General features: G+C 28.8%; 3 protein-coding genes and 1 pseudogene across 6 annotated transcripts; 2 read left to right on the forward strand and 2 right to left on the reverse strand.

Moving 5' to 3' along the window:
• Positions 1-10619: 10619 nt before the first annotated feature.
• Positions 10620-15924, forward strand: LOC111279169 (casein kinase 1-like protein 10). The gene is made up of 14 exons (XM_022866060.2): positions 10620-11323; positions 11407-11447; positions 12270-12339; positions 12453-12601; positions 12685-12780; positions 13020-13090; positions 13567-13628; positions 13742-13805; positions 13897-13981; positions 14158-14284; positions 14468-14541; positions 14644-14707; positions 14877-15010; positions 15131-15924. Exons 1-14 carry the CDS (start codon positions 11248-11250, stop codon positions 15410-15412), a joined length of 1395 nt encoding a protein of 464 aa, XP_022721795.2. The 5' UTR covers positions 10620-11247; the 3' UTR covers positions 15413-15924.
• Positions 15925-17125: 1201 nt separating this feature from the next.
• On the forward strand, positions 17126-21908 carry LOC111279170 (serine/threonine protein phosphatase 2A regulatory subunit B''beta-like; annotated as a pseudogene). Its single transcript, XR_016334562.1, has 12 exons — positions 17126-17519; positions 17593-17837; positions 17936-18039; positions 18300-18399; positions 19215-19320; positions 19526-19616; positions 19965-20106; positions 20260-20407; positions 20536-20645; positions 21289-21444; positions 21550-21674; positions 21760-21908. The product of XR_016334562.1 is annotated as a serine/threonine protein phosphatase 2A regulatory subunit B''beta-like (transcript).
• A 1384-nt stretch (positions 21909-23292) lies between these two features.
• LOC111279168 (uncharacterized) lies at positions 23293-29398 on the reverse strand. 2 transcript variants are annotated; one of them, XM_089756131.1, is made up of 15 exons: positions 29181-29398; positions 28080-28113; positions 27726-27985; positions 27220-27394; positions 26677-26760; positions 26348-26589; positions 26032-26251; positions 25646-25725; positions 25476-25560; positions 25164-25295; positions 24956-25069; positions 24828-24875; positions 24282-24366; positions 23992-24048; positions 23293-23824 (listed from the first exon to the last, which is right to left on the reverse strand). In XM_089756131.1, the coding sequence occupies exons 2-15, from the start codon at positions 28110-28112 to the stop codon at positions 23724-23726; spliced, it is 1716 nt and encodes a 571-aa protein (XP_089612257.1). In that variant the 5' UTR covers position 28113; positions 29181-29398; the 3' UTR covers positions 23293-23723. The 2 variants fall into 2 exon arrangements, with proteins under 2 accessions (XP_089612257.1, XP_022721792.2); XM_022866057.2 differs by having other exon boundaries at positions 29167-29398.
• A 14643-nt stretch (positions 29399-44041) lies between these two features.
• LOC111279201 (putative methyltransferase PMT3) lies at positions 44042-49694 on the reverse strand. 2 transcript variants are annotated; one of them, XM_022866127.2, is made up of 8 exons: positions 49252-49694; positions 47772-48233; positions 47418-47582; positions 47119-47301; positions 46288-46882; positions 45457-45569; positions 45112-45332; positions 44042-44716 (listed from the first exon to the last, which is right to left on the reverse strand). In XM_022866127.2, exons 2-8 carry the CDS (start codon positions 48045-48047, stop codon positions 44395-44397), a joined length of 1875 nt encoding a protein of 624 aa, XP_022721862.2. In that variant the 5' UTR covers positions 48048-48233; positions 49252-49694; the 3' UTR covers positions 44042-44394. The 2 variants fall into 2 exon arrangements, with proteins under 2 accessions (XP_022721862.2, XP_089612391.1); XM_089756265.1 differs by having other exon boundaries at positions 49576-49644.
• Positions 49695-72089: the final 22395 nt, after the last annotated feature.

Consider the following 72089-nt stretch of genomic DNA (forward strand, 5'->3'; position numbering starts at 1 on the left):
TAACGACATTTATCTGTTAATAATTTTAGTCATAAATTTTTTTGACTTCCGTACTTTACAATATCTACTTCATAAAAAAGAAGTAAGAAGAAATTAAAAAGAGATAAACATTGATGATTAAATAACATAATAAATAAATAAATTTAATATCTCATTATTTAATATGATGATTCACAATAACATAATTATCATTTTTTTTCATATCTATCGATCAAAATATTATTTTGAAATGATGATTTATACATAATGACATTATCATTATCATTTTAAATTCTTACTTTTGAAAAGAACAAATACACAAAAAAAAATGAAAATGAAAATCTATTTAAGCTAAACTTAGCCTTCTCTTGATCATGATGGCTACATCCACATTTTCATTAAGATCTCTAATTCAAGAGCTACCAAAAGTATGAGAAGATGTGTATGTACTTGATAAAACACTAAGGCTTTAATGAAAATTAATAAATCGTATTCTACTTTTAAAACCACGGTTAGCATGCGTGAGCTTTGAAAGATAATTCATTATAATAGAAATTTCATATAACTTTCCACTTCTAGGTACATACATACACAAAAAGAATTAGTATTAGAGGTTTAGGTAATATTTGATGCATAAGATGATGGATATGATAGTATGATAATCATTTTATATTATGTTTGATTTATATCTAATTAAAAGGAATATGATTACAAGGAAAATTATCATTCTCTTTGTATAAGATAATTCAATTCTCTCAAAGTAGAGAGAATTATTTTTAATCCGTAAGATTAAATTTACTTGTCCTATTATAACTTTAAAAATTACATCAATAATTTAAATTATATAAACTTTGAAGAATGATAATTTTGACTAATAAATAAATTATCTTACCTTAATCTTTACACACATCAAATATAAGATAGGATGATATTATTTAATTTAATCATATTTATAATATTATCTTATCATATCATATCATAATCTTATGTACCAAATATGACCTTAATATAAAATTAATAAAGCTCATGGCTATCTAAATGTGTTTATTTAGTTATTTAGATTTCTTTATCAAAATAATTTTTTTGTTAAAATAACACTCATGTAGTTAATAAAAATAATTCCTTTAATTTTTTTTTATCATTAATCCTTTAAAATATGAGTTTTTGGTGATATCATATGTTTTAGAAAGTACAAACATAAACAATAGACAAAGTAAAAAAAATATTTATTATTTATTTGATTTAATATATTAAAAATAATTTATTCTCCGTTTATTTCTATGTAATGTTAGGTTTTCACACATTAAATACAAATATTAAATATTTTTATCTTTTTTAAGTATAAATTAATTTTAAAAAATAACAATATGAAAAGTTAGCATATTAATTTCAATGTTTGAAGTACTAATTGTTTTTTTGAATAAATTAACATAAAAAATAGAATATAAAGGGTTAACATATTTATTTATATAAATAATTAGATTTCAAACAATAAATATGTTAATTAACTGTGCATATATATTACATTTTAAGTTATTAGGGTGTGTTTGATATCTAAGATTATGAAATGATAGGATAAGATGATATTATGAATAATATTAAACTAAATAATATTATTCTATCTTATCTTTGATGTGTGCAAAAATTAGAATATATAATTTATTTATTGGTTAAAATTATCATTCCTTAAATTTTATAAAATTTAAATTATTGATATAATTTGTAAGGATATAATATAATATGTAAGTTCAATCTTATAGATTAAAAATAATTCTCTCTATTTTGAGAAGATTGAATCATCCTATATCAAGAAAAAGAAATCATAACCATCATATCTTATCTATTATCCTAGACACCAAATATAACTTTAATTCATTATTTATTTAAAATAAAAAGTAAAATATGAAATCTTAGAATTTTTTATGTTTTCGTATTTTAGTAATTAATGATTTTAAAATAAAAAAGAGAGAAAATTATCTAACTTAAATTTTCAAGCTTTCATTATTTTCTACCAACAAAATAAATTAAAATAATAGGACAAAGAAAATCTATAAATATTATCGTATTAATTTCAATATTTTAATAATCAATTTAATTTTTAAAACTATTCATATTACTAATAGTTGAATTTTAAAAAATGATACAGATACGAAAGTCACATAAAATATTATATTATTTTCAATAAAGAGATCAAATTATACAATTGTAAAATTAATTTGTTTTACACTCTTTTATAACTTCATAAATGATAAATACTTTTATAAATTAACCATTAGATTTAACAATCTACTTGTACCTATCATCCATGTAAAGTTTTAAGTTAATTCAATAGTCTTATCATTTCGAGCAAGAGTAATATCATTTTTAGTATATATTAATGATTAAAATTTTATTAATATCACGTAAATCCATTAACAAATATTTTAAATTTAGTTGAAATTTAGTAATATATGATTTACTTAAATAGAGCATAAATTCAACGACTGGATTAACAAATATAAATTATATAAAAAGATATGAGATGGTTTAAAATTAATTTAGTTTTATAGATGTCTAAATAGATCTCTCTTCATTTCTAGTTTTCATATTTCTTTATTTAATGATTTAAAAATAAATCTTTGAAAAGAAAAAAAATATATCCTTATTTTAAAAAGTTTTCATATTCTACTAATCACTTAAATTTAATTAATAGTAAAGAGATGAAAAGCCACAAAGCATTATTATATTAATTTTAATTTATGCATATTCCATGAATTAATGATTTGAAAATAAATCTTTAAAAAATAAAGAATATAAATAAATTTTATTAATTTTTCACTTGTATTTCTTTTACTGGTTTCACGATTTTGTTTGTATTTAACAATAATGTTTTCTTCAACATGATTGTTATTTTAATTTTGTGGTTTTTCTTAAATTTTGTTTATTTTTTTATTTTATAAAAACTAATCGTGTGAAACACGAGTCAAAAAGCTAGTTTTTATAATTTTTGGATAAAAATAGTTAAGTGTAAATGTTATCAATTTAAATTTAATCTAATGATAAAAAAACATATAACTCTTATTATTAATATAGTGGATCCCTACTTATATGTGTGTGTGTATATATATATATGTTTATATATATATAATAAGTTTTACTAACGAGAGTAGAGATTTAATTAGAACATCCTTCAATGAAAATATACCACATAAGATTTATTTTTAACTATTATATAAGCCAACCAAAATTTTCCATATAAGAGTTTTTTTTTTTTTTTTTGCCACATTCCATATAAGAGTTTAAAAGTCTAAATTGTTAAGCATATCTAATGAATGAATTTTTACCGTGCATCTCTCATAAATCTATTTATCTTTTTATTGGATTATCAAAATCCAAACTATAATGGTCACCAAACTTTAATCCAAGTACGTATTCACTAAATTAAGGGATCTATATATATATATATATATATATATATATATGAGAAATCAAAATTATAAGGGCAAAAGTAATGTGGCTTGTAGATAATTTGTATGCATATTAGCTAATAATTTAAGATGTTAAAAAAAAAAAAAAGAAAAGGAATTTTATATTTTTCATAAAGTGATGATGATATTCTAATAGTGATACTTATAAATGAATCATGTTAATGTGATATAAGTTTGAGAAAATTATCGATCGAGTGAGGTATAAAAGTTTAAGATAAATATGAAATTTAATTTAGTTAATCTATGAAATAATTTTTAAAAGATAACACCCACCAAATATGAGGTTCAAGTCATAAGACCTATAACTCTTTTCTTTATTTTTAGATTGTCAGCTCTTTGTAGTTTATTTTAACAGTAAAAAAAATCTTATGTGGCATATTTTTATTGGAAGGTGTATAAGCATAATTTTATAGATAGTCATGATAGAACATTTACTCTATTAGTATTGATTAGATAATTGCACTGATACAACTAGATTTTTCTTCTTCACCAAGTAAAAACTAAACAGAGTTTATGACAACTGCGATTATTGCTGTGTGCTTAATATATTGAACTAGAATATGGTAGTAAAGAGTAAATATGGTAGTAAAGAGTATATAAATAGAAATAAAGTTTTTTTCCATGAAATGGGTTGGAAATATTCAAATTTGGATGGACATAAAAGACACAGCTTATTTTTGTCTGTTTTTATTTTATTATCATAGTCTAATTGGTGCTAAGCTGGGTTTGCCATTACCAGATTATATACATATATATACTTTCTTTTAGTATAAAAAATAATAATTAATATTGGTAAGCCGTTCTTTAAATTGTTCAAATTAATCATGAATCATAATACTAAATCATACATTCTCTTTTTTTTTTTTTTTTTTTTTTTTGGAAATATATCTTGGAAAAGGTAGCATATAGAAGAATATTAATGACATTAATAAGGAAATAAAGGTTTGGGAAACTTAATAAAAATTTTTTTACAGACAAGAAAATAGTGGTTTTCCAAAAAGAACATTTAAAACCTAAAAATTTCTAGAACATTTTTGTTCGAGAAAAACAGATAATATCTTAGTGGAAAATTATTTTCAACTTTTAATTTTAATGCCCTAGATGACAATGAATCTTTAGCCTTGCACATTCGATTCTTCAATAAAAACTAAACATGAAAATATTCATCAATTTTTTTCTCCTTTTGGCCTTTCTCAGGTGTTTAATGATGTCATATATCAATTAGGATTATATTAATAAAACAAAATTTCATTATTATATATAAAAAAAATTTGCATGAACTTTGAGGGAACCCCTAAATGGTAACCAATTGTTTTTTTATCTATATATAATTGACCGACAAGCAACCAAAATGCCAACCCAAATCTCTAATTCTCCCTCATTGGGCTATTTCTCTCTTTTCTTTTGAAGGATTATTAGACTAATTTTCTGAACAAAGACCATGGCTGGTTTTGGTTTGAACTCAGGGAATGCAAACGTTCGTGGTCGGGTTAACTATGCAAGGCGAGAGCCATATTCAGGCCTAATTGCTTGTCGAATTTGTGATTGTGCTTTCTCGAGCGATAAAGCTCTATTCGATCACATCGAGCTTCATCTTTTTATTGATGAAGCTGGTGCAAGAAGAGAGCTTTATCGAAGCCATTTGCAGTCGGCCCAAGGAAGCCTCTTGACCAACCGTTCCAATCAAAATCCTCCGTTGCCATCAACTCCACAACAAGTCCTGCAGCAACCAAGGTTGTCGACATTGAACAATGGTTATGCTTCGCCTATGCTGCCCAGAGAAAGAAACCCTTTTTCCATTGGAACCAATACTCCCAACCTTGATCTGCAGTCAACTGCTCCATCGCAGATTTCATCTCATTCTACGGACAACAACATGCCGCTCCCAACACTCCCTGCCGCACCGCAAATAATCTTTGTGCCACCGCCTCGCCTTGATTGTTTCACCAAGCCCTTTCTGAACCAGTTGGAGACAAACTTACCAGTGGATGGAATGGCATCGTTCGTGGACAGGGAAACGACTGGTACATTAAGAGATCAACCAATGGTGGATGTGACATTGAAGCTTGGAAGGGACGAGGACTAGGGTTCCTTTAATTTCTTCTATGGGCCATGGTATCTGGACTATGATACTATCATCGGTTCTTTAGATTACAATTATTATTTATTTTGGATACCACAATTTTATTAGTATGTGTTAATTTTTAGATGTTGTACTAGGATTGCTTGCTTTAGCTATCTATGAAAACGAAATGGTAATTTATCTTGTTTCATTTCTTACATGCTATTCATAAAGTTGTTAGTCAGTCAAGGATTTTGTGCCCAAAATTAAACTATTTTCAACGGCTCTTTTTTAATTAAATACTCGAATCAATGTTATTAGTTATACGATCACGTAATTTACTAACTATATGATCACGTCATCATTTAGTGGAGAGAGAAAGGATGTATCAAAATTTGATGTGAAAATACATAAATCTTTCTTTTAAAATACAAAAAAATTCAATCATATGCATGGATTATTCTATCGTGCACACAAAATTAAATCACCGTTAACGGTTTGTTTTATAAAATTAAAATTAGATCAATTATACACATCATATTAATTATGACAAATTTGCATATAATCAATTACATGTTATCATTTAACTAATTTTTCAATTAAATAGTTGATGTTATTTGCATCATCATTTTGTGGAGAAAGAGTAAGAATACAAATTTTGATGTGAAAATACAGCATTAATCTTTATAAAAAAATTTCAACCATATACATGGACCATGCCATGCATCTCATTCAAGTTCTAGGTTGTCAAGGTTTGAAGGACTATATATGGTAGAAACCTAAATTATACCACATTCAATTTCTTTCCTAGTATGCATAGTTTCTCTAACAAATTCAGATGGAAAAAAAAGGGGTCAATCTTTCTCTTTTGAGAGATGAGGCGTTGGAAGCCAGCTATATCTTTCGTGTAGGAATAATTTCTTCGTCATTGCCTCTTAAAACCTAATGACAAAAGGTCTTTGCTTGATTTCACTTTTTGAAACATTTTAATAAAAGTTTTAGCACTCATATATATAAAGTAACTAATTAATCATATGGGCAGAGCAAAAAAGGTGGAAAAAAAAACAACCGTAATAAGTAGATAATATAGTATGAATGTTTTATAGTCCTTTGTTTGCTCATTTTTGGAAATCATAACCAAGCCATTGAAAGAAATTAAATCATATAATTCTTTCAAATAAACTGGATCATCCATGCTCCTATTTTACTCGACAAAAATAGAAGAATATTGATGACTAAGAGAAATATAATTTAAAATGGTCAAATTGAATTGGTTTGAATTCAAGTTTTAGGTTTTATAGGTATCATCCGAGCCGGTGATACTTCTATGAAATGCCATTATATAAAAGATAAAAATTTTGTTTTTCCTATTATAAACTTTCTACTATGTGGATAACTGTAATTAGATTGTATTATGCGAAGTTTCGATGAAGACATTTATACAAGGAGGCTATTTATGTTATTATGTATGTATATTTGTCCTTAATCATCTTATGAACTTTTGTGAGTGGAAAATTTAGTATAAATTATGTGTAAATCTACTATAAAATTATGTTTCCTCTTTGTTCTCACCCAAAGCTAGTGTTTTTCATGGGTTATGTTCCTTTTGACATTTTTCATTTTGGTGCCCAAAAATGTTAATTTCGTGTAACCAAACCACCTTCTTAAAATGAGCAAATTTCCTACCAAAGTCACTTTTTTTTTTATTGTTTATTTTGGGGATGATGGAAAAAAAGATTTGGTTCGAACTCAAATCTTTACGACTTCTTTAAAACTTTTTTATCACTAGATTGAGAAGCTAACAGCAAAGCCACTTTATTTTTAAAAACACGAACTTTTATCCCAAGCTATTAGAAGTTAATAGCCAATAGCTATTAAATAAATTACTTTATGTTTTTTACCACTTGAAATTTCCTGGACAGGAAACTTTTGGTGGTTTGAACTTTGCAGCTAATTTCAATAGAAAACAGCAAGCAAATTATATAAACTAGACCAAGTGAAAATTGAAGAATCAAAGAAATTGAGAAGGAGATTAGGACAAATTCCAAGAGGGTATGGTCAGCTAAAAATTGGTTGATACATGTGATTTAGCTGAAAGTACTGAGAATAGTATCCATTTGGGGGTATTATGATTGCACCAAAGTCAATAAATAAATGGCCATGGCTGGCCTTCTATCAAAATCAGACATTAGCTAATCCACCCTAACCAATTACTTAACACCGTTGTCGTAGTTTCAACTTTCAATATGATAAAAGAAGAAGTATCCAATGGCATGAGAAACTTCAATGGCTATCAGGCAGTGATTGTGTATCTTATAATGAGTGATAATGGGTGATAATGAGCGATAAAATAGTGCAAGGAGGCTAACCTTTGTCAACCTATAGTTTCCTCTGTTAAAATTTGTTTGTCTTAAGCAAACAACCAAACCATTAGATCTTAATTCTTTCAATTTAGAAATAGTATTAAGTTTAGATTAGGTGATCTTACAAAAAAAAAAAAAAAAACGAGTACGATAAGAAAAAAGAACACAAAAATGATACAGTTTAAAATTTTTATAATAATTATTTATGAGTGTAACAAAATTAAAAAAATATTTTCGTATTTACACAAGTTTCGATACGTAATTTTTGTATAAAATATAATATAAATACATAAATTTTAATATTTTATACGACATAAATACATGAATCATCAAGTCTAATTCAAATTGCTGAGAAAAGGGGATGAGTTAAAACTGCTAGATGCTTAAACCTAATTAATTGTCTAATCCTATAATTTGTATCTTTATGTTCCAAAAACAGAAAAAAGGTTGACTATCAAAGGAGATTGATTGAGTTGATAATAATCAAATATTTCATTTGTAAAATCTAAATTTGATTTTTGCTGTTAACAATCTTCCTTTATATCCAAGATAAATCTTAGTTGAAGTATGCGACATGTGAAATGTGGTTGGCTTGCCACAATTTTTATCATTTCATCCTCATTAATTACCAATGAAAGGACATTTACTACATTTCCCAAATAATTAAATTTACCTAGGTTTCAAATGTTAATCTTTTTATATTACTGACTTCCTTCAATGCTGTTTTTTTCCCAATGGCTAGAATTAACCTATTTGATAAGGATAATCTTTTCCCCATGACGTACCATTTAAACAAAGTTGATCTCTTAATTCTTAGATTGATATTCTTCTGTTACAACATAGCTTTTATCACACATTTGCATTTCATTTTTTATTTAATCTGGACATTGCCTTAATTGTAAGATAATGACACTCAATTTTTATGGCCCTCTAATAGGGTTGTGGCCCAAACTCAATCAGGAATTAATTGGGCGTTTACTTAGATCCCATGCATCCAAGAGGGCGAAGAAAATGAAAAATAAAGATAAATTGGTATAATTTGGTAAAGATAATGATGATTCAAATTAGATCAAATTTGATTTAATTTTTTTTTAATAATGTCTAATATTATAAATTTTTAAAATTTAATCTAAATTTGAATTGATTTTCTTTTAAAATCGATTTGATCCTAATTAAATTCTAATGATTTAGTTTAGTTCATTAGTTTTTAAACTTTTATATTATTTTAATAAGATTTTAATATATTTTAATATATTTATATATAAAATAATTATTTTTATTTTATAAAAATTTAAAATATATATAAAAATTAATAAAAATATATAATTCGATTCAATTTAATCTTTTACATTCAAATATAAAATTCAATTTGAATTTAATATATACATTAATATATGAATTTGATTCGAACCAAATGAAAAAAAATCAATTAGAATCAACCAAACACTATAATTTAAAATTAATTTTTTAATTTTTCAATTTTTTCCACCTTTACAATTTAAATCACATAACTTTTAATAGACAAAAAATTAGGTCAATTCAATTACCAACCATTTATTTGTCTGAGAACTAATGAAAGCTGCATTACATATTTTCTGACATGCAAATATGCATCCCCACTGACAAAATCAGTCTGAAATTCTACATATTTGTTTTGGCTTTGTAGATCTTTTATTGAGAGTCTCATCAGAATTTTCAATCAAACCACAAAAAAAAAAAAAAAAAGATGAGAATATTTGTTTCAAGTCGTCTCCTCTTACAAAGGTTGGGAAGGGTGATTGACAATTTCCCTGCCTCACCAATATCCCTCTGCTAGGTTGCACTGCCACCATTCAACTGCTTTCCCATATTTGGACATTTCCTTGTTTGCTCAATAAAGTTCTTTCTTTTCCCCCCTCTCCCAACCAAACTTCTCCAATTCCTTTCTTCTTGTTTCCGATAACAAATAAAGTAATGTAATCCTGGCAAATCCTAGTCAACTCTCACACTTTTACAAATAAAGAAAGTTCAAATTCAAAATTAAGAAATATTTATGAAAATATATCTGTATAAAAAGCTCAAAATTTAACCCTAAATTTTCTTACAAAAGGTAACAGAAACCACAACTCTAAAAGCTTATAAAATGTTTTTTATAAAAAAGATCGTACTTTAAAAATAAAAAATACAGATTTAATATTTAAATTATAAATTTATTGAATATTATATTTTGATTACGTAAATAAATTGAATTAAAATATAACTTCAAATTATAAAATATTTCGATACTAAATATTTTAAATTTGCTAATTTTATGTATTATATAAATTGTAGTAAATAAACCAAAAAAGAAATGTTCAATTTGGTTAGTTTTAATGGTCACTCATAAACCTTCTTTGCTTTGAAATCAAATGGTAAGGACAAAACACATCTTTAAAAATTGAAGCAACATCTTAAATTTATTTGAAGAAATCAAAAGTACCACCTTTCGTTTTAAAAGACTTTAAAATAAATGCAAAGGCAACAAATTTTTCATCGAACCACAAGAAGACACATAACCCAACGAACAAGGTTAATTTTTTATTCATTTAATAAATATTTTTTTCCCCTTGAAATTGCCTATCAAGGCCATGAAATAGTAAAAGGCCGCCCCGTCTCACTTAATCATCGTAAACTTAATCAAACACTCAAAGAAAAAAAGAAGTAAATTTTGTCTTAAAAAAATTTAAATCCACCTAGTTATATCATCATCCAACTTTTGCTTCTTCAATTGTCCGTTTTCTTTCTCTTTCTCTCATCCAAAAAAAAAAAAAAAAACTCCTTTTTTTTTGCCTTCAAACGAATTTTCCCGAGAAAATTAAATCCTTGTCCTTAACCCAGATCCTTGGATCATCATCCCAAATTCTTGCCGATAAGTTTGTTCCTCTTACAATCTTTTTCTCATATTCCCTTTTTTGGTGGCAATCAAAATATACTTTTTTTCTTTAATACTCCTAGTTTTTATCTATTATTAAAAAATCTTAACCTTTTCTCTCTACTTTTTCCCACCTAGAAAATGCAGCTTGATGATCCAAAAAAGCTTGTTTTGGTTCACTTATTAATGGGTCTTCCTTAGTTTTTCAATCAAGTTTTCTCCCTTTTTTTATCCCTTTAGTCAAGTAAAGGGTTTGCAATGTTCGTTTTGAATTTTTTGAGAGTTTAATAAGGATTTTTAAAATATGGGTTTTGATTTTTGGAGTTGATAGATAAGAATTTTGATGGATCTGATAGCTAGTTTAAAGAGAAGGATATAGAGTCGATTTCTGTGTTGAAAGTCATTTTTTCAATATTAATACAGTGAAATAAGAGGGGAGGGTTTTTTTTTTTTTTTTATTGTGACACAGCTGAGTAACATTAGATCATGGAGCATATTATTGGTGGAAAATTCAAGCTTGGTCGAAAGATTGGAAGTGGGTCATTTGGTGAACTTTATTTAGGTATTACGATTATGGCTTTTTTATGATTGTTTTCTTTTTTCTTTTTTTCTTTTTTTTTGATTTTGGTGTTTTTGTTTTTGTAGGCGTTAATGTACAAAGTGGAGAAGAAGTGGCTGTTAAGCTGGTAATGTTTGGCGTTTTACTGTTTTTGCCCCAATTTTGTTTTGGGGGAGGGGGTTGTTTCTTTTTTGTGTTTCTGAGTGTATTGGTTGATCACTAGATATGCAAAAAAAATGGTCGATTTAGATGACGATTGTTGCATTTGTGTTTGATGTTATGCTGTGATGCATTTGTTTGTGTTTCATTTGGATGCCTAGTACTTCAGATCATCGGTCTGCTTTTGGGGGTGTAAACTAGTTCTTTAGTTGATGAATATGCATGTGCTACTATGGACATGCTAGATTTGATGTTTGTAGAGCTATCTCGTAAAAGGGAGATATGGTGGCACCTGGGATTGTTTACACCCAAGCTATTCTCTTATATTGGTGAAATGAGAATCACCTAGCTAGTTTTCTGCTTTTATTAAGTAGTTCATTGAGTTGGAGTTGGAGGCTAGATGTCTGCAATTAGTTCAGGGTTGCTATGAAGATAACAATATGCAGCTATAAAGTTTTTGCTGGAGATTTCTTTATATGTTTACTTTTGTAATGAGAAAAAGGAGTTTGGCAAAAAATTTGTTTGGCTGTGATTTCTTTTGAGTATTCTTTGAGTTAGACTGTGACATTTGCTGCTAATATAGGGAAGGATCCATTAATTATTCAAGTTGATAGTTTTGGATGATCTGCTTAAGTGCTTAAAAATTTTCTCTAGAAGTTGAGTTGTTAGATCGTAGTTATACTTCTATTGTTTCTTTTTCAATTCAATATTTTAATTGAATTTCATAATCTTGCTGATGTTTGTTTGATGTTTTAAATCTGTTATCAATATGGACTCTTCTTGTTCCCAGGAATCTGTCAAGACCAAGCATCCCCAACTTCACTATGAGTCAAAACTGTACATGCTTCTTCAAGGAGGGAGTAAGTGTCATTTCTCTCTCTTTCTCCATGCTTGTGTGTGTGTGTGTCTGTCTATTTATTATGGTAAGTTGAAGTCAGTGAAAAGTTTTTTTTACCATCTTTTATGTGTGCAGCGGGTATTCCTCATTTAAAATGGTTTGGAGTTGAGGGTGAATACCATGTTATGGTTATTGATCTTCTTGGACCTAGCCTAGAAGATTTTTTCAACTATTGCAATCGGAAGTTTTCCTTAAAAACAGTTTTGATGCTTGCAGATCAGTTAGTAAGTCTGCTATCCTTTTCAGGAAACTTTAATATGGTCAGTTGACTGCCTTACTAATACTTATTCTTTCCTCGCTGCTTCAGATAAATAGAGTTGAGTTTATGCACTCTCGCGGTTTTCTTCACCGTGACATAAAGCCCGATAACTTTTTGATGGGTTTGGGGCGCAAAGCAAATCAGGCATTTTTTCTGTTTATTACCTGCATCTATTTGCACGTGTGTTTTTTGGATTTGTAAATAGATGATAAGGCATGAGATCATATTGATAAGATCTTCATGCAATTTTATATTCCATTTGAAATATCTTCTTCGCTTAACTGAAATTCAGTTTGACATAACTGTGTCGTTCCAGTCACTTATTCCACAGGATGCCCTCGTTTGTGCTGTATAATTCCAATGTTTCCCCCTTTTCACCGCAGGTATATGTAATTGATTATGGCCTTGGCAAAAAGTATAGGGATCTTCAAACACACAAGCACATACCTTACAGGTAATAACTTTTGATGTTTTTATTTGTAGATTTGATGTTTCCTCTTCTAGATTTTTCATCAATTGGCCTGTAAGCTTGACTTAATTCTTCTGGTAATAGATTTAATGGTCATGAGTTCTCATAGAAAGGCTATTTGGCTTTGAGGAACAGGAGATGGTTAAATTTTTCATCGGTTATATTGTTACTCATCAGCATACTTAAGTCATACTTTTTCTGGATTCCTACAGTTAATAGTGCCTCATAAACAATTTGGTTTCGTAATTAACTATTTGAAGAAAAACTTGATACCTTATTCTGCTTTTAGCTTTAGTTATCAATTTTCAGTTCTTCCAACTAGGATAGCTCATATGTTGCATGTATATTACTCTAACGAAATCATTTTATATGTGCCACATAGACCTCATATTGTACTATTTTTTCTTTTTTGTTAGCCTTTTTCACTAGCCATGGACACTTGTTATCAAAATTTCTTACAGGGAAAACAAGAATCTTACAGGAACAGCTCGATATGCAAGTGTCAACACTCACCTTGGAGTTGGTGAGTGAACTTACTGCATCTAGTAATGATATGGGTTTTACTTTCAGCAAGCACCTGTCGCCATGGATTATTTGGCTTATATGTGATCCAAGTGTGTTCCACATAACTTGCAGAGCAAAGCAGGAGGGATGATCTGGAATCTCTTGGTTATGTGCTTATGTATTTCCTGAGGGGAAGGTTGGTTGAATACATAACTTGGTTGCTTGCTTCACAATTCTTTTAAATGTTGACTCGCATTATTAACTTAGTTTCTTGTTCTCTGTCCCAGCCTTCCATGGCAGGGTCTGAAAGCTGGCACCAAAAAGCAAAAGTATGACAAGATTAGTGAAAAGAAGATGCTTACTCCCATAGAGGTACCATAACTTGCTTGCTGCTAATACCAGGAAATTGTCTTTTACAAATATTTGAGACTAGGCAAGAAAAGTTTGGTTAATTAGAAGTTGCTTTTGCAAAATGATTTCCTGCTATTTCTCATCATATTCAAGAATGGAAGACAATGTATGTCTGACAAGTAATATGTCATTTTCAGGTCCTTTGCAAATCGTATCCTTCTGAGTTCACATCTTACTTTCATTATTGCCGATCGCTACATTTTGAAGACAAACCAGATTATTCATACCTGAAGAGGCTGTTCTGTGACCTTTTCATTCGAGAAGGTTAACTTGAAAATTTAGGTGTCGCTGTTCAAATATTGCTCACCTTCTTAATTTGTTTTTTTTTTTGAAAATTGAATCAATCTTCTCATTTGTCATCATCATAAATTTGCATGAGATCTTTTATTAGGAAATCTGCTCGGTTGAACTCCCAAATTAATTGGTTTTGACGATTAACTGATGCAGGTTATCAGTTTGATTATGTATTTGATTGGACTGTAGCGAGTTCTCAACAGGTTGGCTTTAGCTCAAGAGCAAGGGTCAGTGATCCTTAACTTGCTGGCCTTGATTTTCAATGGAAATACTAATTTTATTTTTTCATTAATGATTCTTATACTATGTTTCTTGTCATTCCTCAACAGCCAAGCCCAAAGCCAGGTTTAAATCCGCCAGCAGTATCTGCTGAAAGAACAGAAAGGCCTTCAGGTTTGTTCTTCCTTACAGCCTGTATTGAGAATATATTCTGATAATTTAACTGGTGATAATTTTTTTGGCATAAATATTGTTTGAGTTTCCTGACTTGCCCGTGTTCTGACTTTGATTTCCTTAAATTAGCTAACTTACAATTCTTAGCACGTATCTTTAATTCCTGTAGTTGGCCAAGAAATTCGAGAAAGGTTCTCTGGTGCAGTTGAGCCATTTGCTAGACGGAATGGCTCTGGGCATGGTTTGCATGGTGATCAGTCTAGATACAGATCTTCAGATGGCGTGCCATCCTCCAAGGATGTGGTGAGCAACCTTGCTCATGCATTCATTTTTCTGTACATTTCATTTATTGTTTTCTATTAAATTCCACTTTCTTTCTGGGAAATTGAAGTCATGATTTTCTTTTAAACTTCTTTCCTTCAGCAACCTGATTCTGAAAGGGCTCACTTCTCCTCAAGAAATGGTAGTACATCGAAGAGGCCTGTCATATCAAGCAGTTGGCCAAGCTCCTCCGGTGAGCCTAGTGATATTCGCTCTAGCAGATTTGTCTCAAGCATTGGTCACCAATCAATGACTCAGAGAGTCCAACCTGGGTTTGAATCCAAATCATCGTCTTTTACTCGAACTGCAGCCACAAGAGGCGGTCCTGATGATACCCTCAGGAGCTTTGAGCTCTTGACAATAGGAAGTGGGAAAAGGAAATAAATGGCATATGCATCTGTTAGGAAGGATTTGCTTGTGTTGAGGGCACACAATTTCCCTATTCTAGTTTCTAATGGAGATCTCAGTACGAAAATGGTATTTACAAACAGTTACTCTGTATATCTGTGTCTGTCATCAGTTTCCATCCACAACAATCTCCCCAAAGAAGTTTATCCTCCGGAAAACATTTCCACTTTCCTTCCACTTGCAGAACTAGTCAGGTTTTCTTGCCATTATGGTGCCTCTCTAGACTCATTAAACAAAGAGATAAATGATCTCACTTCAGGGAATTGTTCATATATTTCGAACATTCTAGCCCCAATAAACACTTTAGGGACCCTTTGGTTCATGAAATTCAAGATGCACATCGGAAATGAGATTCACCCCTCATTTCCATTGACAAAATTTCCAAGCCAAGTTGACAGTAATGTATTCAGGTTCACCAGTCCAGAATATATCACTTATCATGTTTGGTTTACAAGAAATATAACATAACTATGATTGTTTTACTGAAATGCCCTCCTATTTTATGCATAGAATTGAAATTAGAACAGGGAATATCAAAGCATAATATGGATGTCAGTTTCTAGCTTTAGTATTACAATATTGAAGTGATTATAACAATATGGGCTAATATTAGTCATTGCTTTTTTAAACTTTTTTTGGCTGTTAACTTTAGTTGAAAGTGACAAAAGGCTTTGTTTTAGTACCCTTTATCACCATATTGTTAGCCATTAATGCCTAAAAGCCTAGCTTATAATCTTAATGTAAAAGGGAGATGGGGAGGTTCTCCTTTATTGAAACCTCCTTTTTCAATGGCATCAATAATTGACCATTACTTTGGTGTTTGCCTTGTTACCACATTAAAAATGTGCTGATCGACTCTTTGAACAGTTTTTATGATGCACAAGTACATTATCTACTATTTAAATTTTAAAATTAGCCTCCTTTTTTATTCAGATTATATATTTAAAAAAAAAATTATTCATGTTATAATTACATATATCATATCTTATATGTCATAAATTTAATAACAAACATATGTAAATAGTAAAACAAAAGTAGTATTATTAATTTTTGTTATGATAGACTGATATAATAGGTAATATTTTTATTTTTAATGTGAATGACATTATTGAAAATAATGTATTACATACTTTCATAACAAATTGTTGTAAAAGATAATAATAGTAGGATTTCATATTTTGATCCACTCAATTCATATAATAATCTTTAAGTGTCATATCATACAAATTTAAAATCTAAATTTCAAAATCTATAATTTCTTTTTCATTTACAACCTCTTTTGTATAAAAAAATAATAAAAATAATATTATTATTTCATCTTAGCTAAATTGATAAAAATAAGAAAAAAAATGTAAATGATAACAAAAGTCATATTACTACTCTATGTTTGATGAAGTAAAAAAAATTGTAATTTGATAATAGATAAATGTAAAGAAAATAGAATTAACAATACTATTTTCTTTTAAATAACAATATACTTGTTTCAACAAGTGTAATAAATAAAATAAACTAATAACAGATAAATATAAAAGTAAAAATAAGTTATAGTTTTTATATATTAACTAAATTAAAAAATGATAAATATGTAACTATAATAAAAATTAAAAAAAAAAAAAAACCTCTTCTTTCATTTTCTTCCCTCTTTTTTCCGCTGAAACAAAGGAAAAAATTTCAGAAAAAAAGTTCTTTGATTTCTTATCCCAAAAAACATAATTCCCCCAAAAAGATTTTCTTGAAAAAAACTTTCTTTCATCTTCTCTGGAAAAATTCGCTCAAATACTCTCTTTCACAATCCAATTCAAACGCTTAAAAGGGAAAAGCTTGAATCTTTCCCTTTCTACCGAACGCAATAATCTAGGGTTTCTAATTTACAGTTTTTATGAATTTTAGAAAACTGAAATTTTGTTGTTTGGGATAAAGATCGAAAAGAATAATGAAAGTGGATGTGGTAGGTGACGTGGCATCTCTTGACCCTGATTTGCTTCAGCTTCCGGAGCTCTCTCTGTTGGCTCTCAAGTCCAATCCTTTTCTCGCCAAACAACTCTTCTTCCGTTGGCTTTCCCTCCCCGAAACCGGTCGCCTGGTAAGGCTTTTAAATAACTAATCAAATAATCTTCCTTTACATTTTTTTTATAATTTTTTTAAAATTTAATTAGGTTAAGAATTCGCTAACTGATGGCAAAACGGGGACGTCGTCGATGAATGCCACTGGAAATTCGACCACTATCAATGTTTGTACAAGCAATTTATTGCCGTCCATGTTTCCTGGTGCAAGTACTCCTCCGCTTTCGCCTTGTAGTACCTCCGGCTCTCCTCGTATTGTCAAACAGCGGTCTGGTCCTTCTTCTTTAGGTTCGCCTCTCAAAATAGTAAGCGAGCCAGTCCGTGAAGTCATACCACAGGTATAAAGTAAACTTTGCTGATAAACTTTCGAAGTGTTTTAGTTGAATTAATGGTTCCTGATTATAGAATTATAAGAAAAAAATATGTTTTTCTGCGGTTTTATTTTAAAAATGGTCGGCCGCCTCCAAGTGAATTGAAAGAGCAGTGTTTGTTTGCAATTGATCAGCACTTTTATGGTCATTTGGGATTGCAAATTCATGGTGAGGATTGAGGAAGCACTTAGGCTATGCTTGGTAGGAAGGATGGAAAGGGGTGAGGATAGAAAACTTGTTAATCTAATGGTTAAACTACAAAGTAGGAAAGTGGTTTTGAATTTTAAACATTAGATTAACAAAATTTTCATCCTAATCTTTTTCCATTCTTCTTACCAAGCACAGCCTTGTGTTTTTGGGTCAGATTCTGTTTTCTTTGTTTCTTTGGTTTTTGCTGTTGGTGTTAAATGTTATGCGTCTTGTGGCAGAGTTTAAGGCAGTAACGAAAGATATTTGCAAGCTACCTTCATTTTTCTCCACCTTTCCGTTTAGAAAAATTGATGTCAATAACAGTGGTATGGTGACAAGGTATGTCTCAGTGCACCTTTTAATTTGTAGTTCCATGATATATATAGTGGTATAGTTTCGAAGTTATCTGTGTAGGATTTGCAACCATTGTTCATGGGTAGTAGTAGATGAAGGACCTGCTAAAAATAGTGCTGTTAAACAAAGAATAGGGTTTTTTTAGCAGTGGTACTGCTTAAATTGAAAAGGGTTTTGTGGTGATTGTACTCCTTTGCAATCCCCATTATTATTAGGGATCCCTTGCTCTGGAATCGGGAATAGCTTGAAGTAGCGGTAATGATCCTTGAATATGTAGGCATCTCTGTGGTTTATATCACTTTTTGGGTTAGCCTTTGACTGTACTTTTATAAGAATGGCAGTGATTGGTAGTTTAGATAAGGGTTCAATGGAAGTATTGGCCTAATTACAGGAAATTCCTCAATAGGTTTTGATGGGCTTTGTGCAGAAGTTTTGGCAATGGTTGAGTAGAGGTGTGGAATTGGACTATTGGATTTTAATTGGATGAACCAACTAGAGAGTATTTCATTGCACTCTTGGTTAGGGTTTAGGAGGGATACTGGTGGTTCTCACTTGGTTCTTTTTGCTAAAAAAGGCTTGAGTAGCTTTTGGTGTTAAGGAACTGTTTGATCGTCTTGCTAATCATTTTATCATGTATGTTTTAGGTCTATGTTTTGCTACACGAGACTTGATTTATCTATGAAACATAATCTTTATAATAAAATCATGAAATTGTAGAGTCCTATATGGTTTAACATCTGTTTTTAAACTAAACAAGTTATAATTAGGTGTGTTCTTATGTATGCTGTAATGAATTTTAGGGATCAATTTGTCAATTATTGGATTGAAGGCAATATGTTAACTATGGATTTAGCAACCCGAATCTTTACAATTCTTAAGCAACCTGATTGCAGATACCTTACTCAGGTATATTCAGCTTTCTTCAATGTATATTACTTGAATAGATTCTATTTCTCTATTAAACAAGAAGGAAAGAAGGGAATATGATTTTATGATTACAATATATGTGTATTTATGTGCCTTGTTAAAACTAGCTGTTGAAGGGGAAAAATTTGTGGTTGCAAACGTAATAATGTGTTGTGCCTTCTTTAGTAATTGCTAATGACTGCAGGATGATTTCAAACCCATTTTACATGAACTTTAGGCAACTCACCCTGGGCTAGAGTTTTTACAAAGCACCCCAGAATTTCAGGAAACATATGGTATGATTACAATCACTTGAACAAATATCTTTGTCATTTCTTTAGGAATTAGAATATTTATTCCTATTGTCTAGAATCCATTCTTCTTGCATGTCAAACAGGCCCCAAAGTTATCTGATTGATTGGCTTACTGTATTTCTGGTTTTGTATGTTTAGCATTTAGTAGTTACTAAATGTCACTTAGTCCTAGCATTTGGTGCTAGGTGTGACTATTGCAATATTACTCAGTGTAATGCCACCTGTTTCAGAAATAAATTATTATCTTTTAGGTTTGTAATGTGCTGTCAACATCAAGTTCTGATTCTTCTGAGGTAGTGATTTAATATGGCTGTGCCCTACATATAACAGCTGAAACAGTCATATATAGAATATTTTACTATATAAATAGATCGGGAACTGGTTGTCTTACCCTCTGGGAGTTAAAGCCAGGAAACCTAATTGCTGCAATGCTGCATGTGGATGAAGAAGAAGACATTAACAAAGTTTTAAGGTAAATCAGTCAGATGAAAGCATGCAATTTTGGTGAAGCTTTACATGATATTAATAGTGGTTTCTGAGAACCTTTGTCTCTCATTAAGCATTTTGTTTTTTGTTGTCTATAACTTGATGAATTAACATTTTATTCAATCTTTTCTTATTGCAGATACTTCTCTTATGAACACTTCTATGTAATATACTGCAAGTTTTGGGAGCTTGACACTGACCATGATTTTTTTATCGATAAAGAGAACCTTATCAGATATGGTAACCATGCTCTTACCTACCAGATTGTCGATAGAATTTTTTCTCAGGTTTGCATTTGTGTCATACTATTTTCTATATGTTGTTATTATCTACATAACCCACTTCAGCTTAAAGTGGGAAGTTTTTCTTTTATATTAAAGACCAAATAATGAGAATAATCCTTTTGGTCTTTCAGGTTCTAAGGAAATTTGGAAGTAAGGTTGAGGGGAAAATGGGTTATGAAGATTTTGTTTACTTTATACTGTCAGAGGAGGATAAATCATCGGAACCTGGTCTGGAGTACTGGCATATTTCCTTTCCTTTCCTTTTCTTCAGTTCAAGCATGTGAAAACCTTTCTTCACTGATGATCTCTTACTGGTTTTAAATGTTAATTCAATGATGAAGACCTGGAAGAAAAGTAGGAACGATGTTTTGTTAATCTCTCCTATTTCTGAGTGGCAATCTTTAGAGCCAGGTTGCTGTGCGGTTCTTCATGGTTCTGTAGCTGTGATAATATACTCTTTTTCTTTGTTTTTCTGGGTGTTATTTGTTGATATCCTGGTCTTTTACTTGACACTATAGTTGGTAGTTTGTTTATGAATCCTTTTCAACCATTAAGATTTAAGAGATCGATGAATGATCAGTCAGATCTAGATGATACTGAAGGAATCACACATTGTTGCTAGAGCCTTATTTTCAATATTCACTGATTTTTCTTGTGAATCACCCTGAGGAGAAACAAATTGAAAATGATTCTAAATCTTTTGACTGCTAGGTTGAGAAATGGTTTTTGATCTGCTTCCTGTGTTTGAAGAACTTAAAATGTTGCAATATCTTCTATTATGAGCATGAGGTTGTTTTATAAAATTTTACTGCATTTTCCAACTAGCCTCATTTTATATATAATCAAAATTACGATGTTACCTGACCAACCAGATTTTGTTGCAGGTTTAAATGCATTGATTTGGATGGAAATGGGGTGCTCACACCAAATGAAATGCAATTTTTTTATGAGGAGCAATTACAACGGATGGAGTGCATGGCCCAAGAACCAGTGTCTTTGAGGATATATTATGCCAGATTGTTGACATGATTGGACCAGAGGTTACTCCTGAATTCTCTACTGATGACTCGTCTGGCTTGTGGCTGCATGTAGACATAAATATCTCTGTATGAACAGTGCTAATACATATGATTGGTTGATTACAGAATGAGAACTACATCTCTCTACCTGACTTGAAAGGCTGCAAACTTTCTGGAAATATTTTCAACATTCTTTTCAATCTCAATAAGTTTATTGCTTTTGAAGTCTTGATCCTTTTCTTATTCGACAGGTAAATGCTAGTTTAACTTGAATTTTAATGTCATTATGAGTAACTTGTTCTTCTTGAGGTGCTGATTACAATATATATGTATTAGGAGCACGAAAATCCAACATCAACAGTGGGATCGCTTTGCCCATAGAGAATATATTATGCTTTCCATGGAAGAAGATGCTGAGGATGCTTCAAATGGAAGTGGAGATATATGGGATGAATCATTTGAGGCTCCCTTTTAAATGTTGTTAGGTATGTTCTACAGAGGTGCTGGTGTTGTGAATACCTATTGAAGTTCTTTTCTTTTGCAGTACTTATATGATTATATTTTCAAAGAAACAGAATACTCTGAGCTTGATCATTTCTAGATGCATAATGTCCGGACGAGTCTATAATTCTAATCTCTTCAGCATAATCTGTTTGAGGTAATTAATTCTGTTTTTTTTTTTTTTTTTTCTGCATTTTCATAGCAGGTGTAGAAGAAAAGATGGTGGTGCTTCCATTAACCTGTGCATTAATTAAAAAACTGGTTTTTGCACAAACCGGCTTTATTTTAGCTCTGGTAGCACAGGTGTATGCATACATACTCCTGCAGGCCAGCCATATACAGAGTAGTTTGGAGTACAGGGAATGTAAATGGGAATGTCAAGAGCATTTAGTTTAGAATACCAGATGCCTTAATGGTGTAGGGGCCGTTGCAGAATAGGGAAATTTTTACTGTTCATATGATTATAGTTTAAAATAGTATGAAATCAAAATTGTTTGTAAAAAAAGAAAAATGATCTTGGTTTCCCCTAGTTGGTAAAGTTATGTAGCCGCATATCTATTTACCCATTTTATTGGTTGGATTGATGAAAAGAAACTGTTATCTGTTGTTCGCTAATTTGTTACCGAGATGCCTCCCACCTCAAAGTGCTATCTCTTCTTACCCCTTTAAAATCCTTTCCTCTATAGGTCTCAAGCATTTTCCGGTATTATCTCGCTTTGAATTCGGAGGTTACCACATTCAAAGTTTCATGGTATGTTTCATCCTTTGCAGATGGTTATGAAACAAAATAATCCCTTTAGTTTTTTGACTTCCATGTTCCGGTTCAATGCGTAAACTGAATTTAGTTGTACAGGTTATATATAGCTATTAATTATCCTTAAATCGATTTTCTTATAAATAAAAAGTATAGAAAAATTTAAGAATTAATTTCATTAAAATTAAAAATAATGCCTGAATAAGTTTCTCCAGATCTTCTATTGTGAATTTTTATCTTATTGTAATTAATTTTTTTTTTAGTTGGATGATATAATTAATAAAAATTACTTATTTAAATTTATCTTACAATTGACTTTTATTCATTAATTTTTTAAATTTAATGTGAATAATTACAATGAATAAAAATTTATAACTTTAATAATGTAAATTTTGTTTTTTTTTTTTTTTAAAGTAAAATTTAAAGGTTTATTTGAGCATTATTCTTTAAAATTAAGGTATAAGAAAAAAAATTACATAATTAAAATAATAGACTAAATATAGACCTTGACCAAAAGAAAAATAAAATCTGTGAATCTCTTTACTTTTCTGCTTTAATATGATCGTTGATCAGTCATTCACCCTAACAAAGTAAAAGAAGCAAACGGGAAAAAATGAAGAGAAAACTGGACAGATATGTGTAATTTCGGCGTCTATCATCTCCAAATTTAAAACCCAGTAGTTCCTAAGGTTAAATATAGACCAGAGAAAGACTTGGCCATTTTCGTGTACATGCAAATGGTGGTCCACCTCTTGTAAATCAGAGAAGAGGTTACTAATTACATGAAAAACACAACAATGGGGTATCGTACACGAACTTGTTTCAGCTTGACATAATGTGGGTGGGGAAAAATACACAACAAATATGAAAGAATATTTACTTTCAGATAGTATTTTACAAAAGAACACTCTCCTACCTAGACTCGAGCCAATCCCATATCTCAAACCACTTGTTTTAGGGCCTTTGCCCCTAAAACTTTTCACAGAAAATTTGAAATGTATGAGAATAATAAGATTTTTACCTTTGGATATCTGAGGCCATCTGGTCATTTTCTCGAATCATTCTCTGGGGCTTCTAGTTGCGGAGGCAAGAGGTTTAAGAAGCTCCCTTGAGCTGGTTGACTGGCAGCAGCTTCTGACTCGTCCTCTGCAAAATATAGACCAAGATTAACAAGAGTGAACCATCTCAAATACCCGATATATGCCTGATTAATACTATATCAATGCCAAAACATTAACTTTCAGAACTTTTTGCAATGTGCACAAATTGGACCTCACCCACCAAAAGCATAATGATAGTGATAATATCTTTACCAAAAAGGGATTTGATGGAGGGTCTCTTGGGTTTTGAGCTCTTCTTCTTCAATTCAGCTGCACAATGGAATAAAATAAAATCTGGTCAAATACAAATATATTTTCTAGGTCAGAAATTTGCACAGAGGATACACTTGTGTTCAACATAATAACCAGAAGAGGGAGAAGAGAGATCAATACAGAAAAACATGTATCAATAATCTTCACAAAGATGCATAAAGTATTTGACAAGTACTAAGATAAAAGGAACAAAGGCACAAAAATATAATTTGAGGAAGGAAGCAGAATACCAATGCCAGGTAACTGATTATCATTTACAATTTCAAAGTTCTTGTATGTGTAACCCACAAAGTTTATATCCTTGGACGAAAGCATCTGCATTAAAGGAAAAAATTAAATAATGTTCCATACGTGAGCAATAGAAACATCATTTATCACAGTTACCTTTCATTAACCATGTTCTATAGGTTCATTTCAATTTATTATAAAAGATAATAGATAATATTATATCTGCATTCCTTAGAAAGTCTATTTCAATAATTTCTAAAACATACTGAAATATAATATATATATTAAAGAGAATAGACTGGTAGATGTTTTGTTCCCTATGACAAATTTTCACAAGAAATTGACTCTAGTATTTAGGGAAAGATCAGATTTCCCAGAAATTCATTTGATAAAACATTAGTATAGGTGGGACAAAAGAACCAACAGAAATCCCAAAATGAGAAATCCCCCAAAATAAAAAATCGTAGCAGCAGGGATTTACAGTAGATAAACTAGTCAGGTTCTTGAAATTCAACACATTTTAATTGAAAATTTTTATTGCCACTAACCTTTCTCCATGGACCCGATTTTGCTGCAGATGGAATTTGGCTGTCAGTCTGGTGCATGAAAGATAAGACAATAAGAATATGTCCAAGCAGGTTATTGCATATTTATAGATTCAGTAACACTAATTTACCTCTTCAAACTTCTCAAAATTTTGAGTATCCAACTCATCATTGACTTCAGGAATAAATGCGGCTTTCATTTTATATAACTTGTCCCATTCAATACCTTTAAACCATGGGTGAGCCTGAAAACAACAGATACAGCCAGCAAATTTAGTAATTTGCATTCAATTTTAGAACAGAATCAAAGAATCTAGAACAGAACACACCACACAACACCTTAATTTCATGGGCACCTTTTGTGCCAAGCCTCTGCTCAACATTACATAAAAGTTTACAGATCAGGTCTTTTGCTTCTGGGGATAGTTTTGCTTCTTCCGGAAATTTTAAGTGCGTTCTCCAATTTACTATCTGGGAGATTTAGAAACAAGGACAATACTTAATCATCACTAACAAGAAAGACAAGAAGTATAATAAAGAATTGAGATATAGAAGCTAATCACAAAAAACGTTCAGATGTAAAGACAGACAAAAATATAAATAATAGCACAAAACCATGAAAACAAAAATAATGTAATGGTAAGAACTTACCTTCCGACAGGTTGACATTGGCTCATCAGAATAAAAGGGTGGAAATCCAACAAGCATTTCATACATGATAGCACCAAGAGACCACCTAGAAAAGTATCCAAAAAATACCATCATAAAATATCTCACAGAATATAAATTACAAATAAAAAACCAATGCTTAATATACAAACCAATCACATTCCATTCCATATCCTTTTTTCAGCAAAACCTCTGGGGCAATATAATCAGGTGTACCAACCGTAGAATAAGCCTGAAATATTACAATATCTAAGAGTTTAAGCAACATTTAATTGTAATTTCAATAAAAAGCAAAATAAAGCTTTTTAACATGAACTTAGCAGAAAAAAAGGTGTGCATTGTGGTCTTTCTATATTATCTAAGGCAACTAACATCTGTAAAATATAAGCCTAGCAAACTTGGACATAATCAAACAAAGCCTAAACAATGGAAAATAAAGGAGAAATAAGTCGAACTTTCTTGCTTTGCAAACCCAATAGTACCATCACTAATAACAATATGTAATGTTGCATTAATTACATGGTAATCAAGTACTTACAAGCATCCTTCTGTTCCTCTGCCAGTGCTGCAATTGCTCTTGTTGTGTGCGTTTTGGTGCTGCAGGTCGTCCATCACTTTGAAGAGCCCCACTGAGATTGTTTACCATAGAAAAATCCTTTTCCTGGAGATTACTGCAATCTAACGGTTTACATAATCCAAAATCTGATAATTTCATATGACCATTTCTATCGAGTAGCAAGTTGTCAGGCTTGATGTCTCTGCAACATGTGATATAGAATGGGTTCATCCCTTAGTGCAAACTCAGGAAGACCATTATACAAAAGTGTATGAAGGTTCAATGTCACATCAACTACCTATGAATATAATTATGTTTGTGGATAGATTCAATTGCCAGGACAGTTTCTCCAACATAAAACTTGGCCTCATCTTCAGTTAGTATATCCTTCCGCATCAGTAAAGTCATCATATCTCCCCCAGGTAAATATTCCATAATCAGATATAGATACTCTTCATCTTGGAAGGAGCAATACAATTTGACAATGCAATTACTGTCAACCTCTGCAAGTAGATTTCTCTCAGCTTTCACATGTTCAACCTGAAGATTAAAAATGCAAACTAACAAATTAGCATCATGACTCGAAATCCATTAAGGAAATTATATAGCAGGCTTAAAATTGTGTACCTGGCCTCTACGAAGCATCTCTGACTTCTTAAGCTTCTTCATAGCATAAACATGACCAGTTGTCTTCTCCCTACATACTCTAACCTGTGATTCGGAAAAGCGAAGTTAAAAGTGATTCTGGCAAAATTTCTTCTTTTTGAAAAGGGGGGAGGGGTAGTGAAAGACAATCAATAAAAAAGGGATCAAGAAGTTCAACAATTGAAAATAAACTAGGAATATATGTGCAACACAGGAAAGAGGTAAAACTACAGCAAAATATTCAGAAGCATCAAGAGCTAGCAAATCATGCAACTAAAGCAGTATGCATGTAGAAGCTTGTCCTTTTAGAAGCTTCCTAGATCCATTGTCTCAGGAAAACAATGTTCTGATGGCAGGCAGCACAATTTAAATTATGATTTTAGCAACATGAATCTAGTGGTTGTCATAGCTCATCAATTTTTCTTAATTTTGGCAAGAGGATTAAAGCAAGACCAGAAATAGAAACAAGAGAAGCACCTGTGATGTGATGTGATGTGATGTACAATATGACGAAGATATAATTACCTCTCCAAATGCACCCTTGCCTATCATGGTCAATGGCTCAAAATCATCAGCACCCATCTTATGCCTCTGAAGACGCATGTATTCTGTCTCTTTTTTCTCCAAATACTTTAGTAAGTTGTTTTGTTCTTCTTCAGAGACTTCAGCATCAGCCAACTTCTTTTCTAGTATATCACGTCTGCAGAAAATCAAAATTACCCCAAAACCATCATTCCTATTCTTCAAAGAAAATCCAACCTTAACTTTCCGAGGTTCCTTGGATTACAAACACATGTTTTATCATGTTCTATTTTTGGCAGATCATATAGAATGCAGTCACAGCATTAAGTTTTTCGTATAAAGTTTTGAGCCAAAACCTTCTACCCAGCATCTCAATATGAGATAATTCTGCCAATTTGTCAGTCCACAATATAAAGCACAGTTACATGCTTGCAACATTATAGTTATGTGACCACAACGGTAACTATTACACGGGGAAATTTCCAAGAAAGGAAGAATTTTAGTCATACCGCTCTTTTCTTTCCTGCAGGCTTTGCATCTGCTTCTTGTAATGGTTTTCAATATACTGCTTTGCAGCTGCTACCCGCTGTTTGGTGACATTCGATGGTGCCTCTTCACTTGTTGGTGGTTTTGACCCCTCCTTTGCATTACCAGCAGCTTCTTTCTTCTTTGAAGGCCTTAACTTATCTTTTGATTTCAACTTGTTGAACCAACACCTTGCAGTTTCCATTGGTTTACTCAATAAATACAACCCTTCTGAACCAGGCTCCTAAATATACATTTTAGCTCGGCATTACTGAGGAATACCCATGTTATTGACAATCTTATTCTCACAGAAAAAAAAATCTTGCTGACTCTAGTACCTCATTCTTTACCAATATATCCAACAAACACATTCTGCAATGAAAAAGATTGAAAAATGAGTACATTAGCTTAGAATGAGGGCTAATGTTTCAGAACAGAAAAAAGGAAAACTAAGTAACTTTTAAAACACAATTTCAGGTTGATATCAGCTGTCAAAGAATATGACATACAAACAAACACAAATCAGATAATTGGACAGAGCAAGCCAATTATCAGAAACGTCATAATTCACTGGACGTGAGTAATGTCTCACCAAACATTCAATTACTATGTTAGCTTAATTAGTTGCAACATGTTAGGATTAACCAACCAAAGTATGCACAATTAGAAGCACTTTTGCAGGATTCTTACCAACCAACATGGTTTTTCCTACATTTCCCAGCAACCAAACCTCAACTAAAAACCCAATTCCCAACTAAGAACAAGGCAAAGAAAAAAAAAAGTCGAAACCCAAAGCAGTGTTCCATCGATTCAAAATGACCAAACTAAAACTCCTATAGAACAACAATTATTTATTAATATTCCAAAAAAACTCCTATAGAACAACAATTATATATTAATATTCCAACACTTTATTATCAATTCAGAACAAAAAATAAAAAATAAAAAGGCTGTGATCCTTACCTAACAAACAAACCTTACCTAAAAACCCTCATTGCAGACAATTTAAAGTCAGCCTTAAGTCTATCAATAAAATTAAAAGCAATTCAACTTAGATAATCACGGAGAAAGGGTTAACAACGCTTAACATTAAAAAGTTCCAGCCTTTTGCTACATTTTCTCTCTAACCAAACAAAACACTCAAAATCTAAGACTAAACGGAATCCAAGAGCTGAAAATCGAATATCAAAGAATCAAAAGCTATAATTCAACAGGCAAAACGATCTCAAACACTGAACTTCCCAAACAGTCAGTCAAAAAATTCCCTTTCAATTGTTCAACGTTTTCCTCACCAACCAAAGAGAAAGAGTCAAATCGAAATTTCAACTCAGCTCAGAACTAAAACTAAAAACTCCCAAAAAAATACTCAATTTAAAAAAAAAAAAGAAGAAGAAATAAGAATTATAGTAATTAAACTGAAAGTACCATTAAAAACGCACCGGAGAAACTGAATCAGATGGCTTTCTGGAGAGTTCGATTAGGGCAAGAAAGAGAGAGAAAAGATAAAACGGCATCGTAGGAATTGTGCAGAAGAGTGAGGAAAACCCTAAAGGGAAAGAGGAAGCAAAGAGAAGAGAAGATTGAGGCAAAGATGATGAAATTGAAGTCCCATTGGTTAGGATTTTAAGCTTTTGAAAAAGTTGAAAACTTTGCCTTTGTCTTTGCCCTGCTTTCAGCTGCTTTTATATATATACATTGAGAAATAATTTATATATAAATATATATTTATATATTTATATATTTATATTTCTCTGTCTTAAAATTAAAAGCGTTTTAAGACTGTCTCCGTTCCGTCTTTTATCTGTTTGTTTACTTTTTTTTTTGTATTTTTTGTTTTATCTGTTTGAATTTTTTATTTATTATAATTTTTGGGATCACTGTCAAGAGAACTGGGAGTTTATAAATTAATTAATTAATTAATTGTGTTTTTAAATGAATTGGCTTAAGTTGTTTTTTCTCAAACCAGTGCATTTTCAAAACTTATTTCCAAAATTATTGTCTTTTCAAACTTATTTCTTTATTTCTTACAAGTCATTTTTATTTATTTGCATTTTGTTTGTTTAGTAAAAAATAATTTTTTTTTTATTTTTTTATATTTATTTGGCATAAAATCAGTTGGTTAACAAAAAATAATTTATTTATTAACGAATTTATTTTTTAAAAAATTATCATTTTATTTAAAAATAATAATTTTAAAAAAAAATTATTTATGAGTTAAACCATTTATCAAGCATTTGAGTATAATTCTATTCAAGTTAGACTTTAAACATATTTTTTTAAGTTGGGGGCTTAATTTGGCTTAACTCAAAACATTATTATATTAATAAAAATACTACATTTAATTTTAATTAAAAATAAAAAATAATATTAAAAATCTTCTAATATTTTAATTTTAATATTTCAATAATTTCATTCAAGTCAAATTTCAAGTATAATTGTTTAAATTCAAGCTTGATTCAATCTACTTGAAATAATATTATATTAATAAAAAATGACTTCATTTTCTTTTTCTTTAAAAATAAAAAATTATCATATTAATATTAATATTAAGTATTATAATATTTTAATTTTAAATATTTGCATTTTGTATATTATTAAACATAAATATTTTTAATATTTCAATAATAAATGGTATTATATCATTACTTTAAAATAAATAATAAATAATTATATATTAACGTTTATTATTTTAATAATTATTATTGTTTAATATAATAAATTTTATTTTAATAATACGACTATTTTAATCATGTCTTAATATTTTTACTTTAAAATATTATTTTATATTTTAATAATAAATATTACTATTTATAAATAAATAATATGTTTGTTAGTTTAATAATAAATACTTTCAATATAATATATAAATATTTTTATTTTTTAATATAAATAATAATATTTAAAATATTATTATATTAATAGTAATAATATTTCAAGAAGGGTAATATTATTTTAAATATTTTAATATACTAATATAAATAATAATAAATAAATTTGTTTTAAGTGTTTAATATTAATATAATAATTTAATATTAAATATTGTTATTAAAAAATTTCATCGACATGGTGATCTTAAGCGAAATTATTGAAAATATCATTAAAAATGGTAAGTTGAAAAGAGGAGAAACCAAGAAGGCATCAAAGAAGAAAGAGAACGAAGTTCAAGCTGTGAGCTTTGACAGACAATTTAAGGGATATCAACCCTATCCCCAAGATTACTCTCCCTACTATCCTACTGTAAACAATACCTTAGCCTACTCATACTAGCCCATACAACAACCATCTTACTCATCCACATACCAGCCTGTTTTTAGCCTCCAAGTTCCTATATATAGCCTTAACATTCAACCTCTCGCAAAACCCCAAATTCATTCTACTGGCCCAACAAATGGTTCATGAGAGCAATGAATTACTCAAGAAAAACTCGTATTTGATCCAATCCCCATGACTTATACGGAGTTATACCGAGAGCTCTACAATAACCACTTGATTATCCCTACCTGTATGGAGCCACTCAAGCTATTTTATCCTATGTCGTATGATCCTACAGCCCACTATGACTACCACTATGGAATTACTAGCCATTTTCATTGAAAATTTTACTGCTCTAAAACATAAGGTGCAACAGTTGATCAATGATGAAATGATAAGTTTTGATCAAGGAGGAGTAACAACACCTAATGTTAGTGGCAATCCATTGACTAATCACAATGTTAGTGTTCTAAATGAGAATCAAGAACACGTTGATCCGAAAAGGCCTAGATAGTTGTAGTGAATCAGGGGGTAAGATGTTAATAAAGATCCTTCACTTGATTGTACAAGGGCACAATTTTGAAGAATGAAGATAAGGCTAGTGGGAAGTTTTTTTTATCATTTTATGATTTTTTTAAAGTAATGTTAGGATTTCTTTTATGCAATAGGATTTCATTTGTTATCATTTTAATAAAAGGCAAGGATAATGCATTTCATTATATTTTCTCTTTCATTTAACAATGGTTCCATACTTTGTTACCTTTCATACTTTTCATTCCCACTATTAAATTTCATATGGTGAATATTTAGACAAAGATAACAATAATTCTGAAATTTACTTTTGAGAACTCATTCACATTGATCTGAGAAGACTATTTGAGCAAAATAAGCTAGCTGCTAGCAGATGTGGAATATATATGTCTTGAAAATGTGCAAAGATCTATGAGCTTATTTTTGTTCAATAGATGAAGTTCAAAGAAAGCCTTCATATTTGAGATAAAAAATGACTATTTTTCTTTTACCATTCGAAAAATCATTCATTGCTATCCATTTGAGCTTATTATGATTTTTTTTTAAAGAACTCTGACCAATGATCACCCTCTACACTAGGAGCATTTTTTAAAAAAAAAGAAAAAAGAGACAAAAGATCGTAAAAGGTCTTAAAGAGAGAAATAAAATCAAAATGAAATAAAGAGAGAAAAGAAAAATGCCATAAACAAGTTGGGGCAAAGTAATGAGAATCTTTTTATGAGAAATGAGATGAAAAAAAGAAGAAAAGTAGGGAAATGATATGGAATAGGGTAAAATGCCAAGTTATTTTGAATTATGAAAAATGATCATTTGGTTTTGAACCCTTTAAACACATATTTTGAGCCTATTTTACCCATTTCTTTCATGACCCCTCACCATGACCTACATTATAACCTTTAAAAGTTTATTTGGATCAAGTGTGAATGCTTAAATTAAATGATCATATGTTAGACTAAAACATGCTCATTATGGAACAATGGAATCATGTTACATTGCTTTAGTGATTGAAGTGTGAAAGATACCATTAATGGATGGGAAAAGATGAAAAAAAATGAAAAATAAAAAAAATAAAAGAATAAAAGAATGGAAAAAAGATGAAAATAAAATAAGTGGAAAACTCAAATTAAAAATTTGAAAAGGTGATTTGGGTAAAAAAATCTATAAGTTGAGAGTTGGACACATAGAGAAAAGTTAAAGACATTTGAAGATTTCTCAAAGGTAGGACAAAGTTCAATGAGCTTAAAAATGATCTCAAAAGTCAATGGAATGAGTTTTTAAAAAAGAATTCTGATTAATGTTAAGAATTGTTTGAGTATTCATTATTTGGATATTATTACTCCATTTGTTCAATACCATTCCCAAGGTCATGCTTTAAATTTGCTCATTTGCCCAGTTATTTTTGTACCATACTCACTTTTCATTGATTATCTTTCTCGTAATTCACCTTGTGCTCTCTTATTGTTGTATCCCTGGAGTAAATCGAGAAAATATATGATTGCATTATATTTGTCATGATTTGAAATGATTATGAATGAATGAATATATGTTTAAAAGATTCTTGCATTCCTTTGAAAAAAAATCCAAGATGATAGGGAGTAAAGAAAAATTTTAAAAAATGATTCGAAAAGACACATGATGTGACAAAGTAATGAATGTGATGATGGATTGATCAATATAATTTATAAGAGGTAATCAAATGATGAGAATCAGTGGATAAAATTTATTTTAGAATGGCTTGTACTGAGAAGCATGTCAATAGTGATCAAGTGATAAATATAATGTGTATTAGAGGATAAAATTTATTCTAAAATGGCTAGTACTGAGAAGCTGAAATTATGGTGAAAATAGTGTGGGTCAATGGATAAAATTTATGCTGAAATTGCTAGTATTGAGGATCCTATGAGTTATGATTAAATGATACAAGGCAATGGACAAAGCTTGTTTTGGAATTGTTAGTGCTGAGAAACCTATGAATGATGATCAAGTGATCAAAATAATAATGATCAGTTGATAAAACTTGTTCCAAAGTGTTGAGAAGCTAAACAAGAAGAAAATGTGAGATGGTGGAGTCTTAAGAACCATATTACCACATTTTGATTAGAATTTCATGACATTGATATCTGCATTACATGCATTATATTGGCATTATTTTTTGGAAACTGTTTAAAACTTTGGTTTGGATATGCATTTGCATTATGCATTAAATATGTGAATCATGGTTAAGAATATGGCATTGTGAGAATCTAGATTGTTGCATTTGCATCATTGAGAAAACATTTACATTATTGATCATAACATTCATTGTATACACAATTTTGAGTCACTTGAAAAAGAAATGGGAAAACTTTTGATGAGAATTTTTGAGTTTCAAATAAGAATTTTTGAGGTGTGAAATCCAAAATTTGTTGAATGTGAATCTTTGAACTCAAATGAGAATCTTTGAGTTTCAAATGAGAATCTTTGAGTTTCAAATGAGAATCTTTGAAGTGTGAAACCAAAAATTTATCAAATGTGAATCTTCGAACTCAAATGAGGATCTTTGAATTTCAAATGAGAATCTTTGAGGTATAAAACCCTAAAATTTGTCAAATGTGAGCCTTTGGACTTGAATGAGAAACTTTGAATTTTTGGATGTGAATTTCCAAAATTCAAACGAGAATCTTTAAATGTTGGATGTAAATCTTACAATTTGCAAATACGAATTTTGAGATCTTACAAATTTGAATCCTTATGAAATTAAAATTTTGAGAATCAAATTTCAGCGAATTCTTGTGAAGCTGAAAGGTTCTTGCGAATTTGAACCTTTGATTTTCAAACTCAAATTGTGAATCTTTGAGTTTTCATTACAAATTCCTTTAGACACGATCTATGACTCATCTGTTTAGAGGAGCAATTTATTTTTCAAAGTTGTGATGCCTCTATTTAGAGGAACATTTTATTTTCTTAAAATTGTGGTGCCTCTATTTAGATGAGCAATTTATTTTTCAAAGTTGTGGTGTTTCTGTTTAAATGAGCATTTATTTTTCAAAGTTGTGGTGCCTCTATTTAAAGGAACATTTTATTTTCTTAAAATTGTTATGCCTCTATTTAGAGGAGCAATTTATTTTTCAAAGTTGTGGTGTTTCTGTTTAAATGAGCATTTACTTTTCAAAGTTGTGGTGTCTTTGTTTAAAGGAGCAATTTATTTTTTTCAAAATTGTGGTGCCTTTGTTTAGAGAAACAATTTATTTTTAAAAAGTTGTTAAGCCTTTTATTTAGAGGAGTTTTGTTTACTTTTTCAAAAAAATAAAAAGGTGATCATATGTGGGGTGTCTATGTCTCTGCGCAATTTCTGTTGCACAAGAAATGCACAAAGAGGGGTAGCTGTAGACACCCAATTTGATCTAGGTCCGGATCAATTAAGCCTGGTCCAAAGGGAATCAGGATCAAGCCCAAGAGTTATAGGCTTATTCATTTTATTATTTTGAATTTTATTTTATTTTATTTATTAATTAATATTTATTAAATAATAATTTAGAAAAAAAAAAAAAAAGGTTACCATGAATTGTGGTTGGTTGGATTGAAGTTGGATTCAATTTGTTTAAAAATATATTTCATGTTTTTTGGGAATCCTATCTAAAGAGAAAGTTATGGTCAATTAAAAACTCTTCTGATTGAACCCTATAAATACCCATGGATCATATACATAAAACACACACAAAATACATAAAATAAAAGAAAAAAAAAGTGTTTAAAAAAGCAAAAGCAATTTAAAAATTTTAGGATTTTTTTTCAGAATTTTTGGCAATTTTTTTCTAGAAAATTTCAAGAAAATTTTCATATTCTAGTGAATTTTCAAGCAAAACTTAAGTTTTTCGATGGCAGTTTCCAGTTTTCGGTGTGTTTTTTTCGATTTTCGGTGAAGCTTCAACCAAAATCTTGAGATTTTAGAGAGAGAATGAGAGAAAAGAGGATAATAGAGAAAGGGAAAAAAAAGGATATATGCTGAAAAGGCTGAGATTTAGCCTTATATACCCTACTAAAACGACGTCATTTTGAAGTTTAATAAACCCAAGATCTGCACGTTTTACCGCTGGGCGATTTGACCTGAACACTTGACCCGCTTCAATCCGCGTCCTTGCCTTTGGCTCCAGTTGAGCCAAGCCGTAAACCCAGCCATTAAGCCGTATCTTCGAGTCGTTTTTATTTCTGAAGCCTAGCTGTTTTGTAGCCGTAAGTTGAGCCGTTTTTGGTATTTTTTTGGGTATTTTTTTATTTTTTTTATTTTTTTACATGATTAAATTTAAGAAAAAATATAATAAAAAAATAAAAATAAAAATTTTGAGAATAAATATTAATTATCCAATTATGAAATTTATAAAAATTTCAAATGATAAATTTTTACAAAATTTCTAGGTGAAAATTTTTGTCTAAATTTGTCTCAAATAGTGAAATAATTTAGATAAAATTTCAATAATAATAATTAATATTTATTTTCAAACAAAAAAAATTAAAAAATATAAAAACATAAAAATATAAAAATATAAAAATTTTGGAATTAAATACAAATTACTCAATGATGAGATTATTATAAATTTTAAATGAAAAATTCTTAAAAAATCTCTAGGTGAGAAATTTTCTTTAAATTTGTCTCAAATGTTGGAATAATTTAAATGAAGTTTCAATAAAAAAATTTGTCATATTATTTTCTTTCCAACAAAAAAAAAAAGAGAAATAAATAGAATTTCTAAATAGGCCCAAATGGTGAAAAATTTAGAAATTCAAAAAGAAAAAATATTTCTAATTTGGCCCAAATAGTGAATAATTAGATATATTTTCGATGAAAAACCCAAAAAATAAAACCAACAAAATCTTTCAAATGACGAAGTCTCTTTAAGAAAACAAATGAGATTCTTGAATACTCTTGAAGTGAGAAAATATTTTTTAAGAATTCTACCAAATTGATGGAAGAATCTTATGAATTATTTCCAATATTCAACTTAAAAATTTGAAACCATTATACTTAAGACCTAAAGATAACTTTAAAATAATATGGTACCATCTTTTGGATAGACATGTGAGGGTGTTATAACATTTCCCACATGTAATCGAACTTTCGAACCCTATTCTAGTTTGTAGACCCTAACTTATTCTTTTAAGAACCCTTAGGTAAGTTTAAGAGTTCCGTAAAAGGATAAATTCTTTAGGTGACCAATTATACCTAGATAAAAAAGATTGGTGGCAACTCCATCCATTTGTTAAGTTTAGCTATAGATTTACGGATATATATGTTATAACATATATTGTTCTTAATAATATATGAATAACATGTAACATTCATAATTCTGATGTGTGAATAACACCTTATTGTCTCTACGCAGAGAAACTCGTGGATCGACCTTTAGATTTTATATGTAATAATACTAAGTAAATGTATTTTCGATTTTATATGTAATAATATAATTTTTAATGTTTTTAACAAAAACTATGTTTATATTAGAAGCATCATTTTTTTCAAAAAAGATCGTATTTTTTATCTTAAAAATATTATTTTTATTGAATTCTAAAAAATATAAATTTTCATGTTTTCAACAAATATTATATTTTTATCTTAAAAATATTATATTTTCAACAAAAATTACATTTTTTATTTTCAATACGTGATTTTTGTTGAATTTTGAAAAATATTTTTTCATGTTTTTAACAAAGATTACATTTTCTATTTTAAAAACGTTGTTTTTATTGAATTATAAAAAATATTTTTTCATATTTTCAACAAAAAATGCATTTTTAAAACATTATTAGTTCCAAGTGATCAATTATTATGGTTTATCATGAAACGTTATTGATATTGAAAATATAAAATTTATTTTTTATATTATTTTTTACGATTAATTACATTTCATGTGTTAAAAACGTAGTGCATTTCATATGTTAAAAATATAGTACTTTTGAAATTATTAAAAAAAATTTAAAATCCTAATTTTAAAACAATTTACTATGTTTTTCTTTTAAAAACGTTATTTTTATTATAATTAATTTTTTGTAAAACATTATAACATAAGACTCCATTTTTAACATAACAATGTTTTATAAATGAAAAATTGATTTATTAATATTTTGTTTTATACATCTTTCAACTATATTTATAATTCAAAAATGTTCTCTTTCTAAAACTTTATCAATTGAAAACAAAATATTTAAATTTATAAAAATTCAAGTATATATAATTATTGCTAGATGTTCGATTGTGTGGCTAGGAATGTAGTTTTGCACGTTAGAATGAGTTTGAATTTTTCATGCAATTATGATAATTTTCAAAGATAAAATAGATGGTAAAAATTTATTATTGAAGTCAAAAGTGAGACAAATTTTACATTTCTCTCGAAATTTTAAAAAACTCCAAAGAGAGGTGGGTTTATGATTTAGGGTTATCACCCTATTTTTTTGATATTGTTAGGAATCTTAGAATACTCCAAGAATCAGATACCCTAAATTAGAGGTATAAATAATATATTAATACTCACAAATTACTTAAATTTAACATAAATAAAACTCAAATTTAGTTCAATTATTATTGAGTTAAACTGGAGTTAAAGTAGCTTGATTTATTGGTCAAGTCGAATTTGATATATTTTAATTATTTTAATTAATAAAATATCTCGAACTCAAGCTTGAGCTCGAGTGTAAAAAATCAAATATTATATATTTTAATAATCGAGCTTATTTTTTCATGTTAATCGAGTCTAATTAAGTTAACTTGAATAGTTCGATTTTTATTTCGAGTTGAACTCGAGATAAAAAAAATAAAATTCAGTTGAATTCAAGTCAAGTTTAAAACTTTAAATTTAAAGTCGGGCTCAAGTTTGAGTTTAATATTATATCAGTTTGAATTCAATTGATTATACATTTACTATAAACCAAATTACAAAAACCAAGATTACAATTAATAATCTAACTTTTTCTCGAATCAAAAGCTTCCTTTGAGGATATCCCATTTTGATCACACAAAGATTGACTTGGGCATCGAGTGAGGACATACCCAATATTTTTGTCATTAAATTTTATATCAATAAATTTATTAATTTTATTAATAAAAATTATATTCAAGAGAAAATTTTAGGGTATTTAAAAGAAAATCACGTAATTACTTTGACGAATAATACTTGACTATTAAGCCAACTCTTTGTATGTAAACCAAGATTTCATTTCTTATAAATTATTCAATTTTTTTTTTTTTTAAATAATGAGATTCATTCCTGTCGAGATCCAAAGTGTGACAAGTGCTTCAGCTGGGTAAAGGTCAGCAACGTCATTGAAAAAGAATGAACACGCGTAGGCTGATAGCTACCATTTCACGCGTTCTCTTTTTTTTTTTTCTTCTTCTCCTCCTTCCTTCATTGACTTTAATGCACAACTTTAAAATTATTATTCTATGTATTATAGGTGAGACTTTTAAATTTCGTAAGTGAATTAAAATATTTCTCACATATTTATTTAGTTATTATATTAATTTATTGTAAATTTTAAAAGTATTTTTAAAATATCTATGACCACTCTCTAATGTTCTTTAAAAAATTTAAAAATTTAATTGATAATTAAGATAATAATTTGACTGAAGAGTTGAAAGAAATTCTCACCAATGATATCGTTTTGTAATTAATAATTCAATCATAAAATGTAATTATAATGGGATAAAAATTTCATTTACCATGCTAAAGGAGTAAACAAAAAATATGTGGATGATTTAGGGTAAATAGAAGCAAATTTGATAACGGTGGTGGTTGGTGGAGTGCAGGGAATTATATAATGAAAGGACCCTATAGTAGAAAGGATAGGTTAGATGGTGCTCATATTCAACTAAATAATAACGTAATCTTCCTTTCAATCCAAATGCTTTTTTATTATTTGCTAAAAAATTATTTTTTTAGAAGTGCAACTGAAAACTGTGTATGAATACTCATTAATACAAACTTCTTTTATCTATTTATTTAATTGTCATAAGAATCATAAGTATATTCTAAGATTTAAGTGATTGAATTTAGTATTTAAATACACTATGAGAAGAATTTGTTCACTTTGATAACTTTTACTAGCTGTTTGATTTTGTTTTATTCAAGAAAGTCAAATTTGTGTTTTTAACTTTATGGACTTTTTATGATCCATTTGTTGCCTTTAAGGTTTTAATTAAAATTATATGCAAAATTAAGTCATTTAAAATGGAAAATTTTGGAAGCAATCTTAATTGGAATCCATATAAGCAAGCTCTAGAATTCATTTGCTTTTTTTTTTTCTTTTTATTGTAATTTCACATCAGTAGGTGAAGTCTAACCTAAGCTTACATCAAATCTTGATAAAAGCCTATGGCTCCACATGGTTTAATTTAACAGTAAATGGATTGATTTTGGCATGAGACATAGGCATATAAATTATAAATAACAAATTCTATTTTTTTTCTTATAAATATTTAAATTCATGCAATATTTATATGTTTGGAAGATATTTAAAGTAGTAATCAAAATTTACCTTAAAGTTCAATGACATAACCTAATTTATTTATGCTGTAGTTATTAATATGATAAAATTAGGTTTATTTTTTATTCTTTTAATACTATTAGAATATCCTTAAACTTTTGTTTAAGCTTAATTTTATTTTCGAACAATTTTAAAAGCGGCATTCCCCTACATTGACATGATGCTTTTGATATTTTACTTTAAGAATACTTCCCACAAAGATTAAATCTAAGTTGATGTGGAAGGAGAACTCTTTTTACCAATTGAGTTCCTCTCTTCTAAATTGGGTTTATTTAAATTATTGTATTTCTCATTATTCTTCTTTTACACAATTGGGATACAATATCTTTGCTTGAATGGTAATTCTATGCGGTCCCCAACATGAATCAATAAACCCTTCTAAACAAAGGATAAGATTTGGGAAAAGCAATGGGTCAATTGCAATTTGTTCAGCAATGAGAATGGTGTGGGATCCCTTGGAAGTAGGGCATCATATTGGGGGACCATATGTTTTTAATGCATTTGGATAGGCATCATTTCAAAAAATAAAGAGGAAAAGGTTTATGTTTATGTGAAAGTTATAGAAATTAAATTTGTCACAATGTCCCACCAGATTTCTTTATTTGTACACCATAAAATACCATTTGTTTGCCCCTTTCATGGTCAGAACATTTATTTGCTTCAAATTAAATTCACCAACAATGTTCATTAATCTTGTTATTTAGGCTTTGATGAAGAAGTAGGTCTCCTTTTCATCCATGTATAGGTACAAATTAAACCTACCATTATTCTTTTGTTGTATATTTGGAGATGGCAAAATTTGAATCCATTTTTTAAGAAGAAAAATCATATATCAATCATTGAAATAAATGTTCATATGTGAATTCACCATTCAAATTTGTTATTACATATGTCATATATCTGTCTATAAGGCATTTCTAAGAAAATACCATCCGATAGAAAAAAACATTCATATATATATTTCACAGTTGGACAAGATCAAGGGGAAAATGAAAGTTGAATCCTATACATTTACCTTTCCTTGGGGATAGATCTGATAATTTAAAAAAAAAATAGTGATATAATACGATAATTATACAAAAGCAATACAATTTAAAATTTTAATAAAAATTGTATATGAGTTTGATAAATACTAAAATGCTAAAATACTAAAAAAGCCATTGAACTAATTCATTTTTTTAAAATAAGTTCTTATATTTTTATTATATCCAAATAAATTCTTATACTTTTATTTGTATTCAAATAAATCCATATTTTAAATGAAAAAATGATTTATATTAATGATTTATTTAAGTACAAATTTAAAGTTTAAGGGTCTATGTAGATCCAAATTAAAGTTAAGAGCTTATTTTAGTGCAAATTACAGATAAAGGGTTTGTTTGAATATAATTAAAATATAAAGACTTATTTAAATAAATTGCAAAGATGAAGGGCTTTTTTATTACTTAGCCAAACTAAAAAATTGTTTTTTGTATTTGGCCTAACACGAATTTGATACGATAAATTTTCGTGTTTTACATGTATTTGACGTAATAAGAATACGATTTGAGATTGTTAGAGATCAATTTAAGATTGAGATTATATATTTGTAATTATCTATAACTAGTAAATCTTTTCTCTCATCCGTAGATATAGGCAAATTGAAAGCTAAACCATGTTAAAATTATTGTCTCTTATGTGGATGATTTATGGTTTGATTATCGTTTCACTAATTTGAATGTTTGATTGATTGGGGTTTTTGGCCTTACAACTGATATCAAAGTGAGGTTTCAGACATGAGAAAAGGCAAGTGTAGAAGAATTCGATTCAAGAGAAGAGTTTGAGTTCTTGTTTCAAGAGATCGATTTGTATAAAGTGTAAAGATATATAAGAAAATATTGTTATAAAACTTCCATTACATGTAAAGCCAAACATGTTTAGTATGAAAATTAATGAAATTTGAGTTAAGGTGAAGATTGTCGGAATATTGACTCAAATCCTAAAAGATAGAAATTTGTTATAGATTTTTTTTTTTTTAAGATTGGCTAAATATTACTTGATGGAAAAAAAAAATATGTAAGAGAAAAATAATTCTTGATAGGCAAGTTAGCAGGCTTATAAATAGTCAGAGTCTCTATAAGGTTAGGTATGAAAAAATATGAAAGTTATAGGATTTTATTAGGTAGATACCATGAGTGCGTATGTTTGAATGTTTGATGTGAAAATACTTTATAGGATTAGAAGAGACTAAAATAATCCATATGTGTGTATATATTTTAAGTGAATTAGAGAGTCCACACGGGTATGTATGTATGTGTAAATGTTTGATTTGGGATCATTAAAGATTAATTGGGAATCGTTAGAGATCAATTTAAGATCATTAGAGGTCAATTTAAGATTGAGATTATATATTGGTAATTCTTTACAACTAGTAAATTTTTTTCTTTCATCTATGAAGGTAGTTAACTTGAGTGTTGAACAATATTGAAATTATTATCTCTTATGTAAATAATTTATAGTTTAATATACTTTCACTGACTTGATTATTTGATTGATTGAAAATTTTTTTGCCTAATAACTAGTATCAGAACTATCCGATCCTGACATTAATATAATTGTGTAATTGCTGCGGCATGGATGGGGCTAGTGGATTTTGGGAATAGGGTTTGGAAACAACAAACTATGGCCAATTGGAACTGACACAGGGATTGGAAACTTTGGATGAGATGTTGGGCGGATTAACAACGGAACATATCCCACTTCTTACAGTTAGAGAAATTAGGACAATGCATGCGCTTATGGCTTCAATGTACTTATGGAACATTATGGATATATATGATGGTTTACTTGACAGTTATAATTAGAGAAGGCAATATGTAAACTTAAGTCCCTTATTCCAGTAAGTTACCAGGATCCCCTTGACTGATTTTGTACAAAATTCTGTTTAAAAGTTATTGTCTGAAAATTTGAAGAATGGTTTGATTCTGAATGCAAGTAGACATTGGATTCATTAAGTGTGGAAAATTTGGGGAGAATTCATGGAATTCTAAACAAACTATTGAAAAAGAAATTATCTAATACATTGATAGTAAAATTTTTAAATTTAATATACAGAATTAATAGAATGTCACATATTTTTATGGTATATAAAAACATTAATTAAAAAAATAAAATATGTCACTTTATTATAATCTCATTTATAAAGTTAAAAAATTTTATGATATATCAAATAATTTCTCATTAAACTCTTTCTTGGTCGTGAATTTGATCTTGATTCCTCCTTTTCTTTTGTCCATCTAAGGACGTTTTTGTTTTTTGTTTTCTTTATTGAAAAGGGTCATAGTTATAAAGATAAAAAAATATTACAAAACGGAGATAGAAAAAGGTTTGCCTAATAGTACTGACATTGCATAAAATGAGTTAAATTTGATTTTTTTTTTTTTTATCTAACGAGTTATAGTTTCCTTCTCTAGATTTAATAGGCAAGAAAAGGGGGGATTGCTAGCATTTGCTAGTCTGTCCCACAGAAAAAGTGAACCAAAAAGCAAGGCAGAAAAAAAAAAAATACACAGAAATGAGAAATGTTGATAGTCAAACTTGTCAAGGCGTAAAATGTCCCCACTCAAGAATAAATCAGTGTAAAATTTCCGTTCAAACGACTCTACTAATGACAGGCTAGCAACTGCAAGTTAACAGCTGCTGATTGATTCATCAAGCACAAATATAAGAAGTATCCATTTGACTCTTTTGATAGCAAATTATAAATCCCATTGTTTACCATAATACCCCTTCTAATCACACGTCATCCCAATTTTTTTTGTTTTACATAAGATGAGATAAAAAGGAAAAAAATTTATAGATATTGAAGTTTAAATTTTAAATTTATTATATATTATTTATTAAAAATAATTATATGAATAAAAGAAATTAAATCTTGATTTCCCAAGTAATAAACCTGCTAATGAGCCACAACTTTTCAGAATTTGCCCCAAGAATAAAGAGACAAGAAAAAGTGAAGAGAATGTATAAAAAAGAATATTCATTCATGGAAAAGCCTTGGCAAGTTGAAAGCCACAATGTTTATGCACTTCAGCATTACATAGTTTATGTATTTGATTATTTGTCATTAGCTGAAGTAACTTCGGACAAAACCAAAATAGAGGGAAAAAAAATTGAAGAATAGCCTATAGATAGTGACCAGTTTATGGCTTGTCAAGTAATTCATTATGAGAAAAAAGGGGTAAAAAAATAATGTGAACTATTGCTTAATGCTACAAAATGAAATTGCTTACTGCATATCAGGAAGTGGGAGAGCTTCTTAATCCCTTGGAGCTGCGGGAGATACAGGGAGAGGGGATATTGTGAGGCTGACATATTCTATTCAGAATTCTTGAGGCTTTTGCGTGTCAGCCACAACTTCTTTTGGACGATAAACACAATGTCATCCCCTTCATGAGCTGAATCTGAACTGGAATCAGCTGTTGCTACTGCTTCCCAGTGCAAAGCTGACAAATACTTCCTTATGAAATCTATCACTGGTGGTTTGTCGTGAATAATTATGAAACCACTGGGCCTGAGAATGCGATCCATCTCAAGTAACAAATCCTCAGCACTGCAGCCTTTCTTCTCAATATCAGAAAATACAGTCCAAGCATGAAGTAAATCGTATGTTCGAGGATATGTGGAAAAGGCCTCACACCTGCCAAAAATATCAATCCACTTAATACAAAATTTACATTTTATCTTCAACATTCATTTCACTATCAATCCATATGGAAAAGACCTTCATGAGACGGAAAAGGGAAAGCGGCACTCTATTTTCCTTAAAAAAAGGGCCAGACAGGTGGCATCAATATGTTAAAAATATGGGGAATAACTGTAGCTGTTTTTTGTTAAAGTTACCATTTCACCAGATACACCTTTTAGTTCTTTCACTGACAATAATTGCTCTCCCTCTCTACCTTATTGGAAAAACAGGAAACCAAACATGCAGATTCAACAAGCAAAGTACAAAATTATGGCCTTTAACAGAAAATAAAATAAGTTAATATTTCACACTTAGTTATGCAGATTTCTAAGTTAATTTGCGCATACCAGTTATGAGTAGTGCCAATCAGACCTCTGTCATATATCAACTTAAGTGTGTTTGGTCCATCCTCTGGGACGACATTCATCACCCAAACATTCTTTCCTTTTAGAGCAGCTGCAAACGAACCCATGTTTGCTTTCATATCCATCAAATTTCTCAAAGTATCAGCCTCAATCTTTGGACTCAAGAGGTTCCAATAACTCTCTACCCACCGGCACCAAGTTTCCTGTGGAATAACAAAAGGTTTATGAATGTCTATATGGTATATCATTGCCAAATAAATCAAAATATAAACAAAAGAAAATAACCACAAATAAAGGCATAGATGAAACAATGTTGCCTTTAAGTACCGTGTCTTTTTCAAACATTTCACTTGAATAACCAAAATCAGCAAGCCTGGGAGGAGGAGATGTCAATCTGGCTGGCCAAGGAGCCAAACCACTACCCTTGGCTTTCTGGTCATCTGATGGCAACAAAGAGAAGTTTTAGTTGAGATAAAGTTTAGAGCCCCTACCTTTCAATACCATCAATTAAAAGAACCTCTGTAATTTTCCATTGCAAAATATAGCATTGCTTTTAGTTGTATGTAATTAAGCAACAATCATATCCTATAACTTGCAAATATTCACAAAGTATAAATGGGCAGATGGAATGCACTAGATACAACATAACCCAAGCAGAAGCAAAACAAATAAAAAATGGAAGCAGAACACCACTTATTCGCAAATTACTAGACAATATCTCTTTTATTTGGTAAGACTCCCGCCCCTACTTCTCTCTTTACCCATTAAGATAAAACCCAATCAAGCTTACTGTTAAGAAACTCAACTAAATAAAGAATAAATGAAGATTTCAGCTCGTCGGAAGTTGATGTGAAGCCATAAAACAAGCCATTTCATGTTTGCTTAAAATATGTAAGCAACATATCAGAGGGAGAATGAAATGTAGTGTACTGAATTTATCACTTCAGAAATAAAATTAAGGATGACAATGCTGTAATATAAAAAACAAAGGTCAACTTCTAAGATAATAAAAAGCAAAGTTCGAGAAGACAATGTTTAAGAAATATTATGTAAAAAGTTATATCCAAATATCGACATCCTCAAAAAAGAAGAAAATATCAACCAAAGATGGGGAAAAGGACTTTAATGCTAGTAACATTGAAAAATAGATATACTCACGGTCAGAATAAGGAGTGATGCAAACTTCCATTGGCACACCCCAAACAGCATCTGGATCATCATCAGAGTGGCAGAGGGGGGGATTTGTACCAGGTTTTCTTTCCATATAACAATCATTTGTTAAAGGTTTTTGCCAAATGACAGTTTGATTCCTCTTTGCAGCTATTCTCCAACACATACGTCCCACAAGGGCACTCATCTCTCTCCATATTCTGAGATCCTCTTCGTCTTGTGCATAAGCTTCTGGAGATGAGTAGGCAAAATAGCCCCCAGGTCTAAGTAACCGATCTAGCTCAAGAAGAAGAATCCCATCCCTTTGAAGCCAATCAATCCTACAGCGAGAACAGTGAGCAAGTTCAAATGATCTGCTTGGGTAAGGGAGCCTTTTGGTCCCTAGAACACCAAGATATGCAGGAATTCCTCTTTCCAGAGCAAATTGGATTTGGTTTTGATGCACATCATTGGGTGCTAATGATATTGCTATAATATCAGAAGAAAGAAGATACGCTCCAAAACTTGCGACACCACAGCCAACATCAAGAACTGTTCGAATTCTTCCTTCATTATTTAGATTGTTGTGTGAAAAGTTGAGCATCTGCCAATTCAAAATCATAGAAATGTCATTGCTTCTTGCATAGGTTTGAGAAGTTTAAAGAAGGGCCATGATATTTCAAGAATCCATTTCAATTACTAAAAGAAGAAATCAAAGCATGATGCAGAAAACTCAGACAGACACACATTCGACCATTCTGTAGTAGGTCTTCATGATTATTGACCATGTTTCAATATATTTTCTTTTGAGCTAAAGATAGTAGGCATTGGCAATCTTACATTTGCAATTGAAGCAATATACTTGTCAGCTCCATAGTGAAAATGGGTGCCTCCCCCTGGAAATACTATCTTTTCACCTTTTACAACCATCCAGTTCTGGTCAGACTTCTCATGTGCAAGGTGAGTATGGGGAATGTTTGCCTTCCATACTTCATCTCTGCTTTGAGGCCACTTAATTGGGATCTGTAATTTCACATGTATTAAAAAACAGTCAATATATGACACATATGATCATGACCATCGCCAAAACAAATATACAGCAACAATAATCTGATTGCTCAGCTTATGGGAATCTGTACCTTGTATCCTGGAGGAGGAGGAATCAAGCAATTGTATCTCCTTTCAGGAGGGGGGCAGTGACGTTCATAGTGCTCCATCACAGACAAGTCCAGCTTTAATCTCATTTGGTATATCAAATTTCTGTCTAAGCAGGGAATTAATTCTGAATGACGATCGTCACAAACCTTCAAAGTCATAAGCAGAGAACTTAAATGACATGGCAACCAACAAAGGAAAGAAGCAAAGGGAGATTACAAGTTGAAAGTTAAGGTACTAAGTATAGAATTAACAGAAAAGGAAAAAGACGGGACCTGAGGAGTGGGAAGATGGAAGGAGAAAGGTGCCTAGAAATGGTTCAGCAGTAAAAAACTTACAGGGAAAGTTTCTGATATGACATCTTCTTCTCCTTCCTCCTGTCCAAATTTTAATGAAGATTCATATTGCTTGCCATCAGCGTCATCATCTCCACCCAAATAAGATGATCCGAGTTTTCTCAAAGATCTGCTGCCATATTCTAGAGCTGCAGCACCATGGTTTGAAGACCCAAAAATAGATCCATAATATACATAGAGAAAACCAAGAAAGACTGCCACAACACAGACAGAGGAGATTAAACGTTTCTTTTGGCCTCCATCAGATCTTCCCCTCATCCTTCTTTAGTAATATGATTCTTCACAAAGTGTTTTTACTTGAGCACTCAATTGTCAAAACACGTCAAAATTTCTATTCAAAATTAATCTGTTTTGTTGCCACCATCAAGCTCTATTCAATAAATTGAATAACACAAATCACTTCAAACCTTGTCAGAAAGAAACACCGCAGGTAACTAATCAAACCTGTAAACAGACAAGTAAGAAACCATCAGGCAATTCTCTTCAGCATACGAGTCAAGCACACAAGTTACTGAAGTTACTTCTTCTATTACCCTTTTAGAATCAAAATTTGAAATTCAAGTTTAAAAGATCATATTACTATTACTTGAAATTATCAATTAATCAATAACATGATGCAAGAGAGTAACATCAAAGCCAGCCACCAACGTACAAAGCAACCTTAATTAGAACATAGACACTAGAAAATTAAAAATACTAACAATAATAGTAAGAGGATCCACTTATTAAACCACTAAGAAGTCTAAAATCTCTCAACCTACTAGCTTTAATTCTGACCAGCTCAAAATGATAAATAAAATAATATAAATGAGACACTAATCAATTACCATCGGCTCAAAACATGGTATTGCAGAAGGTTCAACAACAAAGTTCAAAACTAAGCTCTAAACTTATCGAACAATTCAGATCCATGTCAACAGTCAAAACCTATAGAAAAAGACTCATAGATTACATAATTAAAAAGAAAGGATAAGAAAAAAAATAAAAAAGAAAACGACAATGCTAAATGATGCTAACTGCCTAAAGTTGTAACCAGTTGATTGACAACCAAGCAATGAAAAGGATTGATCCATGAAAAAGCACTAAAAAGCATGTAAATAATGCTCCTTTACCCTGAACTGAAACAATGGTAATCATGAAAACGACAGCTATGGAGTAACTATAATGAACTAAATCAACAAATCTGAGTCAAAAACTCAATCAAATCTACATTTTAGCATAAAGAAAAAGCATCAAAATTAACCAAATTCAAGCATCAAGAATCAAACTTTGATTCCAAAGGAAACAAAACACTAACATTCTTGAAGTAAAGATAGAAAATTGAGATTGACCCATTAAAGCTACAATAAAAGCAAGCAAAACCCATAAATCAGATCCCCATAAAAGAAAAGAAACCAAAATTTCAATGAAAACCCAGAAATGTATTCACAAAGACAAAAGCTTAAAAGGAACAAAAGCTTACTGGGTTTCAATAAAAAAAACGAAATGGGTAAATCGATATGAGATCTGGGAAAAGATGGTCTGGTTTTTCTCCCTCTATAAAGAACCAGGACAAAACAAGAAGGATAGGGGGATTAGATCTCAATAATCGGCTTTTTTTTTTATTGTTTTTTCTTTTTGATTTGCTATATATATAGAGAGAGAGAGAGGGAAGGATAGTGGAGAGGAGGTACAGGGTACTGTACTTCAGAGAGAGAGACAGAGAGTTAATGACAGTGTTAATGTTCCAAATGTTGTTAAAAGGATCCATGTTTGGATCTATCTCTGTCCAAGATTGGATTTGTACCTGATGCAAAATTGACTTTTCCTTTTTGGTTTTTTAAGAATTTGGTTAATGTTGGTGTCATGTTTGGGAATCATAAAAATTAGGAGAAGTAAAATTTGATATTTAATGAACATGAGGTCAGAACAAGATGAAGTGATATTAATCGTTTTAATAGATTCATAATTAACATTTAACATTTACAACAAAAGGAAAAATAACAAAGGAATTATACAAATATATATTTATTTTCAAAGGAGAAAGATTTATATTTAACTTTTGAGCATGATCTATTTTGTAAGTAAGGATTTATGTGAATTTGGATTACTCAAAAAGATACTAGTGTAAACAAAAAAAAAAAGAAAGAATTATACAAAATATATTTATATATATCTAATATATCTAATCTAAGATATATATATATATATATTATATAACAACGTACATAAATAAATTTACTATAAGGTACTTATGTTGACAATTTTTTTAGGTGACACATAGGATTTTTTTTAAAAGAATAAAATAATTTTTTAATTATAAATTAGATAATTTTAAATTTATTTAAATATTAAAATTATTCAAATTATAATTGAAAATTAAATCAATTAAGAGATATATATTCTAAAATTAAAAATATGAAAAATGAATTTTATTTTTTTAATAAATAATTTTAGTTGTTTATCAAATAATCTTATTTAAAAAATTATTTAATTATCAAAATCTTTTAAATATGTTTAAAAATTACAAAGATTAAGTCTATCAAAATCTTTCAAAAATCTTTTTTATCTTGATTTAAAAAATTATTTTTAAAAAAAATTTACATAAGATATTAAAAATTCAAGCAATTTTGAAAATTCAAAAAATTTTCATCTTAATCTTTAAATAATAAGATTATCAAAATGATTATATCATTTGAACTCTAATTATCAAATTTATATTTCAAATAAATGTAAAAATTTTAATATTATTTTTATCATTTATTATATCCATTTTATATTTTAAAAAATTAATTTAAAAACTATCTATTTAATCCTAATTACCACTAAAAAATTCTTCTACAAATTTAAGATTACAAATATAATGTGTTATACATCAATTTTTTATTTTTTCAATAACTTTTTTCTAAGGTATATTCTATTATGATTGCAATTTATTTTTTTATTTATAAATTTTTTCTAAAATATATTTTATTATTATTACAGTTTTATTTTTATAAAAAATATTTTTTTTCAATTTTTTTTCTTTTTTCACATATTTTCTAACTTTTTCATATTTTGTATAATAATTTAGTTAAGAAAACTAAAGTGAAATTGTATTAATGCTTCTTTTATTATTTAATTTATAATTCAATAATATATATATTTATTTTTTAAAAAATATAATTTATTTTTATTTGATAGAATTTTACAGGTGTGTAAATATTATTGTAAACAAAAAATATCCAAAGGAAAAACATAATTTTTTTTTCGTGCTTAAGAAAGTTTATTTTTTGATGATAAGTCAATATATATATATATATTATATATGTTATAAGTTTTAAAGATTTGAATATAATTTTGAAAAGAAACTAATATATATTTATATTAAATAAATAAAATTATTTCATTCATCGTACGAGTTATAATCTAGTATATATATTAATTTTTTTAACATTATACACTTTATAAGAAAGATTATACATGAATTTGGATAATACAAAAGATACTAGTGTAATAATGTGATCTCTAGTAAAACCTTTGTAAACCACACAATGTTAATTGAACTTTACTTGACCAAAAGTTAAAAATGAAAAGGGCAAATTCATTAAAAGAAGTTGTTTATAGATATAAATTAATGAATTAAAAACATAGTTGATGGTGGATATAAAAATATGTTATGATAAACAACTCAAATTTAACAATGAAAAAAGGTAACTATTTATCCAATTACTAATTTTTTTTTATAATTAAGAATATTAGGGATTAAATTTTAATTATTGAAATTAAAAATTTAACATACTACTAATGGATTATGTAGCTGTTGGCAATGCTTTGGATTTTTACATGTTGGTTTTAAAGAATTGAATTATTTTTTCTTTATAACTTGTAGTTTGTTGAAGTAAGTCAAAATAAAAGTTACTATTAAATAAACCAAATAATTTTTTCTTAAGTTTTGGATTTGAATTGAATGTGTAGATCATAGCTCACCTTATGTATTGTAAGGAAAAAAGTATAAAATATGACACTATTTTATAAAAATTTTTAATTATATGATTCTTGATAATTTTGTTTATATAAAAATAGAAAAATCATGATAAAATCATAAATATTATTAATATTATAATACAAAGTTAGGATCTTAATAAATTTTGTCAGGGATTATAGTTGTTGAATTTACAAGCTAGCATCCCACCTTAGATGATTATTGTTAAAATTTTACCTAAAGTCATATCCCTGATTAGTGTTATTGTTATATTAAAAAATCATTGTTCGTTACCTGGGAAGCAAAATATATGCAAAAGTCAATTAAATTAATTTTTTTGCAAATTGTAGCCCTTTTTTTAATTACAATCATAATTAAAAAGATTATAGGCCTCATACTACATAAAAGCACAATTTTCCCATTCCCTTTCAATGCTTTTTTTAATAAAAAAGGTCACAATTTGAGATAGGTAAAATAATTACAAGTATTGATGTTAGAATTTTAAATATGTTGGATGTCACTTTTTAAGAGTGAGTATGCGAACCAATTAAACTAAGTTCTTAGTTCTTAATATTTTTTTGCTTCGTTGACTTAGGCTTCATTTGGATTTAGTTTATGATCTAGTAAGGTGCAATTAGAGGCTTCAACTGCATTAATAGATTGTTTGCAAAACAATTTTCAGTGTGTTTGGATTTTCTCCACTAGATTAGAGTTCAAAAAAGTTAATAGAACCCTTAAGGGTCCAGTGGAAATATTCTTCCTCATTGGACTTTTTTTTTTTTCTCTTTTTTACCCATGCTTTCATTTTTTTTTTCTTTATTAACCTTAAAACTATAGTGCAAGGACAAAAATGTTCATGTCAATTGTAGCTTTTGATTTTATTTTTATTTAATTTTTGATATTATATAGTATTTAAATCTATACTTTTAAATTTATTAATGTTGACTTTTTGTTGACTACCATTTAGTTACCCACATGTTATGTCTTTCCCTCTTTTTTTTTTTTCTTTTAATTGTTGCTCTTTTTTTTTTTTTTATTTCCTACAAGTTGGTTGCTTTCCTTTTTACTTTTTTCTCATCAACAATTTTCATTTTACCTTAATTTACATATATATATATCCTATTTTTCTTTTCAATTGGTTCTTTCTTTGTTTTCTCGATATTTTATTTTTATCCTCTTCCTTTTTGTTTGCCTTTCTAATTTGCCTACATAATTTGTTTCTTTGTGTTTTGTTCTCATCTTTATTTTATTTTCTTATATTTTTGCCAACATGCTTTGTTTGTTGTGTTTTCAATTAGGTATTTTGCCTTTATGATTTCATTCAATTTCTTTAAGTTTTTTAGTGAGTTCAAATATGTTTTATTACTTTTTTAGGTTTGTTACTTGCAATATTGATAGGGATATATAATAGTTTTTTATGATGGATGTTTATCAGAATTGATGTGTCCCATACTTTTTTGTTGGCCTTGCATCCTTTTGGCAATTTATCATTTCTTTTGAATTATTACACTATAGTTGATAATTTATTATATAAGAGGTTTGGTGGCTCATTGCGTTCTCGAGTTAGTTCTCTTCTTTGTTATCTTTGGCCCATTCTTTGTTATTGCCTCAACTTGGTTTACCTATTTTTTCAGCTTTTTTATTTTGTTGTTTGACCTATATGCACATTTTTAATTTTGCCTTATTGTCCATTTCTATTTAGGATTTAAAATTCTTTATTTGTTTCAGGTTTCATTTTTTTTTTTGTCTGTTTAGATAGGTTAGGGTTTTGCTATTTATTGTTTGCTTTAATTATGTTAGTGAGTTCATGATGCAATTACCTTATTGGAATTAGTATTAAATGTTTGGTTTTAACATTTATTTTATCTGTTTCTTCATCTTTAGCTTTTTTTTTTACCCAACTATGAAGCCTTAACTTGTCTTTTAATTGCCTAAATACTCAAATAAAGATAAAATGTTTACTCAATTTAGGACTAAACGTTTTAATTTATATAAATAAAGATTAAACGTTATCGACTTGTAATAATGTAAGATTTATTTCAATAGAAAATGGGATGTGCATTTTATGCACTACAATAATGCGTAAAAGAATACGAATCAGCTGATTAGACAAATTTCATGTTGATTTAAATTTTTTATTACTATTCTATAACAAAAATAAAAATGGAAAGTTATTTAGGAAAAAAAACCTGTGTTTAACCCAAATAAAAAAACCCCAGTTTAAAAAACAAAAAAGTCCCAAACCTAAAGCATATTATTCTTAACCCTAATCACCCAGACAAGTTATTTCAATAACTAATTCAATTTCATTCATTAATTTCTGCGAAGTCAACCACTTATTTTAGGATAACTAATATTCGGTTCAATCGATTACGTTTCAAAAGTTGATTCTACTTAGGGTTCAATCGTTTTAGCTCCTGAAATTTGCAAGGTTGGTTATTTTTTTGTTAAATTTGTTTAAGCTAAATGATATGGTGAATAATATGTACATATATTTTGGGTTTTATTGTTCTTCATATTTAGCCATTTTGTGCTTGAAGATTTTTTGTTGTTATTTAAAGTTAGACACATTCTAGTTTAAGGTTTTTTATAGTTCTTCATTCTTAGGCATATTCTAATTTAGGGTTTTCTCCTATTGCTCTTAATTGCTCGAATATATAATTAAAGTTTTTTTCTGTTTAGGCATATTCTGATATATGGTTAATCATAATTGTTTAATTGTTTATATAGCATTTTGATTCTTACACATCACTTAAGCTTTCATCAGTGCTTACATAAGTGATCACCCATCATTGTTGTCTTAATTTATAGTATAAGTAAAGCCAATTAATTAGCATAAAAAATAAATGTTATTTCATAAAAAAAATCAATAATTCATGGTAGTTAGGATTATAAATAGGGTTAAATTTATGATTAAAACACTTACAACCTAAATTTTGTTTAGTAATTAAGTTATTGTATCAAAAGGTTGGAATTAAATCTCCACCTCACTACCTGACTAAAAATATTCCAAAAATATACATTAAAAACCTAACTTTCAAGACATCTCCTAAAATTTTAACGAAGCCTAATATAATTGTCAACTACAACAGTTCAAGAACAAAATTATGATAGAAATAGCCACAAAATCAGCTATAAAATCACTAAAAAGATAACTACATTTAAGTATAAGCATGACACAACCTTAAGTCCACTTTATAAATTATCTTGGCAAAACTATTACCAAATAACAACACCAAGTCAATCATGTAAATTCTAATTCTAAGAACAAAATAACACAAGAAAAACATGGTAAACTTTTCAACTAGGATGTGCACATAAAAGATCTATTGTAAAAGAAATTACATTTCAAAGAAAAACATTTGATTATAACAAAGTAAAAGCTTATAATAGAAATTTTATAACAATGTAAGAGACATTGACACTTAAACTTACTGCAATTTTTATTGTTAGGGATTTAGGGTTTTTTATAACACTTATTACATAAATTTTTGTTGGAAATGATTCTTATAGCACTTATCAACTATTGTTAAATAGTTACAAAACCAGCCACAAAATCACCAAAAAGATAATCAAGCTTAAATATAAGTATGTTCATAACCTTAAGTCCATTTTATAAATTATCTTGCCAAAACATTACCAAATAATAGCATAAAGTCAATCATATGAATTCTAATGTTTTGGAAAAAGACCCATGGTTATAATAATCTAAAAGTTTATAACATAAATTTTATAATAATATAAGGGACATATATACTTAAAGTAACTACAATTTTCATTGTTAGGGATTTAGGGTGTGTCGTAACACTTATAATATAATTTTTTTGTTGAAAATGATTCTTATAGCACTTATCAACTATTGTTGCTGAGATTTAGGGTTTATTATGATAAAATTTAATTTTCTTAGTTATGTAGTATGAATTTTGATTATTGTGTCCTATGATTTTACTATGCTAGGGCTGTTGTTGTTAATGGACGTAATCTAATGTATATAAATGAGATAGTAAAAGACTTTATAATTGATCCTAATAAGATATCTTACTATGAGTTGTTAGATATTTGTAATGAGGTTGGATATATGAATATTAGTGAGATATTTTATTTAAAACCTGAAAAAACACTAGTTGATGGCTTGATGATAGTAAATGATGATAAAAGCACTCTTAATTTGATTAGGTATATGGTGGATATTGCTGTACTTGATGTGTATATAGTACATGGTATAAATGATATTGTTTTAGCTCTTGAATTGTTAATAGAACTTAAAGTGGAAGATGTAGCTGAAGTAGTAGGGAATGAAAGGGTAAAAAATCAACATGTAGGTTAGGTAGTAGGGAATGAAGGGATAGAAATTGAAGAGGTAGTTGAAAAAGTAGGGGTAAGAAATGAAGATATAGCCGAGGCAGCAATGGTAGAAATTGAATATAATATTAAAGCAGTAGAGGTAGAAAATGAAGATGTGGTTGGGAAAGAAAAGATAGTAAGGGTAGCAGTTGAAGATACGGCTAGGGTAGAAGTTGAAAATACAATTGATAGAAACAACAATAGGGATGACTCTAAGATAGAACCATATTCAACCTCACTAGTTAATGATAATGTTGATGAGGGATATCAGAGTGAGTACTATAACCTTAATAAGTATGGTGAACTTGTCAGTGACAAGGATGTAATGGTTAATGATGCTACTAGGATGAGAAGTAAGTTTTTGGTGTATGATCCTAATGCAAAAATCCCTTATATTGAGTTAGACATGTTGTTTGAGAATTCAAAATAATTTAAATATAATGTCTTTACTGTTTATTAGGACAAATAATGGTATTACTTGGGTAAAAAACTATAAGAATTTTATTAAAGGAAGTATGCTACAAAATAATGTTTTTGGATCATTTATGCAGTATATGATAGAAAGTTACAATCATTTTAAGTGTTGACTTACAATAACAATCTTGAATGCAATAAGGTTTTCAAAGACCCAAGGTGAGTCAAGCTATTTTGACTAAGTTGTACACAAATAAATTTATGAAAAATCTTTTTATTAAGAATATAAAAGTGTAGGAGTTAGTTAGGAAATAGTTTGATACATGTGTGAATAGTAACATGATAAGAAAGGCTGAAAAAGAGGTGGTCAATAAAGTTATTACCAATTATAAAGTGAGTTTAGACTTTTATGGGATTATGCTGATGTGATTAGATAAACTAATAAAGGTAGCATAGTGAAAATGCAAGTTCATAGGTCATTGGCAAGTTTTTCAATTGTATTTGAAAGGTATTATATATGTTTAAAGGCACTTAAAAAATGTTTAGAGAGTGGTTGTAGGTCTTTTTTGGGACTAGATGGCTGTTAGCTTAAAAATTTAATAAAGGGTAAGTTGCTATGTGCTATTGGTAGAGATGAAAATAATCAAATATTTTCAGTGGTTTGGGTGTTAGTAGAAGTGAAATGCACAACTTCATGAAAATGATTTCTTAATTTGTTGAAATCAGCCCTGATATCTTTGAAAAATGATATAGGATGGATAATCATGATAGATCAATAAAATATTTTAACTTAAATCTTTGGTAAATATTTATATGCTAATTTAAATTAAATTATCTACTAAATACTTTAACCAATTATTGATTATTTTCATATTACTTTGTACGGCCTTGATAATGCAATTGCAGAATTGCTTCTAGATGTTGAACATAGATTTTGTACTAGACATGTATATATTAATTGGGTTAAGAGGGGACGTAAGGGTAAGGAGATGAAAAAGACTTTCTGAATAATTGTTAAGTCTTAAGCAATAAACAATTTTCATGAAGAAATTGTAGGAAAAAATGAGATTGCAGTTGTAGACATAATAAAAACCTCACCTCAGCAATAGTGTATAGCTTTTTTCAACACAGGCTCTAGATGTAAGTTGGTTAACAAGAACTTGTGTGAAGCATTCAATGGGACATTGTTAAATGCAAAGAAGAAATTAGTTATTTTTTTATTTTAAAACATAAGAAGGTTTTTGATGGTAAGAATTGAAAAGAAGAGGAAAGAATGCTCTAAATGGAAAGGTGTGATTGATCCTAACATTGTAAAAGTGATAGAAAAAAATATAGCTATGGCATCACAATATGTAATTGCATTTAATGGAGATGGTGGATATAAAATAGATGTGGGTGTAGATAGGTTCATTGTCTAGCTTGATGAGAAAACATGCAGTTATAAAATGTACCAACTTTCAAGGATCCTATATGCAATTAGAGATCTAGGTTGTGTTTAGTTAGTATCATAAAAAGGTGTGTCTATAGACTTATAGTAATGTTTCACAACCTATGCATGAGAGAAAGGATTAGGCCAAACCAAGGATAGAAGAAAATGTTTTGCCCCTAGAGTCTAGGAATATTCTAGGTATGCCCAAAACTAGTATAAGAAAGGATCATGATGAATCTAAGAAAAAAAAGCCTAACAATTCAATAAACTTGTCCAAGAAGGGTATGATAATGATGTGTAAACTATGTCATCAACCAAACCACAACAAAAGAAGTTGTCATATAGTAGGCAATAAGGAAATTTCATTCTATTTTATTTTTATTTATTATTATAAATATTGTACTATTATGGATTTTGATTATTAAAGTGCCATAACCCATCAACTTAAATTTATTATTCTTTCTATGATAACAAGATTATCATGTACTCGATCTAGAGACCAAAATATGGACCAAGGTGCATTAAGTATTGTAGATCTTATTGAAGCTGCACACAATCCAAATAATCATGCTATTACTTCAGTTACTGCTTATGGTGTTTTTGCATCAGCTTTTACTTATGCATTTATATCTATTTCAACTAATATTAATGATTTTGCATTTGCAATTGCAATTGCATCTACACAAACCCTAAATTCAGTTTCAAATCTAGCTTGAACAAATTCAATTTTAAATCCACATTCCATTCTAATTTCAACTTTAGCTTCAAATCTAGTTTCAGATCCAATTTCCATTCTAGTTTCAACTCCAGTTTCAAGTTAGTTTAAAATTTAGTCAATACTGTTGCCATTATTGCTATTGAAAATGTAAAATTAAAGTCTAAAAGGCTAACAAGATCTACTGAATGATATTTTACAAATGAGGATGAGAGATTTTATGGGATGATTGGTGGAAAAACAAGTCCCTTATCAAAGTCTAACTTTTTTACAACAACCACTAAAAAGAGAGTAATTTTAATAAACAACATTAGAAGTCACAATGACAAGCACACTGTTAGAGTTGCAACCAAAAGCAAGACAAAAGGCAAGCAAGGTTATGGACTATATACAAATTTAGAAATAGGGAGACAAATCTTAAATGTTAGTGATTTTTTACCAAATATATATAATATTTGATTTTATTTCCTTAAATATTACCCATTATAACTTGATAAATGTTATCTAACAGCCTAGATTGAAAAGTCAGAGAGTGATAGTAGTTGGGATAAATAGAGATAAAAGAAAGGTTGTTGAGGATGTACTTGGTGCTAAAAAAAAGTCAAGTTCTTGCTTCTAAAAGAATTAATGGAAAACAAAAAATCTGAGAAGTTAATGTTCTGTTTTGTTGACTATTGTTGCTAACAGCTGATGTTAACTATTTTTTTTCTTGTTAATGTTGTATGAATACTTTTTATTCAACCTTCTATTAGCTAAATGTTTTTTGTACTGAATATTGTGTAAGAATACTTTCTGTTGACATTTATCAAATTGCTTTCTTATAAGATTGCTTATATTATCAAATTACCTTATATTACTTTTTAGTTGCATATTGAAAGTTGAATATATTGCATTAAATTACATTTTCATAGCTAATAACATAAATCAACAGAATTCATAACTAATAACATTGATTCAATTACCATTGACATAATAAGAGTTTTAACAAATATTTATAGATCTTTATAATAATCCTAACATACTATCAAGCATAAAAGTTAAGTTTTCAAAATTTTTTGGCATTGAAAAAGATTGAGATAAGCCAAATTATTTTTTAGTTGACATCTCTACCATGTCCACCATTAGTAATTTTATTGCATTCTTTCAATTTCAACATAAAAAGCTAATTTGTCTCCTTAGTTGCATATTTTTTATAATAACATCAACTTCACCAACATTTTCTTTCAATTTTGAAACTTCATATTTCAAATTTTGAACATGACCATATAAAAAATTCTTTTTTTTAGCTCCAAAATAATCTCTTTTGTTCTTTCAAAAATTTTAAGATCATACCATAAATGAAATCTATAAACAATGCCCTACAATCACACAAAAAAAAATCAGCAAACAAATTTCAATAATCATACTAAAAAAAATCAAGAAATAAATACTAGTAAAAAAACCAAAGAAATACCAACAAATTTACTAGATAATGTGGGCATCCATAAAATATTCTACTAGGATTACTATTCATCCATAAACTCTACTTAGCTACATTCATATTACATTAATAGAAAATGAGTTCTCTTTTAAGGTCCCATTTTATAAGATAACTGGCTAAAATTAATTTATACGTGTTTATATCATAATACCCTTATTTAGAAACCCTACAATTTTAATATTTTAAAGTACAAATTTAAAGAAAATCAGAGCATAAGAAAAATTCAAAATTTGTACTAACTTTGAATTTATGTTGTTAGATGAACTGATATTTGAAGAAGATATTGTATTTAGATGTTATTACAACAGTTTTTTTTTTCAATTTATAGTGAAAAATAAGAAAAAACGAAGAGAAGACTTACTTAGAAATAAGAAAACCCTAAGCTCATTCTAACTAAGGTTATTACAGACATAAAGAATAAAGAAGAACATGATAAAAAAAATGAGAATAAGCTTAGAAAAATAGTTAAAATCTTAGCTAGGTTGTCATTACATGTGAATAAGTTAATTTCATGTCATGTTTGTCTATAATGGCTTTTATACATGGGTAACTTAATAGTGCGTACCATACACATCCCATTTTTTGTTGAAATAAATCTTATATTGTTATAAGTCGATAATGTTTGATCCTTATTTGTACAAATTAAAACATTTGGTTATGAATTGAGCAACCACCAATACTTTTGATCTTGATTTGAGCATTTAGCCCTTTTGATTATCTTTATTGTTTTAAGTTGCCATTTTGTTTTTTTTTAATGTTTTTATATGTATATATAGTTCATGTCTATTATGCATTTTGGTTTAGTGCCTTTTTTGTGTGGGTTTTTTTCTCCTTGAAAAAAATAATGGTATTTTAAGGGGTCTTTCTACAAGTTTTAGATTCATATTGTTTCATAGATGTTATTGTTTTAAGTTTTATTTATGTCTATTATTAATCTTTTTTAGTTTTTGTTATCATTTTTTTTTTGTAAATTTAACTACTTTTTAGATTATATGATGGTTGATTTTTTTTATTATTGTGGATTTGATCTTCATAAATATGAATAAATAAAAAAAGATTGTTATAGAGATATTGAATGTCATTCTCATCTATTTTTGCTTTATGTTTTTTATAGGATGTATTCAGAGGCTATTTTGGTGGATGTTCTGAGTTTTTTTTTACTTTTGCTATTTATTGTTTCTTGCGATTTTTAGTATCCATTATATGTTTCTAACTCTAAACTTGTGTGTGTTAGCCTTTTGTTGTATTTAGTTATATTCTTATTGATAGTTTGCATTCTTTGTATTTTTTTTTTTTGTTTTGGATGATATGGTTTTGAAAGTTTGGTCAAATGCAAGTTTTATGATTTTATGTTTTTTTACATTGTTGGGATTAGTTTTCGTACTGCTTCGAATGAAAAATATCCTATATGATGCATTTAGTTAAATATTGTCAATAAAAAAAATTCTTTTAGTTGATGTGGTTTATTTAGTTTTGGTTATATCACTTTTTTTTTTGTTTTTACTTTTTTAGTTTACCTATATCGATACTGATGTTATATTTTGGTTTGTCTATAGTGATAATAGTGTTATACAATCTTTTTTCCATTTTGAATATGTTTATTATTGGCTTGCTCAATGTGAATTGATTAAAAAGGTTATAATTACAAATATATTTTGTTGTTGAACTCTTTTATGTTGTTTGTCTTTTTCTTTTCCTTTGATTATTGTTTTGGGTTGTACAAGAGCTAGTTGCTGTTGACATATTGGATTTTATGATGCACATAACTTATTTTAGGTATTGCTATAATTAATTTTGATGCTATGTTTTAGTTTTAAATTATAGAATCATATGTTAACCTAAACATTGTGAAAAAAATGTTTTATGTTAAGTTGGTGTTGTTTGTTAAGTTGTTTGGGTTATTATGCTATTATTTTTCTTTCTTGTATTAACATTTTTTACTTTTTTGTTTAGCTATGATGATGCTAATGTTATATGATGCCTTTTCATTTTTTATCTGTATATTGTTGGCTGCTTAATGTGAACTGATGAAAAAAAATTATTATAAATATATTATAAAAGGTTTCATTTGTTTTTATTTTATTTTTTGTAGGTCGCATTCGAAGGTTATTTGTTATGTAGTTCTCTTTTGTCACATTTTGTGTGTTGGTTTGATATATAATGCTTCTATTTTTATTGTCTTGTTTTATATTTTAATTATTTATATGGCTTGTTTTTATATCTTTAAATATGGTTAGCTTGTTTATCTTGAAGATTATCTCTTTTTTTTTTTTGTTTATTGTTGTTTTGATGATTATTATTATTATTTTTTGTGATGCTTAAGCCTATTCCTACTTAAGTTTTAATGTTTAGTTTGATATTTAATCATCGTTGATCTTATCATATTGTCTTTGCTTAAGCATAATGCTAAGGTTTTTAGAAATAATAGGTTTAAAAGGTCAAGTATTCATAGATACTGTAGAGCCCGCTGTTCTCGTGATGTGAATTTGGATGTTCCACCTTCCATTTTGTTTGACAATATTTAATTGATGGATTATCCAAATAATTCACCTTAATTATGTTTGAATTGTCATTATCAGTTAAATAATTTACCTATGTCTAAGATCTAAAGGACAATGTAGCATATAAGTGTTCATTCATTAGTCAACATTCAAGGCAACCTTGAAACCATTCAACTGTTCAAATTGAGATTTCACTTATTGCTCAGTCTGTTTCTAATCTGTATTATTTTGGATCAAACCTTGATTTGAGCTTTTTAGTCCCTTTAATCTTCGATCTTTTAATTATTTATCTGTTAAAGATGGTCATCTAAATTCATAATAAAATCTTAGTTCTCATTGTGTTGTTGTGCAATTTATTAATGATTATGGTCAAAATGGAAATAGTTGTAGTGACATTAATCCACCAGTGGTTATCGCCTATTAATAATGAATTTTGTTTTGGGCATTTCTTTTTTTATTCTTTTGTTTGCTTTTATTTTACAACTTATATTTTCGTGTTTCTTTAAATGCTATTATGCTTATTAGTATTTTATTTTTTAAAAAAATAAATATATTTTGTTGCTTTTATTCCTTTATTGATGTTGTTGTTATTATATGTTTTTGGAAAAGTACTTTGAATCTCTTAATCTTGGTGATTTAAATGAAGTTTGTTCCCATTATGGTGTAAGAATGTGGTTTGAAAAAAAGGATCAAACTATTAATAGAAAGGGCATTTTTCATTTTAACCTTTGTTGTAAAGAAGGAAACATTAAATTGTCGCCTTTTAATTGTGCATCTCCTTATTTGGATTTGCTTTAGATTATGAAAGGGTTATAGATACCAAATTTCGTTCGGGTTCTCCGAATTAGGCTTTGATTTTTAATTTTGTTTAATTTTATTAAAATTAATAATTAATAATTAAATATAATAATAATTAAATATATGAAACAAGAAAAGGAGAAGACAATGGTGCCATGCTCGACACCACTGGCATTCTATCATACTCTACAACTACCTCTGAGACCCATACCTATAAGCCTCAACTACACCTACCGCTATCCCTGGTAGCATGGATCATGTCGAACATATGGAAGAATCACGGTCGGAGCTTTATAAATAGAGCTCCATGGATGACCAAAAAGAAACATACCAAGCCAAAAAAAGACCCTGTAGAAAAACCTATAGGATACCGAAAAAAAAAAAAGAAATCTTCTAAAAAAAAAACTAAAAACCACAAAAAAAAAGATTCTACCAAAAAAAAACCCCAAACCAAAAATTGAATAAAAAAAGAAAATCCAAACAAGTATAACCCAAAAAACCTAGCATCAACACAAAAAAAAAAGCTAGAAAGTAAAAAAAAAAGGATTTGGCCAAAACTTTGAAAGCGATTATACAGAGATTAGGCAATTTCATGAAAAAAGGAAACCAAAATAGGGATGAAAAGGATGGGAACATCATTTGGCATTCTTTGGTGGATTCCAGCCACTAGAGGCGATGGTTTATGTGATGGTTGGTGACTTAAGTTGGGATACTAGTTGGCTTGGAGGACTTTTTTTAAGAGAAAAGAAAGTGTTTTTTTTTTTTTTGTAGGTGAAAGAAGAAAGAAATGAATTAAAAAAAAAGTTCTTTTTATAGTAAGTTAAAAAGGCCAAAACAATACCATTTTAACCCCAAGGTCTGCAGGTCAGACCCGCCACAAGTCCTTAAGCCCAGGCCTTAGCCAATCCAACTGAACTAGTGTTGATTGGTCCAGTTCAGGTAACTTTTTTTTTTTTTTTGATATAATTTTTTGTAATCTTATTTTTAGGTTTATTATTATTGTTTATGCATATTTAAAATTCTAATTTTGCTAGAATAAGTATTTATTATTATTTTTAATAATAATAATAATAATGAAAAAAATAAATAACAATAAAAAAATAAAATTTAAATTTTTGATAAATATAAATTCGATTAAAAAATTAAAATAAACCTTATAAAATAATAAAAAATAACTAGATAATAATAATAACAATAATAAAAATGAAAATGATTTCAAAACTTTTAATATTTTTAAATTTGAAAAATAAAGAAGAATAATAACCAAAAAATAAAAAAATAAAAATATACATATAAAAAATGATAATGAAAATAGAATAATAGAAAAGAATTTTTTTCTTGCTTAGATGATGAGGGGAATCAAAATTGTTTTTTAAAAAATAATAATAAATAATTTCACCTAGATATTAGGGAATTATTAAATAATAATAATAATAATAATAATAATAATAAATTTTATGAAAAAATTTTAATTAATTTTTGAAAATCATAAAAAGTGAGCTTACTCTGAAATTTTGCCTAAATCTTATGAATTTTTAGAGATGTTCATTCTTTTTTTAAATTTTGAAATCTTAAAATTTAAAATCCTAAAATCCTAAAATCCAAAACTCTTTAAACCTTAAATACTAAACCCTAAAATTTTATAACCTTACAAAACCCTAACAAACCTTAAATCCTAAAATCTTAAAACTTTAAACCTTTAAAACCCTAAACCCCAAAATTTTAAAACTCTAAAATCAAAACCCTAAACCTCTGAAACCCTAAAGACTTTTAAAACCCTAAAAATCCAAAATTTGAAATCTCAAAATTTCAAAACCCTTGAAACCCTAAAAAACCTTTAACCTTACAACCTTAAAACGTAAACCTTCAAAATCCTGAACCCTAAATTTTAAAACTCTAAAATCAAAAGCTTAAATCTCCAAAACCCTAAAACCTAAAAACCTTAAACTTTAAAACTCCAAAACCCTAAAACTTAAAACCTGAAACCCTAAAACCATAAACTCTAAAACCTTAAAATCTCAAAACCAAAATCCTAAAACCTTGAAACCTTAAACCCTTAAAATCCTAAAAATCCATCAAGAACTTAAATCTAACCCAAAATCCTAAATTCAACATGCAATCGCAAATTATCACCCAAAAATCATTCAAACCTTAAAACCTCGACCTAAACACATACCCAAAATCATTTCAAAATTCTAAGGATACATGTGAAAATCTCATGTGAAGTAATTTGTTGCTGAATGTCACCTAGAATATGAGGTACTTAAAATATTTTATTGAATTAAGCTTTTCGTACGAGTCTTTAACCTGTGATAATAATGTGATTAATTAAAAGAAAAAATAAAATGGAATCTTAAATATAAATAATTACACTTTATACTCTGCCTAGATGATAGAGAGTCAGAATGATCTCATTATATTAAAGAACCTAATTTCAAAATTACGTTTCATCACCTTGCATGACATCCATTGTCATAGATGCATCTATTCATTATTGTTTGTACTCATTTTGCATGTTTGCACCTTTAATTGTCATTTGCTAACTAATTGTACCATCATTAGTTTTTTACCATAAAAATATATTTTTTAAATATGTAGTTTAGAATGTGAAATTATAAAATAAAACAAAAATAACATTCCGAAGGAAATAATTCTTAGTACTCTGTTTAGATGTTGGAGAGTCACCAATAATTATCTTCTGCAAAAAGTGTTATTTTTATTTTAAAGAATGTTATAATAAATCTTAAGCAAAAAGAGTTATTTTAAAATTTTCTTAGATGTTGTAGAATTTTAAAGTAATTCTTTAACTTAAAGATTGCCTTGATATTCCTAAATAATGAACTTTAATAAAATTACTTTCTTTTTCAAAAAAAAAAGGAATTATTGTTAAATTTCCAATCAAAACCATTTTATCCAACACCAAAAATAATGCACGATTAATTGGTACCAATTTATGGGCGTTGTGGGATTGCTAATTCTTTCCTACATGTAACTGACTTCCGAACCCAATCTTATTTTTTATGAATAAAAAATTATCTTTTTGATAAACTTTAAACTTGTTTTTTTTTAGTTTTATTAAAAAGATAAACTTTTGGATGGCCAATCACACCATAAAAAAAATTATTGTCAACTTTTTTTTTTCTATTTTAAAATTTTAAATGTCTAGTAATTTCAAAACTATTATGACAACTTGACGGCTTCACTGCGGACTTTTTTTTTAAAAGTCAAGCCAAAAATTAATCATGTATTGTTTGAATTGTTGGATTTTACGATTTTAGTTTATATTTAATTTTAATTCTTAAAAAAATAGCATGTTAGCATCCTACCTTGGTTTGGTCATTCATTTTTCTCTTATGTTATTTAATTGATATATCTCTTTGCACACACTTTGCATATTCATTCGCATGCATGAGTTCTAAACCCGGGCTCTATTACTTTTAGGAGAAAATAAAGTAGCTACTTCTCGTGAAGTGATAACCTCTACATTTGCTAGTGTAATATTTCTACTTCGGCTAAACCCTTTCCATTAGTAGCTTGTAATGGGTGAGGATCAATGAGACTTACTAGTTTATAATGGATGATGATGTGAGGAATAGTTTGGGAACCTTTAGACATATAAATCCTAACCAACCATATCATGAGTAATAGGAAGCTTGCCTAGGGTAAAGCATGCCACCTTTTAGGAAATCACTGAAAGTTAGGACACTATATTTATTCTATTATTTTGTTGTGTTGTTTTTATTATTTAAATGGTTGGATTATTGATTCATTTTATGTGTATAGTCTTTAATTTTGTTGCCTACATTATATAGGCATTATCTTTTAAGAGGGGATATTTTTTGTGGGTCAATCATCAGTAAATGAAGTTCTCATGAAGCCATCAGTAGTGTCAACCTCTTATAGAAATTATTTAAAATTGAAAAGCTATGCCAATTTCTTTCGTAAAAATTATCCAAATTAAGATATGTGAGGCATTTTGATACAATTTGTGTTTAAGGTAATAGTGTAAATAAAGTTACGATAAAAAAAAAGTCCAAATAAAAAGTAAAAAAAGGTAAAAAAAGAAAGAGATTTAGGATAAATAAGGAGTTTGTTATCTTTTTAGAATTTAATAATTTCATTTTACATTTATCGTTAAGGTGATTTGTATATTTTAGGTTTTTACATTTTTGTAAATATATTTGCATCATTATCATTTTCAAGCATTTATAGATATATTTTGTGTAGCATGCAAATAAGAAATTGTGTCATTCATTCAGCAAGAAAAAAAGTATAAGCGTTTTGGTTTAGACCTTTGAAATAAAAAATATTTTTTAATGTATATAAGAAGCTGAAAATATAGATGATCAATTGGAGATTTGAATTAGTGCGTTAGAATGCAATCAAAAGAGTTTGATCATGACATTTGAGTGATGACAAAATAGCTCATTGAGTTGACGAATACCATTGATAGACTCAAAGAATTTATTTTGGTGCCTTCTCAAGGGTCTTTACTAATTTCAGCCCAAATACGTCCTATGAATTCATGAACTCATGATCAACCGATTCTCGCTAGCCCTAGTATACTTCCTGACCATGTTGAAGCATTTAATGGTTTTAAAAATAATGAAGGTTTGGACAAGATCATGAAAGGGATGAGTGATCTAACCATTTAAGTGTCTAAGCTCTAGAATTTGATTTCCAGTATGAAGTTACCGGGTTTTGTATAACCTTTACCAATCATTTTGAACTTGAAATTGCATTTAAATCATTCTTATGTCTATTTTGACATCTTTTCCAAGCATCAAAGATTAAGTCCCAAAGCTTCATGCAATCTCTGAGAAGTCCACATCTGAACCAAAATCATTAGCCATCCATTCCCTAATTACCTGTTCAACTAATTGCTCAATTTCGAACCTTTGCACCACCACAAAATCTTAAGACTCTTAGTCAACCTGTTGCCCAAAATTACCCATGAAAAAAATAGTTAGATCTTATTCCCATTTAATATAGAAAACTTTATCTCTATCTGTTTGAGAGACATCTTGTTTCCTTATGCTTTTAGAACATTTAAAGCCTCTATACCCAAAATATTTCGACAAAAAATGCAAAATACAAATGCCATGGTGGGATTATGAGACATTCCATTGAGAATTGTAAAGGTTTTAAACACAAGGTACAATCACTCATAGATGCGAAATGTTTTGATCCAAATACTATAAAGGAATAAATATTTAGGAAGAATGAGAAGGAAATGGCATGATGATGAACATGGATGGGACTTTTGATTAAAGAAGGTTTCTAAGTGATAGATTGTTGGGAAATAAAATGTTTCGTGTGTTTCTTCTATTTGAAAAATGCTTATTTATGTTAATATGTTGTTTTTTTGAATTTAGATATGTGAATTATGGTTTGACTTAATTTTTGTTTTTTTTTTTCAAATTTCCATGCTTTTCGCCAAAGAACTTTATCATTTGTGCATTCATTTATTCATTCATTCATTCATCCATTTATTCATTCATTCATCCATTTATGTATCAACTCAATAGAATGCAATTCATGTGTACTTTAAAAAAAAAGAAAATTTTTTTTTAGAATAATCTCTTTAATTTTTGTAAAGGATAAGGAGAATATTGATTTAACAGGAGAGATAGAGAGGGTTATCGAGAGATTTTATGCTTAAGAAAATGATCAACCTAAAGGACCTAGCTTAGGACCCATAAAGGAGGGGGTCAGAGAATCTAAATGAATAGAAAATGTATAATCTCTTAGGAGAAAGAGTTCAAGCTATTGAAGGTAAGGATAAATCTTATGATGCAAAAGAATATTAACTAGTTCTAGATGTGGTTATTTCACCCAAATTCAAGGTTTCAACATTTGAGAAGTATAATAGAACCGAATGTCCTAAGACACATTTAGTTCAGTACTGTCACAAAATGGTTAGGTATGTGGGTAAGAAAAATTTGCTTATTCATACCTTTCAAGAAAGTTTGACTAAGGCAGTAGCCAATTGGTATTATAGTTTATAAAGTAGTCAAATTCGTACTTGAAAAAATTTATTGTGAGTATTCTTGAAGTGATACCAGTATATGTTGAAGTTGGCTTAGACCGATTAACCCTTCAAAATATCAAAATAAGCCCCAATGAGAGCTACAAAGAATATAAGCTAGATGGAAAGAGGTTGCATCGTAAGTTTGACCACCTTTAACTAATAGGGAGCTGATTTTTCTATTTGTGGATACCCTTTCATCTCTTTATTATGATAAGTTAATTGATAATAAGTCTTTAGAATTTATCGATTTGCTATTTTCTGTAGGTGAAATCAAGAATAGGATAAAAAAAGGAAGAATTATGGATGTCGATGTGAAAATTTAGAATGAAATGCAGGTAAATATTTTAAATAAATTCGTTTAAGAGACAATTGTTGAAGGGCCAAATGAGTGAAATCTCACCATGATACAAAAAGATTTAATGAATGACTATTTCTAATGGTCACTATGTTGTTCTCAACCGACATTTCAGGATTGTAATTTTCCTCAACCACATCATCTGTGTGTTTCAATTTCTTTATCAGAAACAATCACAGAATAAAGGATCAACCCAAGCTATTCACAAAGTTGTAAGAGAAAGAGAGTCAAGATGTATCATTCATTTTCAATGCCTTACACTAAGCTTTTAATCTTACTTCTAAAAAATCATATGATCTCTATTATTCCTATAAGACCTAAAAAATTACCCTACCTAAAATGGTATGATCCTAATGCTAAGTGTGAATTCTATGATGGAGTCGAAGGGCATTCCATAAAAGATTGTATCGCCTTCAAGGATACAATTCAGGTTTTGATTGATGCTGATTCTATAAAGTTTAAATAATTAGTTGGTGGTCTCGATGATTGATAGTAATAGAATTACAGTCAATGATGCTAAAGTTGAAGGGTCAAATGGAGAACTTTTATTTATGTAACTTTGAATGTCATCTCAATAATACCATTGGGAATGTAAATTTTTAGGTTAAGTTTGAATGTTTGCATTGTATGAATGAACGTTGTGCATCATAGTGTCTTACAGTTATATTATCATTTGAGGTCTTTTTATTTTATTTAAGTTTTAGATATTATAGGTTTTCTTTGAAAGAAAATGGTAAAAAAGAGAAATATGTTAGATTTGAATAAAGCCTCACACAGTTAAGTACCCAGGCTGCAGAAAGAGAAATGCCTTAAAAAAAAAAGAGAAAAGAGAAAAAAAAGTGGAAAAAGGAAAAAGATAAAAGACAAAAGACAAAAAAGGGAAAAAAGGAAAGTTTTAAGTCTAGGATGAGTTGGCAATCACTATTAGAAATTTCTCGAATACCTAAACACCAATTTTCTTAAATCATCCAATTGACTCTATTTCATCAATTATGACTTTCAATAGCCTTGAATTTGAATTTGTAAACCTTACTTTCACCTAATAATATTTTGATATCAAAGAGTGTTATTCATTTCCAAGGCAATGAACAATAAAATAGCCAATGTAAAGAAAATGTTGTTCCCAAAAAATCAAGTATATATGACATTTTTAAGAATTCAAATGTGGTAATTTGATGTGTCAATGTTATATTGTAGTTCCAAAAAATTTCAAAATTAAAGTTCCCCAAGTCTTGTAAAATGCTTGAAACATACTGACCTTTCTACTCTTTACCCCAAACATTGGCCTCGTCCATTGTTTTGGGGGCATGTTGGTAAGAGAAAAAAGACCTTATTGCCTTTAAGACAACTTGAGTTATGATCAACCCTGTTATTCTTTTTTTATGTAGTAACTTAGATAATCTAATACCTTAAATAGATTTATTCCATATGATCCTTTTCTTATTTATTCCACATGACTTTTATTATAATAACTTTCATTAAGGCTAGTTTGTTAAAATAGGGCATCTTCTATGAAACGTATTACTAACAAAATGAATTTAGGTATGAGTTATGGGGGGCATGTCATAAAAACACAACAAAACAAAAATAAAAAGAAATAAGAGAAATAAAAAAAAAAATTTATTATGACATCATGCATTTAGAAAATTTGAATAAATCCAAATAAAGTCTTGACAAATTCAAAGTTTTGGAAAAATGATAAGGAAAAAGCCCAAAATAGAAAAGGCCAATAACTAAAAAAAATAAAAAATAAAAAAAACTTTTGAAATGAAAACCTTTCTTCAAGTTCATTTTTCTAAAGAGAGCTGCTCTTTAATTTAAGTGTTTATACTCGAAATGATAAATGATTATATTTCATTAGCCCTTCATAAAAGTAGAAATTTATCCCTTGTTACCCCATTGAGCCTGATCGAATTCTTTTAAGGATAAATCCTAATAAAGAATCATCCTCCATATTGAGAGGCAAAAATGAATACGTTTAAGGGTTAAGAATGGGGATGTCCAAATGAAATCTCGTATGTTAGGGCAAAGGCCCAACAAAAGAGTTTCCAAAAGTTTTAAATCTATTCAGTGAAAGAATACAAAAAAAAAAAAGTTAAGAAAAAGAAAGGAATAATTAAAGGAAAAGAAAAATAAAATAAGGAAAAAGAAATGAAATGGATGGGTAGAAAGCATAAGAAAATAAAAAAGAATATACCTCAAAATATATCCTTCAAATGAAAAAAAAATAATCCTTGATTTTAAATATCCTTAAATACTTGTTTTGGGCCTTTCTATCCTTTTCTTTGAC

The sequence above is a fragment of the Durio zibethinus genome, chromosome 27 (assembly GCF_047325235.1).
Source record: "Durio zibethinus cultivar Kanyao isolate XHJ-2024 chromosome 27, ASM4732523v1, whole genome shotgun sequence".
Classification (NCBI taxonomy): Eukaryota; Viridiplantae; Streptophyta; class Magnoliopsida; order Malvales; family Malvaceae; genus Durio; species Durio zibethinus.

Excerpts from the sequence above, each read along its gene's own strand:
- LOC111279201 (XM_022866127.2), bottom strand. The coding sequence starts at position 48,047 with ATGAGGGGAAGATCTGATGGAGGCCAAAAGAAACGTTTAATCTCCTCT. Across the intron at positions 46,883-47,118 it reads ATATTGCTTCAATTGCAAAT|ATGCTCAACTTTTCACACAA; the intron begins GTAAGATTGCCA and ends TTGAATTGGCAG. Across the intron at positions 44,717-45,111 it reads ATTGGCACTACTCATAACTG|GTGTGAGGCCTTTTCCACAT; the intron begins GTATGCGCAAAT and ends TATTTTTGGCAG.
- LOC111279168 (XM_089756131.1), bottom strand. The coding sequence starts at position 28,112 with ATGTGTTTGTTGGATATATTGGTAAAGAATGAG. Across the intron at positions 25,070-25,163 it reads AAGGTGCCCATGAAATTAAG|GCTCACCCATGGTTTAAAGG; the intron begins GTGTTGTGTGGT and ends TGTTGTTTTCAG. Across the intron at positions 24,049-24,281 it reads TAATCAGTTACCTGGCATTG|CTGAATTGAAGAAGAAGAGC; the intron begins GTATTCTGCTTC and ends TCCATTGTGCAG.
- LOC111279169 (XM_022866060.2), top strand. The coding sequence starts at position 11,248 with ATGGAGCATATTATTGGTGGAAAATTCAAGCTTGGTCGAAAGATTGGA. Across the intron at positions 11,448-12,269 it reads AAGAAGTGGCTGTTAAGCTG|GAATCTGTCAAGACCAAGCA; the intron begins GTAATGTTTGGC and ends TCTTGTTCCCAG. Across the intron at positions 12,602-12,684 it reads TGATGCTTGCAGATCAGTTA|ATAAATAGAGTTGAGTTTAT; the intron begins GTAAGTCTGCTA and ends TCGCTGCTTCAG.